Source organism: Henckelia pumila, chromosome 1, assembly GCF_033568475.1.
Source record: "Henckelia pumila isolate YLH828 chromosome 1, ASM3356847v2, whole genome shotgun sequence".
Taxonomy (NCBI): domain Eukaryota; kingdom Viridiplantae; phylum Streptophyta; class Magnoliopsida; order Lamiales; family Gesneriaceae; genus Henckelia; species Henckelia pumila.
In genome coordinates, this window is record NC_133120.1 from 53,836,605 (window position 1) to 53,908,693 (window position 72,089).

General features: G+C 38.9%; 2 protein-coding genes across 2 annotated transcripts; one reads left to right on the forward strand and one right to left on the reverse strand.

Moving 5' to 3' along the window:
* Positions 1-11,403: 11,403 nt before the first annotated feature.
* Positions 11,404-49,672, reverse strand: LOC140862759 (uncharacterized). The gene is made up of 10 exons (XM_073265797.1): positions 49,504-49,672; positions 25,826-26,146; positions 24,072-24,106; positions 22,359-22,691; positions 20,506-22,229; positions 19,964-20,259; positions 19,392-19,648; positions 18,325-18,995; positions 14,432-14,660; positions 11,404-11,469 (listed from the first exon to the last, which is right to left on the reverse strand). Exons 1-10 carry the CDS (start codon positions 49,670-49,672, stop codon positions 11,404-11,406), a joined length of 4,101 nt encoding a protein of 1,366 aa, XP_073121898.1.
* Positions 49,673-53,397: 3,725 nt separating this feature from the next.
* LOC140862765 (uncharacterized) lies at positions 53,398-55,364 on the forward strand. Its single transcript, XM_073265801.1, has 6 exons — positions 53,398-53,625; positions 53,707-53,836; positions 53,897-54,021; positions 54,094-54,157; positions 54,209-54,448; positions 55,273-55,364. Exons 1-6 carry the CDS (start codon positions 53,398-53,400, stop codon positions 55,362-55,364), a joined length of 879 nt encoding a protein of 292 aa, XP_073121902.1.
* The last annotated feature ends 16,725 nt before the right edge of the window (positions 55,365-72,089 follow it).

The window sequence follows — 72,089 nt, forward strand, 5'->3', positions numbered from 1 at the left end:
ATGGTGTCTTATCAACTGCCTTTGAATGGACATTGTTCAACAACAGTGCCGCTGTCTCAAGTGCATATCCCCAAAAGGATGGCGGCAACTCCGTGAACCCCATCATGGACCGAACCATGTCCATCAAAGTTCGATTACGACGTTCTGAAACACCATTCAACTGAGGTGTACCAGGAGGAGTCCACTGTGAGAGAATCCCATTCTCCCTAAGATACTCTTGGAATTCAGTACTCAAGTATTCACCACCTCGATCCGATCGAAGTGCCTTGATGCTTCGTCCCAATTGTTTTTCTACTTCATTTCTGAATTCTTTGAACTTTTCAAAAGCTTCAGATTTGTATTTCATCAAATACACATACCCATACCTAGAGAAGTCATCGGTAAAGGTAATGGAGTAAGAATGTCCGTGCTTAGTGGTGATGCTAAGTGGACCACACACATCTGTATGGATCAAATCCAACAGTCCCTTGGCTCGCTCCACATGGCCCTTAAAGGGAATTTTGGTCATCTTTCCTTTTAGACAGGGTTCACAAGTAGTAAGAGAATTAATATCAGACATATCAAACATGCCTTCTCCCACTAGCTTGTTCATCCTTTTAAAAGATATATGACCTAATCGAGCATGCCATAAGTGTGCTGGATTTAGAGTATCTTGTTTTCTTTTGGATGTTGTTGATATCTCTTGGACATTATACATAGGAATATCTTTTAATTTTAAATTATAGAGATCATTTTCCAATTGTCCTGTACCAATTAAACATTCATTCTTGTAAATATTGCAAACACCTTTGCCAAATAAACAAGAATATCCATCTTTATCAAGCATAGAAATGGAAACAATGTTTTTCACCAATTCTGGTACAAACAAAACATCTCTCAAACATAATTTAAAATCATTTTCCAACAATAAGTAAACATCTCCAATAGCTTTGGCTGCAACTCTTGCCCCATTGCCCATCCTCAAGAAGGTCTCACCATCTCTGAGTCTCCTACTTCTTGCCATCACCTGCAAATCATTACAGAGATGTGAGCCACAGCCGGTATCCAATACCCAAGAAGAAGAGTTAAGTGAAATGTTTACTTCAATGTAGAACATCCCTTTTCCAGAACCATTCTGGTCAAGATATTCCTTGCAATTACGCTTCCAATGTCCAGATTTCTTACAGTGATGACAGACGTCATTAGTCTTGTTAGCCTTAACTGGTGTGGCTACCACAACGGGACTCGGAGCTTGCCTCTTCAAGGGCACGTTCTTTTTGGGAGCTTGAAAGGAACGCTTCTTTCCTTTCCCATGTGGTGTATTCTTTGAACCAGATGAAGATCCCACATAAAGAACCGGCTTCTCTTTCTTGATTGTGGATTCAAACGTAACAAGCATGTTAACCAACTCCTCAAGGGTTGGATCTAACCTATTCATGTTGAAATTCACCACAAAAGGATCAAATGAGCTAGGCAGTGACAAGAGCAACATGTCTGTGGTCAACTCAGTTGGTAGCACAAGATCCATGCTAACGAGTTTCTCCACGAGCCCAATCAACTTCAGGCCATGCTCATGGACCGAAGCCCCATCTCGCATGCGCAAAGTGATTAGCTCCTTGACAATCGCATGTCGAAGTGGGCGTGTTTGTTCACTAAAGAGTTCTTTGAGATGCAAATGAATGTCAGCAGCATGCTTTGCACTCTCAAAACGTCGCTGAAGCTCATCATTCATAGAAGCCTGCATATAACAATTGGCTTTCAAGTCATGGTCACACCAATCCTTGTAAGTTTGTAGCTCCTCAGGGCTACAATCAGTAGGAGCCGTATCAGGGGGCGACTCATCAAGTGTGTATGCAATATTTTTCGAGTTCAAGACGATTTTCAAATTTCTTAGCCAATCGAGGTAATTTGGACCGGTCAGTAAATGTTTGTCGAGTATTGCAGACAACGAATTGCGAATTGATGACATTGTCTAAACTTTGTACTGAAAAATAATAACAGATAAATGTCAATGACTATTTTAAAATATTTAATAAGATATAAAGTATGGACTTTAACTTTATAAATATTTACTCCCACTGTTTTGACATTTTTACTACCCTCTAGTAAAAACGGGAAACTCCTTTCCTCAGTAGGTACATAAGGTCCAATTAGCCAATTACGATCCCGAATAATATCAGCCAATCATAATTTCTAAAAAGTAGTTTCCAATTGCATCTCCATGCAACCCTAACGTAAACTTTTGTCTCACGCTTGATTAGGACCCAATAATATGACGTCGTTCATCTTTACGTGTCAAGCCTTACCCATCGATATCGAACCTTAATGGACGGTCGCCATGAGTTCCCCCAATAATATGAGCCGAAGTCATGGGAGTTCCACGTAGTTCACATCACCATGTAAATGGATGTCACAGCTTTCCGGCATCCAAGCCCCCAATAATATGAGCCGAGCATTAAATACGGGTAGAGTTCGTCATGCATCCATTGTCGATGGAATACATGGAAATTATAAACAAATTTATAATTCCCCTTTTCGGGCTTGATATAAATTTTGAATCTAATTCAAAATGAGGGTTTTTAATTTTGAAAAGGTCTCATCATTAATTTTAAAAATCGCCATGTTTGATCGTATGTTTGCCGGATTCATGCAACTTTGTTATTATAAAATAATAACGCACGTACTAATTAATAAGGATGATCAATCGCCCCAAAAACTATTTGGCCCGTGTGAGCCAAACACGGGCCTAGGTCCAATTCCTAGGGAATGCATGGGATGCAAATGCAATAATTACATAAGCTTCCAATATTTACATGTCTTGGATCTTCATAATTCATCATGGCCCACCATCTTCCAATCTTGAACTTCCGCTATCAAATATTTTACATGAAAATATCCATGGCAAATAGGGATACATCTCATGGGGTGGGAACGGGCCATAAACCAAGCCCACTTTGTAATTTGATAATTATTACAACCATTCAACACAAAATATCCTAGCATACACCTAGCAAATTGGTCTTGGGCTTTTAATCATCCTTCATGCACAATATCACATATCATACACCATCAATTAATTATCTCAATAATTAATTGATCAAATATTATATATCTTGGTCCAATCACTAACCACCACAATTATAAAATAAATTAACAAAATAAACAAACACCTTTGTTTACTTTCAAATTAATTTATTTATAATTGAATTTCTTGTAAATCACAATTTACTATAAATAATCAAAGTCACACTTTAACTATTTATTTTATGAGAAAAATCACATATTATAAAGTTTAATTTTTCATAAAAATCAACTATAATATATTTAACAATTTAGGGCCTATGACACATGATATTCCAAAACACCTTTTGAAAAACTCAAGTCGTCATAGTCGTCACCGAAACTCCGTCGCCGGATTCTGGCCAAAAAAAAATAATTTTTTTTTTTATAAAAAATATGGGGCAGCCCACGGCTGCCCCTAGGACACCTTCGGGCAGCCCAAGGGCTGCCCGAAAATAAAAAAAAAAATTTTATAAAATTTTCCCTAAATGTTAAAATATTGATTTTCTCATGCGGTTAGAAATTGACCTCAACATAATATCCAACAAATACTACACAAAAGAGTAACCTAGTCTCTGATACCACTGAAGGGGATCGGTTAACTCGTGCCCGGAAACGCAGCGGAAATATAAAATTTTTAATAAAAGAAATCCAAGCACTTGTGTAGTATTCAAATATTAAACAACCATATGGTGTTTAGAATTTTACCTATCAATCTCAAAGATTGATTTATGGCTCCAACCAAGTTGATAAACAACTAGGCTCTTGAAAAATGGTAGACTCAATCTACAAGCTTCCAAGAGCACTCCTTGCTCAATATGGATTCAACTATTCGAGCCTCCGAATTAGGTCCACGACTAGACGATCTAAATCCACTCTAAATATGCACTAGAATATTTAGAGGATTTTTCATTGAGATATCATTTTAATTCTCCCTCAAAATGAAAGGAAAAATTTGGAGAAAATTGCAATGGAGTGTTCGGCCACTTCACAAATTGGAATGGAATGAATTGTGTGTGTGTATATATTATTCCAAATAATATATTAAAGGAGAGGGATTAATGAGTACAATTAAGGCATGCATGGAAAATTGCAAGGCATGCATGGAAAATTGCAAACCCATCTTACAACCCTTCAAATTCCATACACACACATATATATATCATATATATATATATATATATATATATATATACACGCCTATATATATATATACATATATAAATATATATATTTAAATGTAATTTGAACTTATTTTTAATTAATTATTAAACCTAAACCCATTTAAGTTTAATCAATTAATTAAATTTAACTTGAACCCATTCAAGTCCACTAGTATCAATAATTATACAACACTATATTAATTTGAGCTCTACTAGACTCAATAGTGTTTAATTAATTCAACCCTTGAATTAATTTAATTATTTGTACATTAAAATGTCTACTAGTGTTAAATTAATTCAACACTTGAATTAATTAACTAAGTTCAAAATAATAGTTTAGAAAATCACCATTTTCATAAACTAATTATTTTAAGTCAACTTTTAATCTTGGAACACATTCACAAATTAAAAGTTACTTATTCCATTCATTCTCCAATTTAGAAGTCAAACTTCTAATTTATTTTACTTATAAACTCCTTTATAAGTTGTTCAACACAATGAACTAATTTTAATCTCAACGGGATCTAGAAAGCTAGTACTTGTGTGATCCTCAATGGTTCACTGATACAACTAGCAGTGGGTTCACATCTTCATGTGATTCAGGATCAACAAGTCCCTTATATGAGCATACCCTAGATAGCTCCATTCTTATTAATCAACACATTGATAATAAGAACGTCAGAAAACTCAAGTCTAATAGTACCCAACCAGTCATGTAAACATCTAGCAGCATTGCTTACATGACTCCCTAGGTATCAAATGATAGTGCCTGCAAGAACCAATCAATTATGGTTAGCGTACAGTACGGTCCCTTCAACTCATATATCCCGACCGATTCGACAACCATTGGTTTATCGAGAGTTGTCATTGAATCGATAACTATGTGTCATGTCGTAGTTGCATCGAAAGTGTAATTCAAGAAACTCCTTTCTTAATTACCACTTACTCTGATCAGAGATTTCAAGCTACGTATGCATGATATAACATAGGATATCCATACCCGTAGGTAAGCGGTGATCCCCGACTACAATGCATTGACTCCTATATGTTTCGTCACAACACCCAACATTGCCACCTGATGACCCCAGATGAGTCGGTAAACAAGTCAAAGTGAAGCACTAGCATATAGAGTCTCCATGTTGTCCCGGGTTATAGGACTAATGGTGTACAACCATAAACTAGGACTTCTCCACTCGATAAGTGAGAACCACTTGGAAAATCCTTTAGGGAGGGTTGTTCAGTGCACTCTACAAGGAGCACCTATTTGCATGCTTGGACATCTCCATGTCCCCTACCAATGAAACATGGTACTCACATCGCAAATACTAGTCTCAAGCTCGAGCGGCCTTTATCCTTCTTTATGACGGCTGAATCGACTAGGAACAGTTTAGAATATACAGTATTCCAAATATGAGTTTCATGATAGTCATCACATGACCATCTCATATTCTTTCTACTATTTGTATATTCAAGGGCTTTATCTATGCAGCAAGCATGGGTATAAAGATAAAGATGTGCCAAATTAAATAATGTCAAATATTATTAAAACAAAGATTGTCATACAAGAGTTCTCTCAAGGACCATCGGCCAACACATTGGCTCGACGGGCACCTACTCTAACATTCACAAGACAAATATAAATCTAATAATCAATAAAATAAAATAAATTCCAAAAAATCCCAAATCAACAATCAAGTTTTCTACATAAATTGTCTGGCCCAATCACGTGGTCTTGATCGAAAAAGAAAACTACTCAATAAATAAACTCATGATTTTAAACAAGGTTTTTAATCATGAATAAACAAAAGAAAAATAATAAAAGAAGAAGAAGTCTTCTCTCCCAAGCCTGGTAGTAGTAGCCGCCCTCTCACGTTCTGAAAATTCTGGAACCCTTAAAATTAATTAAGATTTTATATTTATAGTGCCCGGATCCCGTACCAATTTGTTTCCTTCATGAAATATAATTCTCAAAATATTTCTGACGTCGGAACACGCGCTCGCGCCTGAAAAATATCGCGCTCACGCGCAAGCCTTCAAGACAGTGCTTTAACTCCTCTTGCGCGCACGCCTGGCATAAGCTCGCTCGTGCGCAACCTGCTCTCAAATCTCTGGAATTCTCTTCTGCGCTCGCGCGAGGTGTAAAGCTCGCTTGCGCGCATTCTAATTTTCTTCATGCGCTGAACACTTGTGCGATTGCTCCTCTTTTCAGCGCCAACTTCATGCACTAAACACCTTGCATTGTTACGCGATTGCGCTTCCTCATGCCTACTTCTCCATGCGCGTCTGCGCATTTTTCACCATAAAAACCGAGTTTCCATCTATCTCATGTAAATAAACCATGGGGAATAATGAGCAGACAAAATGCACAAAAACATAAATAAAATAACATGAATGCATGCAAGAACGACATAAAAACATCACAAGATAATGCATACAAAATGCACTTATCAACACCCCCATACTTACACCTTGCTCGCCTTGAGCAAGACATGCAAAAACAATATGCAAACATAAACATAAGTAAGGACGAGTCATGAATGTGCACAGCCTCCGATAAGTTCAATCCCAAAATAAAATGACCGATGCTCTCAACTTTTCATAATAAACCTTCGATTTAACGTGAACTTGTGTGTGTGAAATGTCATTTCAGTTTCATACAACTTAGACCGAATCCGTTTCAAAACTGCTTAGCGACCTATGACAAATCAATGCAAGTTTCACTTTTCAAGTGCTCATTCCTTCCAACGACCTCTAGACAAAATCCCACCTCCCTTGAGATAATGAATTACACACCTTCGGATTTTGCACCCGGTATTGCGTTAGCCCCAATAATTACCCGCTGACTTAGCTATAACTGGATAGGATACGACAAAATTTTCTTTTTTATAATCCCCTCGTCTATAGCCCAGATGGAGCATCAACCCCATTTAATCCGCATACTTAGCCTTGAATTTAAACTTTTAGGATTTCAATCCTTTCAAGGCCCGGATAGAATTGTTAAAAATAAATAAATTTCTAGGTGCGCCCAAGATCATAAGTGTCATACTAGAGCCTCATCAAAATTCATAGAACACAATCAAGATCAACAAACCACCTATTGTCGTGCAATGGTCAAACAGACAGAAACTTCATCAAATCTTTCGTTACAGTCCACTGGTCTAACATGAGTGCTTAAGATTATTCACGGTTCAACCTATAGTTTCTCATGTCAAGTCAAGGGCAATTTTTTTCAAATAAACTTCATCATCATTGGCTATTATGACTCATCTTACTCATGCAAGACAAAACAAAATGAGATGCATGATTACGATTTATATGCAACTAACGAAACAAAATGAATGTAACAGAATGATAAACAAGACAAAGCTAATCTATCCCCCCATACTTATCCAAAGCATTGCCCTCGATGCTTCAGAAACAAAGAACACATAAACAGAAGAACAAAACAACACAGCAATGAATGAAAACAAAATGCGAATGCAAAAATAAAACTCCCCTGGTTATAGATTCATCCTTGTCTCTTGGTAGTAACAGTTAGTGCGACAACAGCAGACTGGTATATCGACAGGCATGATAAATTAGAATGGGAAAAGAAGTAAAAATAAAATAGAGATAAAAATAAAAATGAAACTAAACAAAAAGAAACTAAAAAGAAAAGGTAAAGAACACTGGGTTGCCTCCCAGTCAGCGCTAAATTTATAGTCTATAGCCCGACTATATTCCTCTCTTGAGTGGCGATATTCAAGGTGGCTTATCCACCATCTTTGACAAACTCGGATCAGTCCTGCACTTGCATGCTTCACCTTTATGGAAATTTTTCAATGGACTAATTCCTGCGGAGAACTGAACCTGCTGGCATTCCCCAACATCATGAGTTACACCAATAAAATTAACAACAGAGCAAGATTTTAGATTTGTGATCTCAGTAGCCGACTTAAGCATGTTAAAAATCACTTGCTCAGTATTCAGTCTCAACACTAACTCCCCATTTTCCACATCAATTAAGGCCCTACTAGCAGCAAGAAAAGGACGCCCTAGAATCAGCGGAATCTCACAATCCTCATCTATTTCAAGAATAACAAAATCTACAGGATAAATAAAATTTTCTATCTTGACTAGGACATTCTCTACTACTCCTCTCGGGTATTTAATAGATCCATCAGCAAATTGGAGAGAGATAGCAGCAGGTTCAATATTGCATATACCCAATTTTCGAGCAAGTGAATAAGGCATTAAATTTATGCTCGACCCTAAATCACACAAAACATTTGCAAATGATAAACTTCCAATGTGGCAGGGTATAAAATAACTCCCTGGATCCTGAGATTTTGGTGGAAGCTTCTTTTTCAGCACTACCGAGCACTCCTCATTCAGTGTAACATACGTAAGATCATTCCGCTTCTTTTTGTTCCTCAATAAATCCTTCAGAAATCTTGCATAATTCGGCATCTGAGCTAATGCATCTGCAAAAGGTATGTTAATATGTAGTTTCTTGAAAATTTCAAGAAACTTTTTAAATTGAGAATCAAACAATAATTGTTTAGCTCTTTGGGGGAAAGGTAAGGTAGAAATATCAACATTATCATTAGCTTCAAATTTCGAAGTCTTTCCTTTCTTACCTGCCTTTGAGGAATTTTCAGCACGCATATCCTCCTTAGACTCTGAACTTTTTGGCTCTTCCATCATCTTCTCGTTGTCCATTTGCTGCTCCTCAGATTGTGCTCAAGTCACGACCATGATAGCATTCACGCCTCTGGGATTTGGTTTAGGGTTACTTGGTAAAGATCCAGTAGGACGGGTTGATAATTGGGTTGCGATCTGACTCATCTGAATTTCTAACTTCTGCAGCATACTTTCCTGATTCTGTAACCGAGTCTCAGTTCCTGCAACGTATTTCATCATGATCTCCTCAAAACTCGGCTTCCTCTCCTCTTGCTTGGGCTGCTAGTTCTGATTATAGTTGTTGTAAGAGTTATACGGCTGTCGTCCTTTATTTCTTGCAAAATTAGTCGCTTCAACTTCAAACAATTGTTGCTCTTCTTGCAGATTCCATTGCACGTGATTCAATGGCGCTACTTTCATGAGTGCCACTTGATGTGTCAGAGCGTCGATCTTCACATTCAGGGCCATCAAAGCATCGACCTCTAGAACTCCAGCCTTTTTTTCCTTCTTCACATCCGGCCACCCTATATTACTTTCAGCCATGTTTCCAATTATCTCCCAGGCGTCAGCTGGCGTTTTCCTGAACAAACATCCATTAGCCGCAGCATCCAGCATAGATCGAACCGACTGATCGGCTCCATTGTAGAACGTCTGAGTCTGTTGGCTTTGTGTGAGATTATGTTGAGGACACATCCTCAGCATCTTATTAAACCTGGTACATGCCGTATGTAAAGATTCACCCTCCTTTTTCTTGAAAGATATAATATCTGAAAACAATTTCGTCATCTTCGTAGGAGGGAAGTACTTGTTCAAGAAGATTTAACAAGCTCAGTCCATGTGGTGATAGATCATGTAGGCAGATCATCGAGTCACTCAGTCACTTCACCTTGTAGAGAGAATGGGAATAACCGGAGTCTTACTGCATCAGAGGTTACCCCGTTAACTTTGAACGTGTCACACATCGACAGGAATCGCTCCAAATGAGCGTAGGGGTCTTCCACAGATGTGCCCCCAAATCTTGCTTGCAGTTGGATCAGCTGAATAGTAGAGGGTTTCGCTCAAAATTGTTCGCCTCAACAGTGGGGCGAACGATGCTAGACCCATATCCTTCAACAGGAGGCCTAATCAGATCCCAAACAGTATGGTTGTCCTCCATCTATTCGCCTGTCAGATGAGTACCTGAAAATTTCAAAGAAAAGAAGAGATTTCAGAATTTAATAAAATAAATTAAAATATAGTCTAATCTCAAGAGAAACAAAAATTTCGATATCACAAACAGTCCCCGGCAACGGCGCCAAAAACTAGACCGGCTAAATCGGTATGATTAAAATCAACTGGAAAGCGAACCAGGTCAAATTATAGATAGTGAATAAAATTCGAATGTCGAACCCACAGGGACTGTATTATGTAAATATCAAAATATATTTATTCCTACTTAATCTAGACAAATCAATAAAAGAGATTACATATTTTAAATTATTAAATAAAATTGCAAATAAAATTAAATCAACTAAAACGCATCAGAAATTTGGATTAAATTCAAATATGGAAAAATTTCGATCAAGGACACACGTAGGTACCAGACAAATTATGCAACATATAGCTAATTCAGGATTCAGACTTAATCTTAGATCACGGTGAATTCTCCTAACTTGTTTAAAGGACTATTTCTAGAACAATTAAACCTATTCAAATGTTGACGGATCAATCTTTCGTAATTCAAATCAACTTCGAATAAATTAAATATTTGTGAAAATTCAGTTTGCACCTAAAACCGCACAATGAAATCGGATACTATTTCTAGCCAATTTAACCTCGTGTTAATTATTAGAGTGATCAAAATTAATTCCTCATCTGTCGATTTGGAATCAATTAACATGCAAGAAAACAACTGGTCGGGCTATTCATAAGACAAATATAAATCTAATAATCAATAAAATAAAATAAATTCCAAAAAATCCCAAATCAACAATCAAGTTTTCTACATAAATTTTCTGGCCCAATCACGTGGCCTTGATCGAAAAAGAAAACTACTCAATAAATAAACTCATGATTTAAAACAAGGTTTTTAATCATGAATAAACAAAAAAAAATAAGAAAAGAAGAAGAAATCTTCTCTCCCAAGCCTGGTAGTAGCAGCCGCCCTCTCACGTTCTGAAAATTCTGGAACCCTTAAAATTAATTAAGATTTTCTATTTATAGTGCCCGGATCCCGTACCAATTTGTTTTTTTCACGAAATATAATTCTCAAAATATTTCTGACATCGGAACACGCGCTTGCGCCTAAAAAATATCGTGCTCGCGCGCAAGCCTTCAAGACAGCGCTTTAACTCATCTTGTGCGCACGCCTGGCATAAGCTCACTTGCGCGCGACCTGCTCTCAAATCTCTGGAATTCTCTTCCGCGCACGCCCGAGGTGTAAAGCTCGCTCTCGTGCGTTCTAATTTTCTTCATGCGCTGAACACTTGCACGATTGCTCCTCTTTTCAGCGCCAACTTCATGCGCTAAACACCTTGCATTGTTACGCGATTGCGCTTCCTCATGCCTGCTTCTCCATGCGCGTCTGCGCATTCTTAACCATAAAAACCGAGTTTCCATCTATCTCCTGTAAATAAACCATGGGGAATAATGAGCAGACAAAATGCACAAAAACATAAATAAAATAACATGAACGCATGCAAGAACGACATAAAAACATCACAAGATAATGCATACAAAATGCACTTATCATCAAGTAATAGTAAGTGGACAATGAGTCCATGTATCGATCCCACAGGGACTGTAGTCAATTATCAAGATTTAATTATTTTACTTATTCTAGACAAAGTAATAAAAAGGTTTAGATGATTTAAATAAAAATATAATTACTAAAAAGAAATAATAACTAAAATAGCTTATAGGTGAATTTAATTAAAATGAGACAACCAAGATACACGCAGGTACCGAACAATTTATGCAAACAAGTGGTAAAATCTAAGATCCAATTTTAATCTAAATCACGGTGAATTATCCTATCTTGTTTAACAGTCCATTTTTAGAACATGTTAAACCTATTCAAGTTATGAAGGATTAATTTTTATAATTCTAATCAAACATGAACGCATTCAGTATTTGTGATAATTCAGTTTTCACCTAAAATCACATACTGAAACCGAATTCTATTTCTAGTCGATTTTACCATATGTCAATTATTGAAGCGATCAAAATCAATTCCTCCTCTGTCGACTCAAAATCAATTAACAAGCAAGAAAACAATTGATCAGGTTATTCACAAGACAAAACATAAATCCAACAATCAATAATCTAGATAGAAATCAAAAATCCCAAATCAAAATCCACATGTTCGACATAAAATTGTTCGGCCCAATCTTGTTGTCTTGGTTGAAAACAAATTACTCAATAATTTAAACTATAATTCAAAAATAATATAAAGAAAGAAAATAGAAGAAGAAAAGGTGTAGAAATTTTCTCTGCTCCCAGTCGGTAGCCGCCCCTCTGTCTGATGTGTAAGTTCCCCCAATCTGATCTCAACTCTCCTATTTATACGTCTTTGAAAGCCCGTGAAATAAAGCCCGGAAAGTTAAGATTTTTAATTCCAGAAAATTCTAATTTCTGAGTCTGCGCGACTCTTCGCTCGAGCAGCAAAAAGTTGCGCTCGAGCGAGCACACTTATATTTTATTTTTTCAAAATCTCACAGGCTCGCTCGAGCGAGAAAGTTTTTGTCCAGCGCGTAGCGTTTTTGAAAAATTCATATCACGAGATCTAGTCGTCGGATCAAGCTGAAATTTGGGCAGCAGCTTTAAAACATCTTGAAATTTATTTTAAACGGTGAAGATTGGATTTGGATCTATTTAAAATAAAAAATTATTTTTGTATCATGGCTGCTCTGTAATTCATTCTTCAAAAATCCATTTTCCTACAAAATTAACCCGGAGAGTGAAATGCACATATAAGCAATAAATCATAGAAAAACACACATAAAACAATATGAGAGCATACGAATGCATACAAAATAGACATAAAATAATTCACACAAAATACACTTATTAACACCCCCATACTTAAATCTTGCTCGCCCTCGAGCAAGACAGACAATGCAACGAACACACAACAAAAAAAAAGTAGGGAAAATTCATGGGATAAATAGCCTCAGATAAGTTCTATATCAACTAAAAAAAAACGCCCTCAACTCTTCACAATACACCCTCAGTTTAACGTGAACGTGTGTGTGTGAAATGTTATTCCAGCTACATGCAACTTAAAAAGAATCCGTTTCAAGACTGCTTAGCGAACCATAACATATCAGTGCAAGTTTCACTCTCAAGTGTCCATTTCTTCCAAAAACCTCTAACAAACACACCTTCCTTGTGATTATTTTTACGCACCGCCAGATTTTCACCCGACTTTTTTAAGCCCCAAGAATTACCCGCATACTTAGCTATAACTTTGATAGGATTTAAATTTCAATCCCCTCATCTATAGCCCGGATGGAGCATCAACCCCATTGAATCCGCATACTTAGCCTTGGGCGTGGTAATTAGGATTTCAATTCCTTGTCCATGACCCGGATGGAGTTGAGTTTTTCAAAACTAAATAATTTTTTTTTTCAATTTTATTTTCAAAAATTTTGGTGCGCCCAAGATCATAAGTGCAATGTTAAAGACTCGTCAAAATTCACAGAACATAGTTAAGATCCACAAAACACCTATTGTCGTGCAATGATCAAACAGACAGAAACTTCATCAAATATTTTGCTACAATTCACTGGTCTAACATGAGTGCTTAAAATATTCACGGGTCAACCTACAGTTTCTCATGTCAAGTCAAGAGCAAAAATTAAATTTTTTTCTACAAAAATCATAACTTCATATCATCATTGGCCCCCAATTATCATCCTACTCAACACACATGCAAACAAACACAAAACAAATGAGATGAAAACAGAAAAAATGAACTATATGCAACACAAAAACAAAATACAATGAAATATAAAATAGACTACCCCCCCCCCCCCCATACTTATCCAAAGCATTGCCCTCAATGCTTTAGATACCATGAACAGAATGCAAAAACGAACAAACACATGCAAGACAAACAAAAGGACAAAAATAACACTCCCTTGGTTATAGATTTCGCTTCATATTCCTCCTTGGCAGCATCTTTTGGGGTGACAGTAGCATATTGGGTATAACGGGTGCAACATATGGGACATGTAAAAGCGACGAGTAAGGCGTAGGAGCAGCAAAAATTAATAAAAATAAGAATAAAAAATAAAAAACAAAAGAGAGGGAAAGAAAACACTGGGTTGCCTCCCAGTCAGCGCTAAAGTTATAGTCTATAGCCCGACTATGCAGTAGCAACCAACAAAGATCATTGCCGCCCATAGTAAAAATCATACGATTCTACGTATGGGTCTTGATTTCCTACGCCCTCAAGCTTAGCATGATATATGCAGTTTACGCTTGTCGGTCCAGCAATACTCGTCATGAATTGATTAGTTTGGAAGGAGACTCCGAGTTGGCGTCAATTGCAAGAATGGAACTTCTAGTAGTGTACATGTAAAAACCATTGACGAATTCAAGTCTTCCTCCTTGAATGTTTCTTTCTCCTCCACTGGAACCTTTGGCTCCTCTTTGCATGAATATTCCTCAAACAATGTTTGATCTTGATCTGGCGCAGTTACTTCATTCTCTTGACAGATCTCAGAAAATGGTTCTATTATAAGCGCAATCTGTTCATCCAAAAGACTCAAAGACTTGATGCGACTTTCTAAGAACTTATTTGTCTCTGCCTGCCTTTTCACAATGTTATCCAATTGAGTCACATGATCCTCAAAATTCCCTATACACTCTTCTTGATGCTCGGGTGGTTGGTTTGCAAAATTTGTGGAGTTGAATTCTGGATGATATTGGTGACTCCAACCCTGCAGTGAAGGATCACAATGCCAATGATAGTCGAAATCTGTCATATCATTTAACAAGTGCATCGCACTATTATAATCTCTTCTGAACAATTGAGTGTCAGTTTGCCAAAGGTCCATAATCCACCCAACTTCTTGTTGTCTCATCCAATACACCATAAAAAATTTGAACTAGAGTGTAGTTCGACAAATCATGGCATCGACAGTTGTTTGTCAAATCATTGAATCTCCACCAAGAAGCATAGAATGACTCCGAGTATTGCTGGCCAAAACTTGTGAATACCCGTCGATGATCCATCTTCAAGCACCTCACAAGTAAGAAAAATTAAAATTAAAATTCAAAATCAAACAAATGCAAGAAAAAAATAGTCTAGTCTCAAGCAAATAATCTATCCTAATATTAACTAAACAGTCCCCGGCAACGGCGCCAAAAACTTGACCGATTAATTCGGTGTCAACTAGCAAGTGAACTAGGTCAAGTAATAGTAAGTGTACAATGAGTCCAAGTATCGATCCCACAGGGACTGCAGTCAATTCTCAAGATTTAATTATTTTACTTATTCTAGACAAAATAATAAAAAGGTTTAGATGATTTAAATAAAAATATAATTACTAAAAGAAATAATAATTAAAATAGCTAAAAGGTGAATTTAATTAAAATGAGACAACCAAGACACACACAAGTACCGAACAATTTATGCAAACAAATGGCAAAATCTAAGATCCAATTTTTAATCAAAATCACGGTGAATTATCTTATCTTGTTTAACAGTCTATTTCTATAACATGTTAAACCTATTCAAGTTATGACGGATTAATTTTCATAATTATAATCAAACATGAATTCTTTCAATATTTGTGATAATTCAGTTTTCACCTAAAATCGCATACTGAAACCGAATACTATTTCTATTCGGTTTTATCATATGTCAATTATTGGAGCGATCGAAATCAATTCCTCCTCTTTTGACTCAGAATAAATTAACAAGCAAGCAAACAATTGATCAGATTATTCACAAAACAAAACATAAATCCAACAATCAATAATCTAGATAGAAATCAAAATTCCCAAATCAAAATTCACATGTTCGACATAAAATTGTTCGTCCCAATCTCGTCGTCTTGGTTGAAAACAAATTACTCAATAATTTTAGAGACCTCGGGTGCTAATCAAATCTTATAGGGCAATTAATAATTAAAAATAGTTAATCTGCAATACCGGACATTTGGCGACGCAAAACCTTACATTTGGCGACGCAACAACACGTCGCAAAAAGATCAAAAATCTTTTTTTTTTTTTAATACCGGGTTGACGCGCGGGCGCGCCTAAGGCTTGGGCCAAGGCACTCAAAGTTCCTTGGTTAGGCGCGGCCGTGCCTCCTGGCTGGGCGGGCGCGCCTAGGCCTCGGGTACCACTCCAAAACAGCTGAAAAATGAAGGTTTTGCCCCTATTTTGAAACTCAAACACCATCTAACATTTCAAACATGATTCATGCTTAAAAATCTAAACAAAATCATGCATAACCATGAGCTAATCAAGCAACAAACATGGAACTTAAAATACAACCCACAAACTCTTACATTCTCTTGATCTTGACAAACATACATATCTATATGTTCAAAAGTTCTAAGTACTAAACAAACTCAAGTTCTTGGTAGCACTTTTACATTCTTAACCCGGAACTCCACTTCTCTAAACTTCCAATCGCTCAAGACCTCCTACAACTCGGCCCTGCATCTTTTGTTGCAATGCACACACAAAACAAAACAACAGCCGGATACACCGGTAAGTATAAAACTTAGTATGAAACAACGGAAACACATATTGAAACATAGCTAACAAGTTTCATGCATTTCAATAGAAAAGACAATAGAAATTGCAAGGCGTTTAGCCATACAATAAGAGTTCCAAGCCTAGTGAACGACACGGTTTAGATGCTAGAACGCACCACTCATCATCAGGCTCAAGCTCATCACTGATGCTATAACCGAAGTCGAGATATCAATGCTACAAGCTCGTCATTGATATTTGATATCAAATTTTATAACTCATCGACGATATTGTGGCAAATCTTGAAGGAATGTTAAACTCTACAATCATGCTATAAAAGTCCAGCAATGCATAATCAAAGATGTAAACATATAAAACCAAGTAATGTATGATTTAAGGGAATCGAGAAAGTGAACTCGTCTTGACGAACATCCCCAACTTGATCATCGTTGTATCATACCTTAGTCTTGATAAGAAATGAGCAAGATCCACAAGCTACAAAATACACAATTTCAAACACAAATCTGCTCAAGCTAAACTCAAGTATCAAAGTCTAAAGCTCACCAACTTTGATCAAGTCTCTCCCGGTTCGAAACCAAAACTCCCGACGTCGATGTCCTTTGATTAAATCTAAAATGAATGGTATTCAAGACCATAACATCAGCAAGAATCTATTTATACCACAGCTCAATCATAAGGATTCAAAATCTATCAACTTCGTAAACCGGCGGCGTAACGGTAACAAAACCGATAACCAAAACTCACAACCAACAAGTCTAACCATCTTAACCAGCTTTTAAACATAATATATCAGCAAGATAGCATCATAAACCAGACAAATCAGAGAGCATAATTTTCGAACAAGAGCTGGAAATTCATATCACTTTCCAACGATGTCTTTTCTCCGGCCCGACTTCGATACAATAACGCATACAAACTCAAGAACGCATAACCATAATCAAATTCCAAGCCCTCCCAACAACATATTTTTTGAAACTGAATCAACATGATACTTACATCACAACGAAGCTCTTGTCGCAAGGATTCCAAAACTGTACTCAGAATTTTATTCGGATGGACGGATCTTGAGATACACAAAATTGAAGATGAAGAACTAACTTGCAATCTGAAATGAAGAAGGAATCGAGATGTTGCTTCTGAATTCTGATCCAAAGAAGATGATATACACGTACAAAGCTAGGACCAAGACATGTTTCATCCATTATTACAAGAAATTGCATTTTGGCCCTTCAAAACCTCACTATTTGCAATTCAGTCCTTATGAAATATTTTAATTCAATTTCAATCCTAAATAATTTAAGAATATTAGAATTTAAACTCAAACTCCAAAATTCTCAAATTAAATATACTCAGATTAAAATTAAATAATCTCGGGCCTTACAATTCTCCCCTACTAAGAAATGATTTCGTCCTCGAAATCGCATGCAGTCTGACTGTAAATAAGGTAATGAAATAACAGAAACACTGAAGAAAACTCACATCAGTGAAATAGTTCGGGATAACGCTGTCTCATATCCTGTTCTGTCTCCCAAGTAGCTTCTTCAATCCCGTGTCTACTCCATTGCACCTTAACAAGTGGAATGGATTTGTTTCGAAGCTGCCTTTCCTTATGATCAAGGATTTGAATCGGATGTTCAAAATAACTTAATGTTTCATCCAACTTCTCTTCATCTGGACTAAGAATATGGGAAGCATCGGGCTCGTATTTCCTCAGCATAGAAAGGGAAATAAATCGTGAATAACTGACAGTGCTGGCGGTAATGCTAGTCGGTATGCAAGATCACCAACTTTATCAAGAACTTCGTAAGGTCCAATAAACCTCGGTGATAACTTAACTCTCTTTCCGAATCGTAAAGTGCCTCGAAAAGGAGATAGCTTCAGAAATACCCGATCACCTTGTTCAAAACTCAAAGGTCTATGCCTCACGTTTGCATATTTTGCTTGTCGATCTTGCGCTGTTCTCATTCTGATATGTATCAATTTCACTTTATCAGACATCTCTCTGATCATGTCCGGACCTGTAACTGGTGTTTCAGAAAGATCATCCCAAAACAACGGCGATCTGCATTTTCTACCATACAGTGCTTCAAATGGAGCCATCTGAATGCTTGACTGATAGCTGTTGTTATAAGAAAATTCAACAAGTGGCAAAGATTCTTGACAACTTGTACCAAAATCAAGTATTACAGCTCGCAACATATCTTCTAGAATCTGTATAGTACGCTCTGACTGCCCATCAGTCTGAGGATGATACGATGTACTCAAATGCAGACGAGTACCTAAAGCTTCTTGTAGACTATGCCAAAAATGTGAAGTGAATCGAGGATCTCGATCTGATACTATTGATTTAGGCACACCGTGTAATCTCACCACGTCTCTGATATAGATATTGGCCATCTGATCATGACGATACGTCATCTGATAAGGAATAAAACAGGCAGAATTAGTCAATCTATCTATCACGACCCAAACTGCATCACATCCTCTCGAAGATCTCGGTAGTCTTGTGACAAAATCCATAGTGATATGATCCCATTTCCATTCAGGAACTGCTAAACTGTGCAATAAACCACTTGGTCGTTTCCTTTCAGCCTTTATCTGTTGACAGTTTAAACATCTAGATACAAACTTTGTCACATCAGCTTTCATTCTTTTCCACCAAAACTGTTGTTTCAGATCATTATACATTTTTCTGCCCCCTGGATGGATACTAAACTTACTGCAATGAGCTTCATTCAGAATTTGTTGTCTCAATTCTGCAATATCAGGTACCACAATACGTCGATTAACAAACAATATTCCATCCATACTAACCTGGAACTCTGACTCGTGTCCAGTTCTAACTCTTTCAATCGAATTCTGAATGTTTTGATCAGTTTTCTGAGCTTCTTTAATTCGAACAAACAACTCTGGCTTAGCTGTGATTGCATAAACCAGTACAGGTTGTATATCTGTCTCAAAATCCAGACCAGAAACACAGCAATCTTCAATCAACTTAGAGACACGCATAGTAGATAAAGATAAATCACATACCTTCCTACTTAGTGCATCAGCCGCTGCATTAGACTTCCCTGGATAATACTTAATTTCACAGTCAAAATCTTTCAGCAAGTCTAACCAACGTCTTTGTCTCATATTTAACTCAGCTTGAGAAAACAGATACTTCAAGCTTTTATGATCAGAGAATATCTCAAAAGTCTCACCATATAAATAATGACGCCAAATCTTTAATGCAAAGACAATAGCTCCAAGCTCAAGATCATGTACTGGATATTTGATCTCATGAGGTTTCAATTGCCTGGAAGCATATGCTATCACATGACCTCGCTGCATCAAAATAAAACCTAAACCCTTGTGAGAAGCGTCAGAATAAACAGTAAAACCACCTGTACCTGATGGAATAGATAATACAGGTGCACTAGTTAATCGTTTCTTCAATTCCACAAAACTAGCTTCACATTCATGTGTCCAAATAAACGGAGTATTCTTCTGTGTTAACTGGGTAATCGGCTTTGCAATGCTAGAAAATCTTGCAATAAATCGACGATAATACCCGGCTGAACCCATGAAACTATGAATCTCGGGTACGGACGTAGTTCTAGGCCAGTTAATAACCGCCTCTACCTTACTAGGATCAACTGATATATCGTCTCCTGAAATAACATGGCCAAGAAAAATAACTCTGTCCAACCAAAACTCACATTTGGATAGCTTAGCATACAAGTGCTCAGTTCTCAAAATCTGCAAAACAATCCTCAAATGCTCTGCATGCTCAATCTTATTTTTAGAATATATTAGAATATCATCAATAAAAATGATAACAAACTCGTCTAAGTACTTCTGAAATATTCTATTCATTAAACCCATAAATACAGCAGGAGCATTTGTTAAACCAAATGGCATTACTATAAACTCATAATGGCCATACCTCGTTCGAAAAGCAGTTTTAGACACATCTGATTCTCTGACCCTCAACTGGTGATAACCAGACCTCAAATCGATCTTTGAATAAACGGAAGAACCCTGTAATTGATCAAACAAGTCATCTATTCGAGGTAATGGATATCTATTCTTTACCGTGACCTGATTTAATTGGCGATAGTCGATACATAATCTCATCGACCCGTCCTTTTTCCTTACAAACAAAACTGGAGCACCCCAAGGTGACACACTTGGCCTAATGTAACCTTTGTTCAGCAAATCTTCAAGTTGATCTTTCAACTCTTTCAGTTCAAGTGGTGCCATCCTATAAGGAGCTTTAGAGATAGGCAAAGTACCTGGTACCAACTCAATACTGAAATCAATCTCACGCATTGGAGGCAATCCCAGTATTTCATCCGGAAAAATATCTGCAAACTCACATACAATAGGAATATCCGCCAATACAGGACTAGCTTTCAACACATCCAATGCATAAACCAGAAATCCTTCAGCACCAGTCTGCAATAACTGTTCCATAGATAAGCTAGAAATCAAAGGAATCTTAGCACGAGAACCCTTACCGAAGAATTTCCAATTATCTGTCATGTCTGGTCTAAATCTGACAATCTTATGAAAACAGTCAACTGTGGCCCTGTACTTGGTTAGTGTATCGATGCCAATAATACAATCAAAATCAGACATACCAAGTACTATGCAATCAAGCTCAATTGCATTACTGTCAAACTGTAACTCACAACCCCTGACTATACTTGCAGATGTCTTATCTTTTCCCATGGGCGATGAGATAGCAAATACAGAAGACAAAAGCTCAACAAGAAAAGCATGCAATGTAACAAATTTTTCAGCTATAAAAGTATGTGATGCTCCAGTGTCAATCAACACATAAGCAGGATAACCAGAGAGAACACAATTACCTGGAATCACATTGTTCGGTGTTGCCTGTGCCTGATCTTCTATCAATGCAAAAATTCTAGCTGGCTGTCGTGAAGGTTGGGCTACACTCTGACTTTCTCCCTGTCTACTCTGAGCTGGTCTACCTGAAGATTGGAAGGAATGCACAGCAGGAGCTTGTCTGTCAGCTTGAGTTGCTCCTTGCGATGGTCCACGTGTAGGACACACTCTAGCATAATGTCCAGGCCGGTTGCAGAGATTACAAGTTCCAGAAACTCCTTTGCAAGCATCACTAGAATGTCTTCCCCCACACTTGCTACAAAACCAACCTGTAGACCCTGAACCCTGACTTGATCCATATGGGTTTGAACCACTAGAACTAGAGAAACTACTTCCTAGCTTCTTGAACTGTTTACCTTTGGGCCTAAACCGATCTCTTTTGTTGCTACTGCTGCCACCTCCTTCATACCTGCTTTGCTGTTGAGGAAAGGATGCTTGAGGTTGTATTGGTGGTGGCTGTGGCTGTGGCTGTGGAGATGGTTGAGGCTTGAACGAAATTCCTTTCTGTCTAAAGATACCAGCTTCAGCACCCTTGGCTTTATCAAGAGCATCAGCAAAATTATTAGGTCGCCCCGCATTGACCAAGGTAAGGACATCAGGATTAAGACCGTTGATGAATTGATCGGCCTTCGCTTCCTCATTATCCGCAATATGAGGTGCAAAATGGAGTAAAGTATAAAACTTCGCAACATAATCTTCAATGCTCATATTACCCTGTTGCAAATTACCAAACTCCGCTCCCTTGTCTTTTCTGTATGACTGAGGAAAGAAACGTTTGAAAAACTCAGCTTTAAACACATTCTAGGTAATAACAGTACCTCGATTTTCCAACACTTTCTTAGTCAAAATCCACCAACTTTTTGCCACGTCATGCAACTGATGCATAACCAATCTAACTCGTCGATCATCAGTATAACCAATGGATTCAAACAGTTGCTCGATATCAACAAGCCAACTTTCACATGCTACGGAATCCTCAGTACCATGCAGACTAGGTGGATTGAATGACTGAAATCGCTTCAACAACACCTCCATCGGATTAGCAGTAGTATCCATTGGAGTAACAGTAGTACTTCCTTGCTCATTCATATGTACTGGTGGAATATTAGGAATTATTGGAGGAGAAACTTGTTCATTCAGAGGTACTTGCTCAGTCGGTGGTGTCTGTGGATTAATACGACCACTGCGAAGAGATAAAGATCGAGGAGGCATAGCTGATAACTGAGAGTAGACAACAATTCAGCACATAACAACATCATATCTCATACTCTTTAATCTCATGAGCATGCCTTGTTCCCATCACACAACACTTGATATTACATGTTTAGCAAGTAATTCATATAACCACATCCTTGCAATAACTAAACATGCTAGCATATAACAGTAAAGAGTAGAACATGCTTGCATCAAATTCACACCAACAAACCATGCATTAATCTCATGCATAAGGAATTTATGCGACTCCATCTACCCCGCTCAGCTTCTAATGTCGACTCAAGACACTTAAGCTCTGATACCAAACAATGTAGAGACCTCGGGTGCTAATCAAATATTATAGGGCGATTAATAGATAAAAATAGTTAATCTGCAATACCGGACATTTGGCGATGCAAAACCTTACATTTGGCGACGCAAAAACACGTCGCAAAAAGATCAAAAAAATTTTTTTTTTTTTTAATACCGGGTTGACGCGCGGGCGCGCCTCCTTAGGCGCGGGCGCACATAAGGCTCGGGCCAAGGCACTCAAAGTGCCTTGGTTGGGCGCGGCCTAGGCCTCGGGTACCACTCCAAAACAGCTGAAAAATGAAGGTTTTGCCGCTGTTTTGAAACTCAAACACCATCTAACATTTCAAACATGATTCATGCTTAAAAATCTAAAAAAAATCATGCATAACCATGAGCTAATCAAGCAACAAACATGGAACTTAAAATACAACCCACAAACTCTTACATTCTCTTGTTCTTGACAAACATACATATCTATATGTTCAAAAGTTCTAAGTACTAAACAAACTCAAGTTCTTGGTAGCACTTTTACATTCTTAACCCGGAACGCCACTTCTCTAAACTTCCAATCGCTCAAGACCTCCTAAAACTCGGCCCTGCATCTTCTGTTTCAATGCACACACAAAACAAAACAACAGCCTGATACACCGGTAAGTATAAAACTTAGTATGAAAAAACGAAAACACATATTGAAACATAACTAACAAGTTTCATGCATTTCAATAGCAAAGACAATAGAAATTGCAAGGCGATTAGCTATACAATAAGAGTTCCAAGCCTAGTGAACGACACGGTTTAGATGCTAGAACGCACCACTCATCATCAGGCTCAAGTTCATCACTGATGTTATAACCGAAGTCGAGATATCAATGCTACAAGCTCATCATTGATATTTGATATCGAAGTTTATAACTCATCGACGATATTGTGGCAAAGCTTGAAGGAATGTTAAACTCTACAATCATGCTATAACACTCCAGCAATGCATAATCAAAGATGTAAACATATACAGCCAAGTAATGTGTTATTTAAGAGAATCGAGAAAGTGAACTCGTCTCGACGAACATCCCCAACTTGATCATCGTTGTATCATACCTTAGTCTTGATAAGAAATGAGCTAGATCCACAAGCTACAAAATACACAATTGCAATCACAAATCTGCTCAAGCTAAACTCATGTATCAAAGTCTAAAGCTCACCAACTTTGATCAAATTTCTCCCGGTTCGAAACCAAAACTCCCGACGTCGATGTCCTTTGATTAAATCCGAAATGAATGGTATTCAAGACCATAACATCAGCAAGAATCTATTTATACCACAGCTCAATCATAAGGATTCAAAATCTATCAACTTCGTAAACCGGCGGTGTAACGGTAACAAAACCGATAACCAAAACTCACAACCAACAAGTCTAACCATCTTAACCAGCTTTTAAACATAATATATCAGCAAGATAGCATCATAAACCAGCCAAATCAGAGAGCATAATTTTCGAACAAGAGCTGGAAATTCATATCACTTTCCAATGATGTCTTTTCTCCGGCCCGACTTCGATACAATAACGCATACAAACTCAAGAACGCATAACCATAATCAAATTCCAAGCCCTCGCAACAACATATTTTCGAAATATACTGAATCAACATGATACTTACATCACAACAAAGCTCTTGTCGCAAGGATTCCAAAACCGTGCTCAGAATTTTATTCGGATGGACGGATCTTGAGATACACAAAATTGAAGATGAAGAACTAACTTGCAATCTGAAATGAAGAAGGAATTGAGATGTTTCTTCTGAATTCTGATCCAAAGAAGATGATATACACGTACAAAGCTAGGACCAAGACATGTGTCATCCACTATTACAAAAAATTGCATTTTGGCCCTTCAAAACCTCACTATTTGCAATTCAGTCCTTATGAAATATTTTAATTCAATTTCAATCCTAAATAATTTAAGAATATTAGAATTTAAACTCAAACACCAAAATTCTCAAATTAAATATACTCAGATAAAAATTAAATAATCTCGGGCCTTACAATAATTGAAACTATAATTCAAAAATAAAATAAAGAAAGAAGAATAGAAGAATAAAAAATGTAGAAATCTTCTCTGCTCCCAGCCGGTAGCCGCCTCTCTGTTTGATGTGTGCATTCCCCCAATCTGATCTCAACTTTCCTTTTTATATGTTTTTGAAAGCCCACGAAATAAAGCCCAGAAATTTAAGATTTTTAATTCCCCAAAATACTAATTTCTGGGTCTACGCGACGCCTCTCTCGAGCGGCAAAAAGTTGCGCTCAAGTGAGCACACTTTTGTTTTATTTTTTTCAAAATCTCCCAGGCTCGCTCGAGCGGCATAAAATCTCGCTCGAGCGAGCAAGTTTCTGTCCAGCGCACAGCGTTTATGAAAAATTCATATCTCAAGATATGGCCGTCGGATCGAGCTGAAATTCGTACAGAAGCTTTAAAACATCTTGAACTTCATTTTGAACGGTGGAGATTGGATTTGGATCTCTTTAAAATAAAAAATGATTTTTGTATCATGGCTGCTCCGTAATTCATTCTTCAAAAATCCATTTTTCTACAAAATTAACCCGGAGAGTGAAATGAACATATAAGCAATAAATCACATAAAACACACATAAAAAAAAATATGAGAACATACGAATGCATGAAAAATAGACATAAAATAATTCACACAAAATGCACTTATCAGCCACATACTCCTCGATGTTCAGATTTCCTTGCCTCAAGCTAGCAAACTAAGCCCCTTTATACTTTCTGTATGATACTGAAAAGAAACATTGATAAAATTCAGTTTTAAAAACACTCCAGGTAATAGTCGTACCACTATTCTGTAGAGCTTTATTAGTTGTGATCCACCAACTCTTTGCAACATCTTGAAGTTGATGCACGACCAATCTGATTCTACGGTCATCAGAGTAATCAAGATACTCAAATAACTGATCAATATCTTCCAGCCGACATTCACATTCAACTGAATTTTCCGTTCCCTTCAGTGTCGGTGATTTGAAGGATTGGAATCTCTTCAATAAGGTTTCCATAGATGTCGGAGTAACATCCATCGGATCATTGACATTACTGCCCTGCTCATTCTGAGGAAATGTCACTATCTGTGGTATATTATGTGCTCGACGAGGAGGCATATCTGATATTCAAAAGATTAATACACAACTATATCCAACATATCAAATCTACCAGCTCTGATTAACTCATCCTCTAATACATACCCATGCGTTCTCATGAGGGTTCAGATTCGGATTAATAACTGGTTCTGATATCTTTCTCAAATCATACATTCTTTACAATTTAATTCACAGTCATGTAGGCATATAATTCTTGAAATGGTAAAGCATGATTGCATGGAATTCATGTAATCAAATAATGAAATCAATCTCATGCGAAGTAATTAAGTCAAAAAGAATCGATCTACCCCGCTCACTAACTTCTATCTCAGTCCAAGAAACTTACGCTCTGATACCACCTAATGTGGGGACCTCAGGTGCTAATCTTCTATAATAGAACAACATAATCATTATGATTTAATCAGCCAAAATCATCAAAAGAATTTTTTTTAAAGATGAACAGTGCCTCGCTCGAGTCGCAAGAAGTTGCGCTCAAGCGGGCACATCTTTGCCCAAAAAAAATAACAACGCTCGCTCGAGCAGCAACAAGTTGCGCTGGAGCGAGAACAACTCTGTCTCAAAAATAATGGTGCACAATTGAATCTGATCTTACAATATATAGGCTCCAAAATATGCTACACATGACAATCTTCAAAGGTTATTACAACATCATGAATTTATTTGGCATATAAACTACCAAACACTACAACATGATTCAAAGTTGCAAGGATGATAAATCTACATGTTTCTTGACAATACCATTTTATGTAGATAATTCAAAAGTCTAAACAAGATCATGATAACTTTCTAAACCCGAGTCTCCACTTATAAATCTCAATCTCGAGTTATCCAAGTCAACTCTGACTCGCTCCTGCCCGACTTGTTACCAAGTACACATACAAAACAAGGCAACAGCCGGATAACTCCGGTGAGGATAATATTCCCAGTATAAGCAACATATACATGCAAATAAAAGAATCATATCAAACTCATGATGCATGTGTAGACAAAAGGCTATCAAATCTGATTTCAAAAGAATCTTGGTTCTTCTTTTGGGATCCCGGGGAAAAGACCTCACAACATAGCCACCAACTCTCCCACTCGGGATGGTGTCGAACATCTCAATCCCCCAACTTTGGTGCAACAATAGTGAGTAATACGGATTTAGGAGAATATCTACATCCCATGCCACTCAGGTATAGCTCCCCAAACGTCGCTTGCAATCTAGGTCATTTCGCCTTCTATGCTTAATGGTTTAAGGCTCAAGTTGAATGCATACATAATCAAGATGCATCAAGCCATAACAAGGAAAACATGATCTCATGCTAATCAAGTAATACAATAAAACACATAAATCAAACAAGAGCAAAAAATCATGCATGTGTGTGATTTTAGGAAACTCAAGAATCTCATCTTTCTCGAGTAATCTTTCCTATCTTGATCGATGTCAACTTATACCTTTATCTGGATTCCAAGGTGCTCAAATCTGATCAATGTACAACAACAACCTCATATCAAAATCTGCTCAAACACACTTCAATCGTCAAGGTAGAAATGGCTACAAACCTTGATCAACTTCCTTCGATCCGAGTTCTGGAATTCCCGTTTTCGACAACCCTTTATCAAATCTAAAATAAGGTATAAATAAGCTCAATATAAACATTCAAACACAAATAAATACACGGCTCAATCAACTCGACTCAAAGTGGAATCTAATCTTGAACCGGCGGCATAACGGTTACAAAACAGCAAACTGAAATTCAACTATAACAAAATATCTATCACATAAAACTCATATCACACTCATATCAGCATAAGGATCTTGAAAATCAGCAGCATAAAATTTCAGTATGTAGTGACCCTGCATTGAATCACCTACTAACTGGAAACTATAACATGCATTAAACTTAATTAAAGCATAAGTACTTAACAGAGTAAAACATGCGGAAACATAACCCATAATATTACAAAACCACTAAGTACAAAAGTTCATGGATTAATACTGTAGTGATACAACCATATTGAAACAACAAGAAAGTAAATATTACATAGCTATATCGAATCCTGTCGTATAAATAACTCCTCAAGGCTCCTGCTCCCTAGTCCTGCCTCGAACTCCCAGCTCTGTCCATCCTGCGACCTGCCCCGTGGAATGGGGTGTCCAAGATAACAACAAGGACTTGAGCGACTAACGTCCAGTACAAAAACATGAGTAAACATATGTATATAATGCATGCAATCATGATGACTGGTAACGGGTCATAAGTCATCCTCAGTACAGGTTCCACATGAGTGCTGCAACCTCGCGGATCAACCTCTGGGTACAACCACACTCGTCTAATACACCGGAGTAATCAGACATACATGTCCCCACCATCGAGGTACTCCCAATGACAGACTATATACAAGTATAGAGCTGAACGGCTATATAATCAAGGTATATCAAGATACAGACTCAACGTGTATGTGCACATGACATATGAATATGAAAAGCAGTAAAACATATAATGCCAAGAAAATACAACATATAAACATGTATACTCGCTGCCAATCTCAGTCAAAGTGTACGTACCTCTAGGCTAGTTCAAGTCTTAGTAGGACCTAGGTTCCAAGCCTATATTCAAAAGTTCACCGTATCACTACACAAATTCTATAAGCATTAACTAAGCTAATAAATACTCAAAAAACTTAAATAGATTCCCGGACCATACCTTCGTCCGCAGACAGCCCTTTGGAGTCGCTAGTTTCGGATGACTATAACAACGCCTTTGTTATTTCAGAACCTCTCTATAAACCGATAGAGCCCTCAAGTGTATATCTCACACTATATAAATGAAGAAGGAAACTCGGGAATTTGTAATTCAAAATGAATTCGAATGAGCCCTATTTATAGAACCCAAACTCAACCGCATTTGGAGCCTCCGAACTCAAGTTCGGATCGTCCGATCCAGCTCCTAGCTTGCATTCGAGACACGTCAAGTTCGGATCTTCCGATCGTGAGTTTGGACCGTCCGATTATGGTTCGGACCATCCGATCGCCCCTTAACTCCGAAGTCATCAAGGCACAATCAGAGCTTCCGAATTGCTGAGTTCGGATCGTCCGAAGTCACTTCGGACCGTCCGTTCTGGCCCAAACTTAGGAAGCCCAATTCTTAACTCTGAAGCCCGTTTAAGCCATTGAATTGGTTAATTACTAACCCTTGATCATGTTTAACATATTATTATCTTAAAACAGAATTTGGGTTACTACATTCTCCCCACCTTTAGATATTTCGTCCGCGAAATAAAATCTAAAGATAAATCTAGATAATAATATGAAAAATATCAAACCATGTTTTATTACAACAAACTGTAATTACACTGATACATGGTAATCAAAAGTACAAAGCAAACAACTCAGGATATTCTGCTCGCATACGGCTTTTCGTCTCCCAAGTTGCTTCTTCAATGCCTCGGCGCTGCCACTGTACCATCACAAGTGGTATAATCCTATTCCGAAGAACTTTCTCCTTCCTATCTAGGATACAGAGTGGTCGTTCAACGTACGACAGATCTGGCTCTAGCTGAACATTAGTAGGTTGGATAATATGTGGCTCATCGGCTATATACTGTCGAAGTAACGAAACATGAAAAACATCATGTATACTAGAAAGATATGGCAGTAAATCCAAACGATATGCAACATCTCCGATCTTTTCCAATATCTGAAAAGGACCAATGAAACGGGGTGATGACTTGCCTTTCAAACCGAATCTCATCACCTTCCTGAAAGGTGACACTCGCAGAAAAACATATTCACCAGGCTCGAACTGCAGTGGTCTTCGGTGAATATTAGCATAACTGGCTTGTCTATCTTGTGCAGCTTTAATCCTCCGCTTGATCAAATAGACCTTACCAACAATCTGTTGCACCAAATCGGGAACCTCAACTTTCCGTTCTCCTACCTTATCCCAGAATAACGGAGTACGATATCGGCGACCATACAATGCCTCGAAAGGTGTCATATCAATACTACGATGATAACTGTTATTGTAGGTAAATTCGATCAAAGGTAACTGATCCTGCCAAGACAAACCAAAATCTAGGGGTGCAAACGAACCGAACCTGTTCGTGAGCTTTACGAGTCCGCTCGATAAATATTTGATTTGTATTGGAGCTTATCGAACTCGAGCCGAATTTGAATATGTTTGAACTTTTTTTGAGCCGAGCTCGAGCCAAAATACTCTGTTCGATAGTTTGTGAATAGTTCGCGAGCCTTAATATTTAATTAATATAATATAATTATATAATAAATATATAGAAATTTCGAAATTTTTCAAACATTTCAAGTTTTTCGAATCATAATATCCGAATAGTTCACGAATAGGTTCGAATATTTCGAACCGAACTCGAACTCGAACTTCATTTCAAGACGATCTCGAGCCAAAATATTTGAAATTATCGAACTTCGAATCAAGCTCGAACTCGAATATACTCTTATTGAGCCGAATTCGAGCCTTAAAACTTTACCATTATTCGGCTTGATTCGGTTCGTTTGCACCCCTACCAAAATCCATAACATAGGAACTGAAAGAGTGGGTGCCCAGTGAGCCAACTTGTGGCTATGGGCTTTGATGACTCTTTGTACAAACGATCTTTTGTTTAATATAATTTACACTTTTATTAATGGCAATGACTTTATCTTTCTTCATATTGTTATATTGTGATATACTATTGTTGTTTTGATAAAGACCTTGAATATACTATAGTGTATGTAAGATGTGGTAGAACATGGGGATGTCTATCATGAAATACATCTTATAGTCACTGTATATTCTAAACTGTTCCTAGTCGATTGAGCCGTCCGATAATAAGGATAAGGATCGCTCGAGTTTGAGACTAGCATTTGCGATGCGGAGTACCACGTTTCATTGGTAGGGAACATGGAGATGTTCGAAGCATGCAAATGGATATTCATAGGATGAATAATCGAACTACCCTATCCGGACTTTCCAAGTGGTTATCACTTATCGAGTGGATAAAGTCCGCGGTTTTGGTTGTACACCATTAGTCCTTACTACTTGAAACATCATGGAGACTCTATATGCTAGTACTGTGCTTTGACTCGTTTACCGACTCTATGGGGGTCATCAGGTGTCGGGATTGGGTACAGTTACAACACATATAGGAGTCGATGCATTGTTGTCAAGGATTCACCACATACTTGCGAGTGTGGATATCCTATGCGATCTGAGGAGATATTAGTGTGACGAATCTCTGGCCAGAGTACTTGATGTGATTTAAGAAATGGTTTCTTAGTAGCACATGCGATGTCACTAATTTGATCTTCAAGATGTATTGCATAGTTATCGAATCTTGAGCGACTCTCGATATACCAATGGTTGTTGATTCGATCGGGATATATGGATGAAGGGACCATACTGTACGCTAACCAGAATCTACTGGTTCTTGTAGGCACTATCAGTGATACCTAGGGAATCATGGGGCGATGTTGCTAGGCGCTTTACCATGATTCGTTGGGCAAGTCGGAAATCGTTGTTCCGAGTCACAAGGAGTTGTGAGCCCACGGCTAGCTGTATCCCTGAACCATTGAGGGTCACACAGTGTAATGGAGTTTTAATCCCCGTTGAGATAGTTAAATTTAAAGAGTTAAATTTAATGAATAAAGAAGTTGGACTTCTTAAATAAGAGTAAGGGAGTAGGATTTCCTAAAATGACATAGGGATGTACATTTTTGGAAACCACTGAATTCGGATTCAGGAAAATTTATCTTGACTTTAAAATGTGCAAAAATGGTTTCTGTGCACATTGGTAAAATCGGTTTATCAATCGGAGTCACGATGAATTTTATATTAATTTCTGAACATGCGTGCTTTGCTTGTCGGGCCTCAACTTATGACTAATGGGCCCTAAGGTGTTAGTGGCCTGCATTATAAATAAGTTATTACAGTACAGAAATTAAAAACAACTGGTCATAATTTTGAGAGCAAAATTTCGAAACCCTAGCCTCCTCTCAAGAATATTTTGGCCGACCCCTCCCTCTCTCTGTCAGAGAAATTCCGGTCTGTGATTTTGAATTGCAGTCTGGAATAAGCGAATCAAATTCGTTATTCTCTTCGCAGAAAACTTCTGATAGATTTTCTAGTGCAATCTATCAGAGGGATTAAACCTCCATTCGTGGACCTGATTGAAGGAGTTCATCGGTTCCAGGGAGAGACAACAAGAGCAGAGAAATCTGTTGGAGTCCAATAATCTCGATTCGAGATTGAAGGTAAAATTTAATAATTGTTATTTAAATTTTACACACACTTATAATTTAATCGTTGAACGGTTGATACCCACAATATGGAATTGTTCCATAATAAAATTTTTAAACTTCCGCTGCACCGGGTATCAATCGTGATTGATCTGAATGCCAGTTTTCCAAGAGTGGTATCAGAGCCAGGTTGCTCAGATCAAACGATTAAATTAATCGATTGTACAAAAAATTTTGAGTCTCGGTTTTTGAAACAAAATAAATATTTTTAAATAAAAATTAAAAAAAAAATTTCGGGGCAAAACCCGGGCAGCGATTGGATCGCTGCCCGGTGGGGCAGCAATTGTTGCTGCCCCGGGCGGCGCCGTCGCCCAGGGGCGGCGCTCAGCGCCGCCAGGGCAGCGCTGGGCGCTGCCCAGGGCGGCGCACGGCGCCGCCAGGGCAGCAACTGTTGCTGCCCTAAAGGGGCAGCCGGGCTGTGGCGCGGGCCGGCCCGGGAGTGTCCCGGGCGGCCCGCGGGAAAAATTAAATTTTTATTTAAAATTAATTTTAATGTGTTAAAATTTTATTTTTGGTCCGGTCAAAAAAAATTGTTTTTGATTGGTTCACGAGATTTCGGATCGAATTGTTCGAGTCCGTAAACTTTAAAATTGATTTTTGGATAAATTTGAATTTTTGGAAAATTTTAATATTTTATCCTTAAATTGAATTTTGAAATCAATTATTTTTGGTACAATTGATGATAAGATTTGATCTTATGAATATATTGAGTAAAATATGATTTTATCCATAAAATTGGATTTTGTAGATAAAATATGATTTTATTTGATAAAGAGATAAAATATGATTTTATATGTAAAATGAGATTTTATATATAAAATATTTTATCCTGTTTAAATTTGAATTGCCACTGCATGTTATCCAATAAATTAATTTTGAATTAAATGTTATTGGATAAGGATGATCGATTGCCATGACCAATTTTGTAGGTGTATGTTAGGAATTTACATTTGTTTTTATTATTGTTGGTTTTATTAATGGGCCTGGTTTATGGCCCAGTATGAATGTCATATGTAATAAAAGTGGGCTTGGTTTATGGCCCGTTCCCACCCCTAAAAATGTATCCCCTACTTGTCATTGTTATTTATTGTAAATACATTAGATTTAGTGGGAGATCAAGATTTGAAGATGGTGGGCCCAACAGACAATAAAGACAGAAGAAATGTAAATTGAAAGCACATGTAATAGGACTGCATTGCATACTGCATATTACCTAGGATTGGACTAAGACTCGTGATTGGCAACCACGGGTCAATTAGAAATGGAATCGATCATCCTATATAATATATGATATTATGATTGTATGCATGTTTTAGACATAATTGCGTGAATCCGGCAAGCATGCAATAATTTGAAATTGATGAGACAAATTTTTATAATTAAAAATCCCTCATTTTAAATATGATTTAAAATTGATATCAAGATAAATAAAGGAAATTTAAATTTGTTTAAATATTCCTACCTTCCATCAACGATCAATGTATGAGATGCTACCCGCGGATACGGTCCGGCTCATATTATTGGGGGGGCCCGTTCGTCGGAAAGCTGTACAATGGATCGACAAATGTTGTAAGTTGGGTGGAACTCCCATGGGATCGGCTCATATTATTGGGGGATCCACATGGCGACCGTCCATCACAACTTAATATTGATGGGTCATCTTGACATGTCACTTTAAACGGCGTCATATTATTGGGCCCTTATTGGACATGAGGTAAACACATGGGGGTTGCTTTGGAAGCAATTGGGCTCTACCTTTTGAGAATTATGGTTGGCTGATATTATTCGGGACCATAAGTTTGTCAATTGGACTCCATGTTCTCACTAAGGAAAAAGTTTCCCGTTTTCACTAGAGGGTAGTGAAATCGTTAAAATAGTGGGAGTGAGATTCATAAAATTAAATTTCGCCTATTTTATGTCTTAGTAAATTGCTTAAACAATCATTGATATATGTCTGTTTTTCTTTTCAGTATTTCATACGATGAATTCGCGTAATCCTTTATTCTCGATCCTCGAACAAAACAAGTTAACTGGCGCAAACTATACGGAATGGTTCCGGAAGTTGAAGATTGTCTTGACTTCGGAGAAGATGCTCTACGTGTTAGAGAAATCACCTCCGAAGGAAGCACCAGCTGACGTAAGTCCGGAGGAATTGGCCAAACTTGATGCATGGTGGGACCATGACATCAAGACCAAATGCTATATGCAAGCCTCGATGTCTGATGAACTCCAGAGGCGATTTGAGGACACCGTGAATGCTGCTGACATTCACGCTCAACTCAAGGAACTTTTTGGGGCTCAATCGAGGGCTGAAAGGTTCGCTACTGTTAAGGAGCTAATGACGTGTCGCATGCGTGAAGGGACTTCGGTCCGTGATCATGGGGTACGAGTGATTTGGCTCATACAAAAGTTAGCGACCCTGGATTTGGTGTTGGAGCATGAACTCAACGTGGATTTACTGCTTCTGTCTCTTCCTTCTTCGTTTGACGGATTTGTGGTAAATTTTAATATGAACAAGATAGAGTCCACCCTTGAAGAGATGGTCAATATGCTTGTGACATATGAATCCACACTTAAGAAGGATAAGCCAGCTTTCTTGGTGGGCTCCTCATCTTCTGCTAAGAAGGGGCCAAGTATGAAAGGCAAGAAACGTTCTGCCCCACCCAAGAAAGTCGAGCCCGAGAAGAAGCACAAGACAAAGGCTTCAAACAATGGAAAATCCAAGGATGTTTGCCATTACTGCAAGAAGTCCGGTCATTGGAAGCGCAACTGCAAGGAATATCTAGAGCAGTTGGGAACTGCAAAGGGTATGTTCTATATTGAAATAAACATTTCACTTAATACTACTTCTTGGGTATTGGATACCGGATGTGGATCTCACATTTGCAATGATTTGCAGGTGATGACAAGAAGTCGCAGGCTTAGAATGGGTGAGACCCAGCTGAGGCTCGGGAATGGTTCCAGAGTTGAAGCTACAGCCATTGGAGATGTTTGTTTAATTTTGCAGAATGGTTTTAAGTTATTTTTAAGAGATGTTTTATTTGTTCCGGATTTAATTAAAAACATTATTTCTGTTTCTATGCTAGATAGAGATGGTTATTCTTGCAATTTTGTGAATGGGATTTGCAATATTTACAAGAATGAATGTTTGATTGGAAATGGACAACTTGAAAACGATCTATACAACTTAAAACTAAAAGACGTTCCAATAAATTATATTGATAAACCGGCGACAACAAACAAAAGGAAAATCGATAGTCAAAACCCAGCGAACCTTTGGCATGCTAGGCTAGGTCATATTTCCTCAAGGAGGATGAACAAGCTAGTGGGAGAGGGCATATTTGATATGTCTGATATTAACTCTCTACCTACTTGTGAATCCTGTCTAAAAGGGAAAATGACTAAATCTCCTTTTAAGGGGAAGCCTGAACGTAGTCAAAATCTGTTGGATTTGATCCATACAGATGTTTGTGGACCATTTAGAGTTGGGACTCAATATGGCCACACCTACTTCATTACCTTTACTGACGATTATTCAAGGTATGGGTATTTATATTTAATGAAATATAAGTCTGAAGCATTTGAAAAGTTCAAAGAATTCAAGGCTGAAGTAGAAAACAAGCTAGGTAAAAGTATTAAAGCACTTCGATCGGATCGAGGTGGAGAATACTTAAGTACCGAGTTTTTGGACTATCTAAAAGAGAATGGGATTCTCTCTCAGTGGACTCCTCCTATGACACCACAGTTGAATGGTGTATCGGAGCGTCGTAATCGAACTTTGTTGGACATGGTTCGATCCATGATGAGCTTCACTGAGCTTCCACCTTCGTTTTGGGGCTATGCTCTTGAAACGGCGGTATTGTTGTTGAACAACGTCCACACTAAAGCAGTGAACAAAACACCATACGAGTTATGGAATGGCAAAGCTCCTAAGTATTCGTACTTGAGGATTTGGGGATGTCCTGCTTACGTGAAGCGGACAGTGGGAGATAAGTTGGATAGTCGATCCAGCTTATGTTATTTTGTAGGGTATCCGAAGAATTCAATCGGATATTATTTCTATTATCCTGCTGAAACAAAGGTGTTTGTTTCTAGGAATGCCACCTTCTTGGAGAAGGAGTTCTTATTGGATAAGAAAGGCGAGATGATGGAACTCGAAGAAGTTCGAGAAGAACCCGAAATACAAAATAACGATCCTACGCCTCAGGAACCATTACTGGACACGCCTGAACCTAGAAGATCCGAGAGGACTTCTAGACCTCCTGTTCGATATGGTCTTCTTCTTGAAGGGGATCAAGATGAACCTGACATTGGATGTGATCCAAGAAACTTCAAGGAAGCAATTTCTGATGCGGATTCAAATTTATGGCTTGAAGCTATGCAGTCTGAATTGGATTCAATGCATACAAACCAAGTTTGGTCTTTAGTAGATCCTCCTGATGGAATTGTTCCAATAGGGTGTAAATGGATCTACAAGAGAAAGCTTGGGCCTGATGGTAAGGTATTGACCTACAAGGCGCGATTGGTGGCGAAAGGTTACACTCAAAGACAAGGAGTTGACTATGATGAAACCTTTTCACCAGTTGCAATGTTCAAGTCCATAAGAATCCTTATTGCCATAGCTGCATGGTATGACTATGAAATATGGCAAATGGATGTGAAGACTGCTTTTCTTAATGGAGACATTAAGGAAGAAATCTATATGAAGCAGCCAGAGGGGTTCACATCCATGGGAAGCGAGCATAAGGTATGCAAGCTTCAGAGATCAATTTATGGTCTAAAACAAGCATCAAGAAGTTGGAACCAGAAATTTGATGAAACAATAAAAGATTTTGGTTTCATCAAGAACCCGGAGGAACCGTGCGTGTACAAGAAAGTAGTTAAGGATGCAGTGACATTCTTAGTACTTTATGTTGATGACATCCTACTCATTGGGAATGATGTAGGGATGTTACAGTCAACAAAGATATGGTTATCAGGTAGATTCTCGATGAAGGATTTGGGTGAGGCATCCTACATTCTTGGGATACAGATCTATAGAGATAAATCTAAGAGAATGATAGGACTCACTCAATCAACCTACATCGACACCATATTGAAATGGTTTTCAATGGATGGGTCCAAGAGAGGACATCTACCCATGTGTCATGGAGTTTCTCTATCCAAGTCTATGTGTCCCAAGACTGATGAAGAGATAGAGAATATGACACATGTACCATATGCGTCAGCTATAGGTAGTATCATGTATGGGATGATATCTAGCATTTGCTCTGAGTGTCACGAGCAGATATCAAGCTAATCCCGGTCAAATGCATTGGAAAGCCGTGAAGGACATTCTTAAGTACTTACGAAGGACTAAGAATATGTTCATGGTATTTGGAGGACGAGATCTGAAATTGGAAGGCTATACCGACTCTAGCTTCCAAAGTGACGTGGATGACTCGAAGTCAACCTCTGGATTTGTGTTCATGCTCAATGGCGGTGCTGTCTCTTGGAAGAGTTCCAAGCAGGACACCACAGCGGATTCCACCACTGAGGCTGAATACATTGCAGCATCAGCTGCTGCTAAAGTGGCCGTTTGGATGAGGAAGTTCGTCCAAGAGTTGGGCGTCATTCCTGAATTTGTTGGTCCAGTCCCGGTGTACTGTGACAACACGGGTGCCGTTGCTCAAGCAAAGGAACCAAGGTCTCATCAAAGATCCAAACACGTACTGAGGAAATACCACATCATCCGGGAGATTGTGGAAAGAGGAGACATCACTGTCGAACGAGTGGCCTCTGCAGACAATATCGCTGATCCGCTTACTAAGCCCTTGCCAGGACCATTGTTTGACAAACATCGCGAAGCAATGGGTCTACGTAGTATGACTAGTTGGCTATAGGGCAAGTGGGAGATTGAAAGAGTGGGTGCCCAGTGAGCCAACTTGTGGCTATGGGCTTTGATGACTCTTTGTACAAACGATCTTTTGTTTAATATAATTTACACTTTTATTAATGGCAATGACTTTATCTTTCTTCATATTGTTATATTGTGATATACTATTGTTGTTTTGATAAAGACCTTGAATATACTATAGTGTATGTAAGATGTGGTAGAACATGGGGATGTCTATCATGAAATACATCTTATAGTCAATGTATATTCTAAACTGTTCCTAGTCGATTGAGCCGTCCGATAATAAGGATAAGGATCGCTCGAGTTTGAGACTAGCATTTGCGATGCGGAGTACCACATTTCATTGGTAGGGAACATGGAGATGTTCGAAGCATGCAAATGGATATTCATAGGATGAATAATCGAACTACCCTATCCGAACTTTCCAAGTGGTTATCACTTATCGAGTGGATAAAGTCCGCGGTTTTGGTTGTACACCATTAGTCCTTACTACTTGAAACATCATGGAGACTCTATATGCTAGTACTGTGCTTTGACTCGTTTACCGACTCTATGGGGGTCATCAGGTGTCGGGATTGGGTACAGTTACAACACATATAGGAGTCGATGCATTGTTGTCAAGGATTCACCACATACTTGCGAGTGTGGATATCCTATGCGATCTGAGGAGATATTAGTGTGACGAATCTCTGGCCAGAGTAATTGATGTGATTTAAGAAATGGTTTCTTAGTAGCACATGCGATGTCACTAATTTGATCTTCAAGATGTATTGCATAGTTATCGAATCTTGAGCGACTCTCGATATACCAATGGTTGTTGATTCGATCGGGATATATGGATGAAGGGACCGTACTGTACGCTAACCAGAATCTACTGGTTCTTGTAGGCACTATCAGTGATACCTAGGGAATCATGGGGCGATGTTGCTAGGCGCTTTACCATGATTCGTTGGGCAAGTCGGAAATCGTTGTTCCGAGTCACAAGGAGTTGTGAGCCCACGGCTAGCTGTATCCCTGAACCATTGAGGGTCACACAGTGTAATGGAGTTTTAATCCCCGTTGAGATAGTTAAATTTAAAGAGTTAAATTTAATGAATAAATAAGTTGGACTTCTTAAATAAGAGTAAGGGAGTAGGATTTCCTAAAATGACATAGGGATGTACATTTTTGGAAACCACTGAATTCGGATTCAGGAAAATTTATCTTGACTTTAAAATGTGCAGAAATGGTTTCTGTGCACATTGGTAAAATCGGTTTATCAATCGGAGTCACGATGAATTTTATATTAATTTCTGAACATGCGGGCTTTGCTTGTCGGGCCTCAACTTATGACTAATGGGCCCTAAGGTGTTAGTGGCCTGCATTATAAATAAGTTATTACAGTACAGAAATTAAAAACAACTGGTCATAATTTTGAGAGCAAAATTTCGAAACCCTAGCCTCCTCTCAAGAATATTTCGGCCGACCCCTCCCTCTCTCTGTCAGAGAAATTCCGGTCTGTGATTTTGAATTGCAGTCTGGAATAAGCGAATCAAATTCGTTATTCTCTTCGCAGAAAACTTCTGATAGATTTTCTAGTGCAATCTATCAGAGGGATTAAACCTCCATTCATGGACCTGATTGAAGGAGTTCATCGGTTCCAGGGAGAGACAACAAGAGCAGAGAAATCTGTTGGAGTCCAATAATCTCGATTCGAGATTGAAGGTAAATTTAATAATTGTTATTTAAATTTTACACACACTTATAATTTAATCGTTGAACGGTTGATACCCACAATATGGAATTGTTCCATAATAAAATTTTTAAACTTCCGCTGCACCGGGTATCAATCGTGATTGATCTGAATGCCAGTTTTCCAACAGGAACGTAACATATCCTCCAGTGTACGAATAGTGCGCTCTGACTGGCTATCAGTCTCTGGATGATATTCAGTTCTTAGACTCAGAGTGTTACCCAACGCTTGCTGAAAACTACCCCAAAACGTGAGGTAAACCAAGGATCTCTGTCATTGACTATGCTCACTGGAAGCCCATGTAATCGCACTATCTCCTGGATGTATAAGCGTGTCATGCGATCGTAGGAACACTTTCTATTGTATGGAATGAAGTGTGCTGATTTCGTCAAACGATCAACATAGACCCAGATAACATCACACTGACGTGAATTCATAGGCAAGTGGGTGACAAAATCCATAGTCACATGATCCCACTTCCAATTGGGAATCTCAAGATTCTGCAATAATCTACCTGGTCGTCGATGTTCATCTTTGACCTGTTGACAAACAAGACATCGTGAAACAAATTGATAAACACTTTGCTTCATCCCTTTTTACCAGAATCTAGTTCGCAAGTCCTTATACATTTTCTTGCTTTCAGAATGAACTGATAATCGACTCTTGTGAGCTTGAGATAGAATATCATTCATGAGCTCTGCATCATCAGGTACAACCACTCGATTCGATAAGCATAATAAACCATATGTCTGATAATGGAATCCATATGTATTAACCCCATTGGCTATACATTTCAAACACTGAGTCTTAACATCAGATGTATGAGCTTCTCTGATCCGAGAGTACAATGTTGGCTCAGATAAAATAGTATACAAACGAATTTCATTTCTCCCTTTCTTGTACTTGAGTGTAAAACTCATTTAACAACACTCCTGAATCATATGAGATAATTCACTAGTCTGAAGTGCAGAAAGTCTTACCTGCCGACTTAGAGCATCAGCAGTAAGATTGACAGAACCTGGATGATACTTAATCTCACAGTCATAGTCTTTCAATAAGTTCATCCAGCGTCTCTGTCGCATATTCAACTTTGCCTGAGTGAATAAATACTTCAGAATCTTATGATCCGTAAATATCTCAAACTTTTCTCCATATAAATAATGTCTCCAAATCTTGAGCGCAAATACAATGGCGGCTAACTCGAGATCATGCACTGGATAATTCGTCTCATGCATCTTCAACTGTCGAGAAGCATAGACTATAACATGTCCACGCTGTGTCAAAAAACATCCCAATCCCTGACCAGAAGCATTAGTGTAGACAATATAACCTCCCAATCTAGAAGTTAGAGCTAGCACAGGTGCAGTAGTAAGATGTCTATGCAGCTCATGAAATGATTCCTCACAATTCGAGGACCATGTGAAGGCAACATCCTTCCGTGTCAGCTGTGTCAAAGGCCAAGACAACTGTGCAAAATTCTCGATGAACCGACGGTAATAACCCGCTAAACCCAAAAAACTTCGGATCTCAGCAACCGTCATCAGACAAGACCAGTTCAGCACTGACTCAATCTTACTTGGATCCACAGATATTCCTTCACTAGATATCACATGACCGAGAAACTGTAACGCCCCGATTTTATCTTAATCGACTTTATTTGAGATAATCGGAGATTCCAGAGTTCAAGGGCCGACTTGATTTTGATCAGGGTCCTTTTTGCAAATTTCGGATTTTTCAGGGACTAAAACACAAATATGGACTTAATTAGATATTTATACCTTGTTTTGACTTCTCCTTCACTCCACCCTCTTCTCTCCCAACCGATTCCTCCATTGAAGGTGTGAGATAAGCTTTTCAAGCTTTTGGATTTCACCCCGAGCACGATCCGTCCGTTAGAAATTATTTCTGAAGGCAGATTAGCGATCACGGCTGAGAGAGCTTCGTTATACCGTAAGTATTTCTCCGATCGGATATGTTTTGTTTTTCGGAGGTGGTTAGAATCGAGTTAGATTCTAGTATGTTGTTCCTGGCGGAGTTCTGATCGTTTATTATCTGTCAGTTTTGAATTAGAGCGATGTTCGGATTTGTTATGAATTTTTGAAGGGATTTTCGAAAAAGTGAGTTTTGTGATTTGTTGGAATTGGATTGTTTTGGTTGAATGTTGATTGATATGAGTTGCTTAGAGTGATATTATGCTGTTTGCATTTTCGGTTAGTTGAATTTATAGCCGTTATGCCACCGGTTTGAGATTTTGGAAATTGGAGATTCGTTTGAGTTTTTTTGGGAGTTGCTCGTTTTGAATGGATTGATATTGGATTGATTTTATCTCCGCAGATTAGTTGAAGATCGTGGAGTTCCGAATTGGCAGCTTTCGAATCGTTGAAGAGTTGATCGAGGTTTGGTATCGAGTTGATCCATCCTCGAAAGTTGAATTGAATTATCTTTATCGTTGAACTTGATTTGGAATGGAATTTTGATTTGGAATTATTGTATCAATGTTGTTTCCAGGTTTGGAGCATCGACGTTGTTGAAAAGAGGTATAAGATGACTTGGAATGGAATGGAACGAATGACTCGAATCCGACTTGATTCGAGTGTTCCGGAAAAATCACATACTTGCATGTTAATTAATTATTTGAGTTATGTTGCATTGCATTCATATTGAGCATATGAACCCTGATTTGAATAGCGGGCAGGACGGCCCTTTTGATGATAGACGTTTTGGGAATTATATTGTGAGTGGCCTGGGTGTAGCTGTTTCACCTAGTGCTAGCATACTCCTTATAGTTGCACCAAAGTCTAGAGGATGAAGATACGTAGCACCACCTCGATCGGGAGAGTCGGTGAGTTGTTTACGTGATCTCGTCCTCGGGATCCCAAAAGCAAAAGCTGAAATGTTTTGATTATCCGACTTGATAATCTCAGATTTAAAGACATGCATTGCATTTATGCATATGAATTGAGTTTTAGACATGCTTGTGGAATTTCATGGTTGTTTTATGAATATCTAGAAGATGATGCATTTCGTTTGAGATGTTTTTATGATATTGCATGTTTGTCTCTTTTACTGGGAATATTATTCTCACCGGATTATCCGGCTGTTGTCTTGTCTTTGTATGTGTGCTTGGCAACAGGTGGGGCAGGACCGAGTCAGAGATCGCATGGCTAGGTGGATGAGTTGATAGAGTGAGGCCTTGTTGTTGTAGTAGTCGAATTTGAAATCAAACTTAGATTGTATTCGAACTCGATTTGTATTTTGGATTTTGGAACTTAGAATTGATGCATGTTCTACTCTTTCTTGTAATTGAATACTTCGTTGTTGGAAAGTGTTAGTTGGATCATGTCGAAGCCTTTCCGGGTGTTGGATTGCACTTTTGGAGCCTTATTTTGAGCTAAAACAGCAGGCCATGCGCGCCCGCGCTTGGTGAGGAGCGCCCGCGTGTTCTGCTCCCTTTCTCGGAGGCCCGGGCAGGTCTGTATGCGCGCCCGCGCGTCACCCTGTGTAAAAAAAAAAAAAAAAAATTGCTTTATCTCTTGGATCTTTGGATGTCTATTGATAGGATTAATTCTTGATTAGATGATTAGAATCGGGGTCTCACATTAAGTGGTATCAGAGCAATAAGATTCTTGGACTGAATTTAGAAGTGAGCGGGGTAGATCGAGTCTGCATGAATTGATTCTCGCATGTGGTTGAGTTATTTAAATTGATTTATTTAAATACCATGCGAGCATGCTTTGTTGTTGAGAATTACTTGATTTACATGATTTTGTGATTTGAAATATGAAGCATGAATTATTTGAGATATGAACTGTATTTCACCTGTATCCGGAATTCTGAGAGGTTGCAAGGGCACCGAATTGCGCGATTGAGATATCTTGTGTCCCAACCTTTGATAATCAGATGGGTCCTCGACGAGTTATTAACAGGAACCCACCACCAGTTATTCCTGCTACTGAGCAAGCTAGTACTGAAACTGTTGAGATGGATGCTACAGCGACACCTATGGAAACCCTGCTGAAGAGGTTTCAGTCTTTTAATCCGCCATTGTTGATGGGCACTGAAAATCCAGTTGACTGTGAGAGTTGGTTGGATGATATCGATCAGTTGTTCGATTCCATCGATTACACAGATGAACGTCGAATCAGGTTAGTCATTCATCAGCTTCGTGGGGTTGCTAAGAGTTGGTGGATCATGACGAAGAAAGCAATGGAGAATAGAGGTACGGAAGTTACTTGGACTCTTTTCAAATCGGAATTTTATAAGCGGTTTTTCCCTATCTCGTATCGCAAAGATAAGGGAGCAGAGTTTGCCAACCTGAAGCAAGGGAATCTGAACATTGAAGAGTACGTGGCTAAGTTCGATAGTCTGTTGCGTTTTGCACCGCTAATTGCCGGAGATGAAGAAGCTAAGGCAGATCAGTTCATCAATGGTTTGAACCCTGACGTCTTCGCGTTGGTAAATACCAACAGGCCTAACAACTTTGCGGATGCCATGAATCATGCAAAGGGAGCAGAAGCAGGTTTGTGGAGACAGAGAGGAAATTAGTTTGTGCCTCAGCAGCAGCAAGGACAGTTTCAGGCACAATCTTCTCAATACCAAAACCAACCGTTCCATTACCAAAATCAATCCTTTCAGTTTCAGAACCAACCACCGAGTTCTGAGGGTGGTAGCAGTGGAGGTAACAGGAAGGATTACTATCTCCCGAAGGGGAAGCAGTTTAAGAAGCACGGAACCAGTTCTTCGAGCTCGAGTGGTTCGAGGCAGTATGGATCGGGACAGAGTTCGGGACAGTCAGGCATGTCTTGTGCCAACTGCGGAGGTCATCACTCCAGTGATCAGTGTAGAGGTATTTTTGGAAGCTGTCATATTTGTAACCAGGCGGGGCATTTTGCGAGAACGTGTCCTCAGCGTGTTCCTCAGCAAGCTCAGAGTGAAATTTTCCCGAGACAGACAGCTCAGCCTCAGCAGCAAGCACCTACTATCCACTCTTTCCAACCTCAGCAACAGAATGTTCAGGAAGGTAATCAGTATGCAAGCCAGCCTCCCAGACAGCAGGCACGAGTTTTTGCTCTGTCTGAGGATCCGCAGACTCAGGCTGCACCCGATAATGACAGATCAGGTAACGTTCGATATTGAGTTTCCTATTCTTATTGGACTGTTAGATACTGGCGAATCTCTTGCCTTCTTATTGAAGAATCTGTTTATGTTTAACGTGCCTCTATTAAATTGTTGAATTGTCGAATTGATGAATACTCCAGTAGTGTTGTTAACTTCTGTTAACCGGATCTTTTAGAAGAATTAGTTGAGACTAGGAATTTTTATCGCTGATTTCTTATCTTTTTGGAATGAGAATTGTACTGATCTTTCGGAGCTTTTGAGACTCGTATAGCAGATGTTTGTGCCGAGCAGTTGTATGTTTTTCTTCGATGTCTGAATTCTTTCGGATCGAATGGTCTTCTTCGATTGTATGATTTGATGATGGAATTTATGTCGATCAGCGATCTTTTCTTATCGAGATTTTGGAGATGTATTCTTATTAAGTGGAATTGCGCTATAGTCTAGACATCGAGACAGTTGAAGATGCTTGAGACTCAATGTCTAAATCTGGACTTTGAGCTCGTAGCGATCTTATTGATTTGAAGACCTGTTCTTCTATTTGTCTTATGCGGAAATTCACGTGATCTGTTCTAATCTTAAGAGTTGGAGTAATTATTTTAGCAGACGAAACTGATTTGAAAGCAGAGAAGAGGATTAGATTGTATGAGATTTCTTACTGCGAATTTTATCTGAGGAATTGTATGCAGCAACCGATGTTTTGAGCTGTTCTTATTTTATCTACTATCTGATTTGATTGACCGATTGTTGGAATCTGCTACCGTTTTCCGTACAGAATGACTTTCAGTCAAGATTAGAGGATTGATATCTTGTCAGAGGTCGTCAGATGTCTTGTTTTTGTTGAAGTCTGTCAGTTTAGACAGAGATCCTTGATGCGCTCATTCTTTCGGCAAGGACTTCGATGAGATTTTGTTGCCTGATTTCAACTTTTTCAGTTCGATATCCTCAGAACGACGGACAGCCAGATTAGACGAGTCGAACTTTGGATATTATGCCTTGAGTTGAAACCAGAGATGATTCGATTGTAACTGAGCTTAGGAGGATTTTCTGTAGAGAAGGAGTCGACTTTTGATTGACAAACTTGAAGGAGTAGTTTGGAGAACAGAGTTCGTGTTGGAACCGTGTCGATTTCGAGGACGAAATCTTTTCTTAGAGGGGGAGAATTGTAACGCCCCGATTTTATCTTAATCGACTTTATTTGAGATAATCGGAGATTCCAGAGTTCAAGGGCCGACTTGATTTTGATCAGGGTCCTTTTTGCAAATTTCGGATTTTTCAGGGACTAAAACGCAAATATGGACTTAATTAGATATTTATACCTTGTTTTGACTTCTCCTTCACTCCACCCTCTTCTCTCCCAACCGATTCCTCCATTGAAGGCGTGAGATAAGCTTTTCAAGCTTTTGGATTTCACCCCGAGCACGATCCGTCCGTTAGAAATTATTTCTGAAGGCAGATTAGCGATCACGGCTGAGAGAGCTTCGTTATACCGTAAGTATTTCTCCGATCGGATATGTTTTGTTTTTCGGAGGTGGTTAGAATCGAGTTAGATTCTAGTATGTTGTTCCTGGCGGAGTTCTGATCGTTTATTATCTGTCAGTTTTGAATTAGAGCGATGTTCGGATTTGTTATGAATTTTTGAAGGGATTTTCGAAAAAGTGAGTTTTGTGATTTGTTGGAATTGGATTGTTTTGGTTGAATGTTGATTGATATGAGTTTCTTAGAGTGATATTATGCTGTTTGCATTTTCGGTTAGTTGAATTTATAGCCGTTATGCCACCGATTTGAGATTTTGGAAATTGGAGATTCGTTTGAGTTTTTTTGGGAGTTGCTCGTTTTGAATGGATTGATATTGGATTGATTTTATCTCCGCAGATTAGTTGAAGATCGTGGAGTTCCGAATTGGCAGCTTTCGAATCGTTGAAGAGTTGATCGAGGTTTGGTATCGAGTTGATCCATCCTCGAAAGTTGAATTGAATTATCTTTATCGTTGAACTTGATTTGGAATGGAATTTTGATTTGGAATTATTGTATCGATGTTGTTTCCAGGTTTGGAGCATCGACGTTGTTGAAAAGAGGTATAAGATGACTTGGAATGGAATGGAACGAATGACTCGAATCCGACTTGATTCGAGTGTTCCGGAAAAATCACATACTTGCATGTTAATTGATTATTTGAGTTATGTTGCATTGCATTCATATTGAGCATATGAACCCTGATTTGAATAGCGGGCAGGACGGCCCTTTTGATGATAGACGTTTTGGGAATTATATTGTGAGTGGCCTGGGTGTAGCTGTTTCACCTAGTGCTAGCATACTCCTTATAGTTGCACCAAAGTCTAGAGGATGAAGATACGTAGCACCACCTCGATCGGGAGAGTCGGTGAGTTGTTTACGTGATCTCGTCCTCGGGATCCCAAAAGCAAAAGCTGAAATGTTTTGATTATCCGACTTGATAATCTCAGATTTAAAGACATGCATTGCATTTATGCATATGAATTGAGTTTTAGACATGCTTGTGGAATTTCATGGTTGTTTTATGAATATCTAGAAGATGATGCATTTCGTTTGAGATGTTTTTATGATATTGCATGTTTGTCTCTTTTACTGGGAATATTATTCTCACCGGATTATCCGGCTGTTGTCTTGTCTTTGTATGTGTGCTTGGCAACAGGTGGGGCAGGACCGAGTCAGAGATCGCATGGCTAGGTGGATGAGTTGATAGAGTGAGGCCTTGTTGTTGTAGAAGTCGAATTTGAAATCAAACTTAGATTGTATTCGAACTCGATTTGTATTTTGGATTTTGGAACTTAGAATTGATGCATGTTCTACTCTTTCTTGTAATTGAATACTTCGTTGTTGGAAAGTGTTAGTTGGATCATGTCGAAGCCTTTCCGGGTGTTGGATTGCACTTTTGGAGCCTTATTTTGAGCTAAAACAGCAGGCCATGCGCGCCCGCGCTTGGTGAGGAGCGCCCGCGCGTTCTGCTCCCTTTCTCGGAGGCCCGGGCAGGTCTGTATGCGCGCCCGCGCGTCACCCTGTGTAAAAAAAAAAAAAAAAAAAATTGCTTTATCTCTTGGATCTTTGGATGTCTATTGATAGGATTAATTCTTGATTAGATGATTAGAATCGGGGTCTCACAGAAACACTACCCAATCAAGCCAAAACTCGCACTTGCTCAATTTCGCATACAGCTGCTTCTCCCGTAACGTGTTTAAAACAATTCTCAGATGTTGTGCATGCTCATTCCTTTCGTGGGAATAGACAAGAATATCATCAATGAAGACAATGACAAATCTATCCAGATATTCTCGAAATACTTGATTCATCAGATTCATAAAGACTTCCGGTGCATTCGTCAAACCAAATGGCATAACCAGAGATTCATAATGACCGTATCTGGTTCTGAAAGCAGTAGTAGCTATATTTGAGTCTCGTACCCGCATCTGGTGGTACCCCGATCTCAAATCTATCTTCGAATAAATATAAGTACCCTGTAATTGATCGAACATATCATCAATTCATGGCAAAGGATACTTATTCTTAATGGTGACACGATTCAACTGCATGTAATCAATACACAATCGCATTAATTCATCCTTCTTCTTGACAAATAAAACAGGTGCTCCCCATGGAGATACACTCGGACGTATATATCCCTTATCAAGCAAGCCCTGCAACTGTTGTTTCAATTCCCTCATCTCTGACGGCGCCAGATGATAAGGTTCTCGGGATATAGGCGATGTTCCTGGTACTAGATCAATACCAAATTCAATATCTCGAACTGGAGGAAAACCAGGAATCTCATCAGGAAATACATCAGGAAATTCGCTGACCACAGGTAACTGATCAATACCCAAACTACTCGTGGACATATCAACTGCATAGATGAGGAAGCCCTCCCCACCTGACTCTAAGACATGACATGCCTTCAGAGCCGACACAAGTGGCATCGGAGGTCGTGCTCCCTCACCATAGAAGTACCAGCTGTCAGCCTGGTGAAACTGTACCAGACGCTAATAACAATCCACAGTAGCGTGATACAAAGTCAGCAAATCTATTCCCAAAATACAATCAAAATCTGCCATCGCTAGAATCATCAGATTAACAGACAACACATGTCCCTCAAACTCTAGAAGACAACCCATCACTAGATGCTTAGTTACTACCTCCTGCTCCAGCGGAGTAGATACAACTAAATCCAGGTCTAATGATGCATAAGGTAATCTATTTCTCTTAACAAAATAGCTAGAAATAAATGAATGTGATGCTCCGGTATCAATTAAAACAAGTGCAGGAATACCACATAACAAAAAGGTACCTTCCAACATGCAATCGCTTCCCTCTGTAGCCTGCTCCTGAGAAAGAGAAAATACCTGCCCCTGTGTTTGTGGGCGAAGACTAGAAGAACTAGGTGGTGCTGGCTGCTGACGTGGATGAGTAGAAGCCTGAGATCCAGCCTGTGATAACGATCCACTAGCAGCTCCCATACGAGTAGGACAATCTCTCCGCAGATGCCCTTGATTGCCACAGATAAAATAAGGACCAGATGCTCTCCGACATGAGGCTGTAGGATGCTTCCCACCACAGTGAGTACAACGATCAGCTGGAGGAAAATATAATTTCTGAAACTGCTGACGGAAATCCTCCCAAGTCACCCGTCCTCTCTCAGTACGCGCCTGAGCAGCCTTTGTGTAACGCCCCAAATTTATCTTAATTGAGTTTATTTGAGATAATCGGAGATTATAGAATTCAAGAGCCGATTTGATTTTGATCAGAGTCTATTTTGAAATTTTTGGAAATTTCAGGGACTAAAATGAAAATATCGGCTTTATTAGATATTTATAAGACTTTGACTTCACTTCATCTCCTCCAACACGCCTTCTCCTCCATTTTTGTTCCTCCAAGCGTGAACTTCAAGCTCCTGATCTCTCGGTTTGCTTGATCCGTCCGATAGAAATTAATTTTGAAGGAAGATTCGTGATCCCAACAGGGAGAGCTTCGTTCTATCGTAAGTATTTCTCCGATCAGTTATACATCAATTTTCTAATGTTTTTAGAATCAAATGAGTTTTGTTTATGATGTTCTTGAACTAGTTCTTATCGTTTATTCTCAGTCGGTTTTGAAAAAGAGCGTCGTTCGGAATTGTTATGATTTTTGGAAGCCTATTTCAAAAAGTGGAGTTTTGTGATGTGTTGGATTTGAATCAATATTCTTGTTTTGGTATTGGTTTGAGTTTATTGCGATATTATACTGTTGTCTGTGTTTCCGGTTTGATCAGAATATAGCCGTTATGCCATCGGGTTGAGTTTTGGGATTTTGATTCGTTTGAATTGTTGAACCTTTAGCAGTTGGGTTTGATTGTCGTTGTTGATCTTCTTTTGCCTCCGTACAGATTCGTTTGAAGTTTGTTGAGCCCAGAGTTAGCAGAAGTCGATCGTCGAAGAGTTAGACGAAGAGCGGTAAAGAGTTTTTACCTTGAGCATTTGTTTTAGTGTTTGAAGCTTTTGAATCGAAAGGTACAAGCAGACATCGTTTAAGCGGGATAGAACACTCAAGACAGATGGTTCTTGAGTTTCCCTTAAATCACATACTTGCATCAATACTTGTTTTAGAATGGGGAACTTGTATTTTGTTGATTTAACTCTTGTTATTAATTGAATTATGGTTTAATGCCTTGCGTTTCTATATGCATTCATCTCGAGCCTAAATCTTTGATTTCATCGGGCTATAAGGCTCTTTTTGTTTAGACTTTTTGGGGGCTATATTGTGAATGGCCTGGGTTGTAGAAGTTCACCTAGTGTCAGCATACTCCTTATAGTCGCACCAAATTCTAGAGGATGGAGATACGGGGCACTGATAGTCATGTTTGTGTTGCTTATTTTAATATCGTTTAGTTGTTGTTTTGCATGCATTTACATGTTGTAATTGTAATTTAGAATTTTGTTCTTATTTTATTTATCATGTATGCATAACATACTTCCGGATTTATTGTGTAGTACGTCGCATTTTACTGGAAAAAAGAGAAATTAAATAACAAAAGAAGAAGATGCGCAACAAGAGAGGAAAAGATGGAAAAGCTATTGCGCAAGAGAAGAATTACGGAGCAGCAATGATCCAAAAATCATTTTTATTATAGATAGCTTCAAATCCAATCTTCGCCATTCAGAATAAAATTCAAGATGTATTGAAGCTGCTGTCCAAATTTCAGCTCAATCTGACGGCTAGATCTCCGGATATGAATTTTTCAAAATCGCTGCTCGCTAGGAAAAAAGTTGCTCGCTCGATCTGCAACATCTTGCCGATCGAGCGGCCGCTGTATTTGCAAAACAGTAGGTTCAAAAATTTTTGCTCGCTTGATCTGAAACATCTTGCCGATCGAGCGAGAGGTGCTGTTCGGAAAAAAATCTGTAATTTAGGAATTTTTATTTTTAAGGACTCTTGCCTTAATTAAAAGATATATCACGAATTTTAGAGTTTGGGGGCATCATTCTGAATCATCTTTGGACGGCTTGAAGCTTGAAGAAACATATTGGCGGCTAGGTTTTTCTTCTTTTTCTTAGATTTAAATTTCTTTCATGAATTTTGCTAGAAAATTCATGAATCGTTGTGGCTAAGTTTTAGTACTTGGTTGAGGAAGACGAACCCTTGAGTTATTTTATTTGTGAGATTCAAGTTTCAATTGTTTAATTCCAAATTGCGTATCAAGAGTTGTTTTGAATTGATTGTCATGCTTGTATGTGAGATTATAGGCCTGTGATTTCATTATAAAACTTATAGCTAAATTAGAATTCAAATCCGTAATTGTTTGAATCATCTAATTTGTGAAGCAACTATGATTAATATTTTCTGCTGTTGAATTTATTAAATCGTAGAAACAACAATTGACTAGATTAAATACAACCGCTGGTGTTTGTGTTGTCTAGCTTCATTAGTTTTACTTATTCGAATGCTACCGTGGATTTAAATCTAGATTGCTGTTATCGGGTTAATTTATGGGGTAAGGGTTAATTTAGAATGTTGTTTTCTAATTAACTAAAATTAAGGTGAAACGGGAATTAAATTTCCAATGATGAATATTCAATGTGAATTAATTATTTTTTTTAGGGAATCGATGATCGAATGAATAATTTCAAGGGTGTAGTCGACCGATACCAAGTCTCGTTAGTTTATTGATCTTTCTTATTTTAATTCTTGCATAGTAGTTAGTAAAATTCAAAAAATCCCCTTTTATTATTTAAGTATTTTAAGAACACTATATAAATTTCACTTTTCTCGTGGGAACGATCCCTACTCTCACTGCTACATAATTTGTTTATCTGATTGGAGTCGGGTAATTTGGGCGCGATATGACTAAGCGCTACCAAATTTTGGCGCCGTTGCCGGAGAACAGTGTTTAATTTATTTGTGTTCTTGTTTTTACTTTTATTTTTTTATTCTTTCCTAGTGCTTCTTGGGTTTGTTCATGCTTTCAGGTGACTATTTAGAAGAAGAATTTCCATACGACCCGGAGATAGAAAGAACTTTGCATAGACAAATGACAGAATCTCATAAGAGACTACAAGAGGACGAGCGTGTGGTTGAAGATCTGACAATAGCATTGACTGACAACACCAATCTGAGCTTGAGACAACTGGGCACTCCTGATTTGAACCAGCAGCCCTTATGTATTACTTTTCCTACTTTAGAAGCTAATGATTCTTTTGAATTAAAATCTGGGCTAATACATTTGTTACCTTCATTCAATGGTCTTGCAGGTGAGGATCCTCATAAGCATTTGATGGAATTCCATGTGATTTGCACGAGTATGAAATCCCATGGAGTCACAGAGGAGCAGATCCAATTGAGAGCCTTTCTTTTCTCTTTGAAGAGTGCTGCTAAGGATTGACTGTACTATTTACCCTCTGGATCCATCACCACCTGGACAGAGATGAAGAGGATCTTCTTAGAGAAATATTTCCCAGCTTCTAGAGCCGCGAACATCTGAAAGGAAATCTATGGAATCAAGCAATACTCCGGAGAATCACTGCATGAATACTGGGAGCGGTTCAAAAAGCTTGCTGCTAGTTGTCCGCAACATCAGATAAGTGAAAACCTGTTAATTCAATATTTCTATGAAGGTTTGTTGCCTCATGACAGGAGTATGCTAGATGTGGCCAGTGGAGGAGTTTTTGTGGACAAAACTCCAGTACAAGCAAGGAATTTGATCGAGAACATGGTTGCTAATTCTCAGCAATTTGGCGCAAACAGAAGTGATTCTGCACCCAAACAAGTCAATGAGGTAAATTTTTCTTCCCTTGAACAACGACTGATTGATTTGACGTCTCTTGTGCGTCAAATGGCTGTAGGAAATGGACAAAATATGAAGGTTTGTGGAATTTGCACTGCAAAGGGACATGCAACTGACATGTGTCCCACGCTTCAAGAAGGATCTAATGAGCAAGTTAATGCAGCAGGATGATTTCCAGGGCCACCATAGAGAAGTTATGATCCTTACTCGAACACGTACAATCCGGGTTGGAAGGATCATCCAAACCTCAGATACGGAAATCCTGCAATGAATCAGCCTGCACCTTCAGTGAATCAACCAAATAATCAAGCATTCAGGCCACAGTATCCTCCACAACCACAACGTCCTCAAATTCCAACGCAAGGTGAGTTTTTATAAAATATAGTTAAGGATCTTGCTACTAATACTGTCACTTTTCAACAAGAAACGAGAGCAAGTATCCAACACTTGAACACTCAGATGGGGAAGTTGGCTACCGCAATCAACAGGTTGGAGGCACTGAATTCTAACAGTCTGCCATCGCAGACAGTGGTGAATCCAAAGGAGAATGTGAGTGCAATCACATTGAGGAGTGGAAAAGAGTTGAAAGTTAGTCCATAAGTAGTGCAAGAACCAATTCAGAACAAAGATGTGGAGGAATTCAGACTGGAAGAGAATGAAATAATTCCAAAGGATGCGCCAAGAGGTAAGTTTCCTCCTTTTTCTGAGTATAAACCTATAGCCCCTTTTCCCTTAGCATTGAAAGAGTCTAGGAAAGATGATGGAATTAAGGGGTTGTATGAAGTGTTTCATAGATGTGAGGTAAATATTCCTTTGTTAGATGTTATCAAACAAGTATCTCGCTATGCTAAATTTTTAAAAGAGTTGTGTACTGTGAAGAGAAAACAAAAACTGAAGGGATGTCAGAAAGTTGAACTAGGAGAACAGGTTTCTGCCGTAATTCAAAGAAAGGTACCCACAAAATGCAAGGACCCAGGTATGTTCTCGATTCCTTGTAAAATAGAAGATGTTCAGCTTGACACAGCCATGCTAGATTTAGGAGCATCGATTAATGTTATGTCATACTCTGTTTATGCTTCCTTAAATCTTGGGCCTTTGACTGAAACTGCAATCGTTATTCAAATGGCTGATAGATCTACTATTTTCCCTAGAGGAGTGATAGAGGATGTTCTTGTGCAAGTTGGTAATTTGATTTTTCCTGCTGATTTCTATGTGCTTGATATGAAAAATAATGATTTGAATAGCCCAACTTTGCTCGAAAGACCATTTTTTAAAACATCAAAGTCTATCATAGATGTTGATAATGGTACTCTCACTATGGAATTTGATGGGAAAATTGTTAAGTTTAATATTTTTGATACCCTAAAAATTCCTAGTTGTGACAGTGTTGTTAATAATATTGATGTCAATGATCACTTGTCACACGAACATGAGAAAGATGTGAATGAGGGTAAGTTGAAAGAAATTATTGCACAACCTGCTAACAATTCTATTGTTGAAATTTTTATCTCTAATTTGCAGGCATCTAAAACTGAGCCGAAACTTCCTCCGGATCGATTAAAAGGAATCCCCAAGAAATCAAAGCAGAGGAAGCATGAGACGAAATTAACTGAACAATTTCTCAAGTGGGTGAAGGTGGTTAGAAAAACTAGATATGAACCACCATGAGCAAAAGAAACATGCAGTCGGGCCGACGACTGTAAAAAGAGGCGCTGACTGGGAGGCAACCCAGTGTTGTTTTCTTTTAATTAGTTTTTATTGTTCATTCTGTTTTTTGCATTTTATTTTTGTTGTTTTTAGTTTCCCGTATTCCGCCACCTCCGCAAACAAAGTTCCAATATGATTCTTCCGTGATGCTGTCAGACGTTGAAGAGGACAGTGCCAACACTTAAACCAGGGGAGTTTCGTTTTACATTTTTTGCATTGCATTGTGTTGAGTTGTTTGTTTGTGTTTTGTGTTTTGACGCATTGAGGGCAATGCTTCATTTAAGTGTGGGGGGATGTATTCATATTGTTGCATTTGTTTTGTTTTGTTATTGCATTGAGTTTGTGATTTGTTGTGTCGTTTTTCGTTTGTGTCGTATGCATAAGTAGGATGATGATTTTTAGCCTATGAAGATGGAAGTGAAAAAAAGAATGAAATTTTTGAAAAATTTTAACTCCTGATTGGACATGAGAAACCGTAGGTTGTTTGTTGAATATTCCAAGCACGCATGTTGAACCAGTAAAGTGTAGCGATGTATTAGATATTGTGGAGGTCTGTTGGACCATTGCACGACAATAGGTGTTTGTGGAACATGATAGTTCTTGAATTTTGATGATTTCTTTGATGTGGCAAATACTTTCTTGGGCGCACCTAAAATTTTTGGTTTTTAAGAAGAAAATTAATTTTTGGAAACCAATCAACTCCATCCGGGTTGCGAGCGAGATGTATGAAATTCTATTCATCTTGTTTTTGGCTAAGTATGCGGATTACATGGGGTTAATCTTTTGAAAAAAAAATAATATTTTGATTCCATCCGAGCTTGAAATATGAATGAAATTCTATTCATTATTTCATAGCTAAGTTTGCGGACCTAATGGGATTGTAGTTCCATACGGGCTATAGACGAGGGGATTGAAATTCGAATCCTATTTAGTTTTAGCTAAGTATGCGGGTAATTATTGGGACTTTTAAAATGTTGGGTGCAAAATCCAACGGTGCGTAATTATTCTTAAGGAAGTTGTGTTGTGTTGGAGGATTGTTGAGAGGAGAGTTCTGGATTGTGAGGCTTACACTGAATTGTTATAGGTCGGTGAACAGTTTTGAAGCTTTGTCTTTTGAAGTTGCATGTAACTGGGGAAACATGACACACACACACGTTCGCATTTGACTGAAGGTGTATCATTGATGATTGAGAGTAGCTATGAACTTGTTTTAGATGACAGTGTTTTTCTCTGAGGCTATGTTGTGTATGCTCATTCTTTCTTATGTACCTGTTTTGTTTCATTTTGTTTTGCATGACTTACTCGAGGGCGAGTAAGGATTAAGTGTGGGGGTATTTGATAGTCATGTTTGTGTTGCTTATTTTAATATCGTTTTATTGTTGTTTTGCATGCATTTACATGTTGTAATTTAGAATTTTGTTCTTATTTTATTTATCATGTATGCATAACATACTCCCGGATTTATTGTGTAGTACATCGCATTTTACTGGAAAAAAGAGAAATTAAAGAACAAAAGAAGAAGATGCGCAACAAGAGAGGAAAAGATGGAAAAGCTATTGCGCAAGAGAAGAATTACGGAGCAGCAATGATCCAAAAATCATTTTTAATTATAGATAGCTTCAAATCCAATATTCACCGTTCAGAATAAAATTCAAGATTTTTGAAGCTGCTGTCCAGATTTCAGCTCAATCCGACGGCTAGATCTAAGGATATGAATTTTTCAAAATCGCTGCTCGCTAGGAGAAAAGTTGCTCGCTCGATCTGCAACATCTTGTCGATCGAGCGGCCGCTGTATTTGCAAAACAGTAGGTTCGGAAATTTTTGCTCGCTCGATCTGCAACATCTTGGCGATCGAGCGAGAGGTGCTGTTCGGAAAAAAATCTGTAATTTAGGAATTTTTATTTTTAAGGACTCTTGCCTTAATTAAAAGATATATCTCGAATTTTAGAGTTTGGGGGGCATCATTCTGAATCTTTTTTGGATGGCTAGAAGCTTGAAGAAACATCTTGGCGGCTAGGTTTTTCTTCTTTTTCTTAGATTTAAATTTCTTTCATGAATTTTGCTAGAAAATTCATGAATCGTTGTGGCTAAGTTTTAGTACTTGGTTGAGGAAGAAGAACCCTTGAGTTATTTTATTTGTGAGATTCAAGTTTCAATTGTTTAATTCCAAATTGCGTATCAAGAGTTGTTTTGAATTGATTGTCATGCTTGTATGTGAGATTATAGGCCTGTGATTTCATTATACAACTTATAGCTAAATTAGAATTCAAATCCGTAATTGTTTGAATCATCTAATTTGTGAAGCAACTATGATTAATATTTTCTGCTGTTGAATTTATTAAATCGTAGGAACAACAATTGACTAGATTAAATACAACCGCTGGTGTTTGTGTTGTCTAGCTTCATTAGTTTTACTCATTCGAATGCTACCGTGGATTTAAATCTAGATTGCTGTTATCGGGTTAATTTATGGGGTAAGGTTTAATTTAGAATTTTGTTTTCTAATTAACTAAAATTAAGGTGAAACGGGAATTAAATTTCCAATGATGAATATTCAATGTGAATTAATTATTTTTTTTAGGGAATCGATGATCGAATGAATAATTTCAAGGGTGTAGTCGACCGATACCAAGTCTCTTTAGTTCATTGATCTTTCTTATTTTAATTCTTTCATAGTAGTTAGTAAAATTCAAAAAATCCCCTTTTATTATTTAAGTATTTTAAGAACACTATATAAATTTCACTTTTCTCGTGGGAACGATTCCTACTCTCACCGCTACATAATTTGTTTATCTGATTGGAGTCGGGTAATTTGGGCGCGACACGACTAAGCACTACCAGGCACCACCTCGATCGGGAGAGTCAGTGAGTTGTTACGTAATCTCATCCTCGGGATCCCAAAAGAATAGAAAAAATTTGTTGTTTATCAGAATTGTTATCCCGGTTTTAAAGACATGCATTTCATTCGTATCAACATTGATTATGTTGTCTTTATAACATGTTATTGATATATTACTTGTTATTGCATGTCATGTTACTTTTACTGGGAATATCATTCTCACCGGAGTTATCTGGATGTTGATTTGTTTTGTATGTGTACTTGGCAACAGGTGAGGCAGGATCGAGTCAGAGGAGACTTGGTTAGCATCGAGATCAAGGAATAGAAGTGGGACTCGGTTTAGAAGTCAAATAGCATGTCAATCTAGTTTATGTTTTGAATCATGTTGAGAACTCGAACTTTGTTGATTATGTTGTATCGATTATGCGAGTATTGAGGTTTGTATGTCGTCGTTGCATGTATTTTGTACCTCATTATGTATTGAATGGATTTATGAAGTTGGAGTTTGGTTTGAGTTTATTTCTAGAAATTTGGTTCAGAGTTGACCGATCGAGCGAGATTGTATGTCGTCGTCGCTTGACCGATCGAGCGAGATTGTCTGTAGCCTCCTTGTTTTTAAAAACAGAGTTTTGCCCGCTCGATCGATTGAATTTTACATCGAGCGAAACACTGTGCATCAGAAAAATAATTTTTTATTGCGTTTCTTCTTGCTTCTTGTATGTTTAGTGATTGTTTTATCCCAGATAAGATGTTCAAAATCGAGGTCTCACACTTTGCGTCCCACCATAATCGTGCGCGTCCATCTAGAACAAACTCTAGAACCTCCATCTTCTGCTCCTCAGTACACTTGAAAGCTCAAAAAGCACTTTCGATCTTGGCCATCCAGTTTCTTGCCTCCTCTGGATTCTTGCCTCCCATCAAGGGTTTCGGTCCTACTTGCATAAATTTATTAATATAATAGCGACGTCTACCCTCGTGGTGATAACGATGCCTATCGTCATGATGATGGCGATGATGATGACCTCCCACCTGGCCAACAATGCCATGGCTCTCATCTCCTCTATCAGTAATATCTGAAAAGATTTGCACATTTAAATCTCAAATGCGCAATAATTACTCAATACTAGACTAAATCCCAAGTACTAATCCCAAAATCTAAGCATCTAAGCATGCTCTGATACCAAAAATGTAGTGACCCTGCATTGAATCACCTACTAACTGGCAACTATAGCATGCATTAAACTTAATTAAAGTATAAGTACTTAACAGAGTAAAACGTGCAGAAACATAACCCATAATATTACAAAACCACTGAGTACAAAATTTCATGGCTTAATACTGTAGTGATAAAACCATATTGAAACAACAAGAAAGTAAACATTATATAGCTATATCGAATCCTGTCGTATAAATTACTCCTCAAGGATCCTGCTCCCTAGTCCTACCTCGAACTACCAGCTCTGTCCATCCTGTGACCTTCCCCGTGGAATGGGGTGTACAAGATAACAACTAGGACGTGAGCGACTAACGTTCAGTACATAAACATGAGTAAACATATGTATATAATGCATCCAATCGTGATGACTGGTAACGGGTCATAAGTCATGCTCAGTACAGGTGCCACATGAGTGTTGCAACCTCGCGGATCAACTTCTGGGTACAACCACACTCTTCTAATACACCGGAGTAATCAGACATACACGTCCCTACCATCGCGGTACTCCCAATGACAGACAATATACAAGTATAGAGCTGAGCGGCTCTATAATCAAGGTATATCAAGGTACAGGCTCAACGTGTATGTGCACATGATATATGAATATGAAAAGCAGTAAAACATATATCATGACACATAATAATGCAAAGAAAATGCAAGATATAAACATGTATACTCGCTGGCAATCTCAGTCAATGTGTACATACCTCTAGGCTAGTTCAAGTCTTAGTAGGACCTAGGTTCCAAGCCTATATTCAAAAGTTCACCGTAACACTACACAAATTTTGTAAGCCTTAACTAAGCTAATAAATACTTCAAAAACTTAAATAGATTCCCGGACCATACCTTCGTCCGCAGACAGCCCTTTGGAGTCGCTAGTTCCGGATGACTATAACAACGCCTTTGTTATTCCAGAACCTCTCTATAAACCGATAGTGCCCTCAAGTGTATATCTCACACTATATAACTAAAGAAGGAAACTCGGGAATTTGTAATTCAAATTGAATTTGAATGAGCCCTATTTATAGACCCCAAACTCGGCCACGTTCGGAGTCTCCAAACTTAGGTTCGGATCTTCCGATTCAGCTCCTAGCTTGCATGCGAGACACGTCAAGTTCGGATCGTCCGATCGCGAGTTCGGACCATCCGAGCTACTCTATGTCCGACACTTGTCAAAATCCATGGCTGAGTAATCCTGTTTGGCTGGACTGAAGGAGTTCGGACCGTCTGATTTCCCCTTAACTCTGAAGTCAACAAGGCACAATCGAAGCTTCCAAATTGTTGAGTTCGGATCGTCCAAAGTCACTTCAGACCGTCCGATCTGGCCCAAACTTAGGAAGCGCAATTCTTAACTCTGAAGCCCGTTTAAGCCCTTGAATTGGTTAATTACTAACCCTTGATCATGTTTAACATATTATTATCTTAAAATGGAATTTGGGTTACTACACAGTATTTTTGAAAATAGTTCAGAAAATCATAACCAATTCAAACGCCGATCTTTACCCGATCCTTCTTAGATATACAATCGGTACTAGCTCAAGAACATCTATATATAATCAAAATCTGATTCCAACATCATCTCAAAATCAAAACATGATAGATCATAGTAAAACTTACGTCACAACGGATCCTTCGATGCGGTGATCGCAAATATACGTTCAATTCTGAATTCTACCGGATGGATTGAAAGAATAAAGCTTCACAAAATGAAATTTGGCTTGAGGAATCTGAATTTTGGAGAGGTCTCGGTTCCTAGGTTGAGTAATCTGATGAATATGAGCATGAAATATTATTATAACATGTGTCCTCCATTTAAAAGAGATTATTGCACTTTGGCCCCTGAAATCTTCAATATTTTCAATTCAGTCCCTGATCAAGTTTGAAACTTCCAATTCAATTATTTAATTGAAGAATCTCGGAATTTAAATATTAATCCCATAAATTCTCAAATTAAATATTATCAGGGCATTACAATATAAGTGAGTGAGTTTTCTCAACTGAAATGTAATTTACACAGAGATTGTTTCTGGATGTTAGGAGATTAAAAACTCCTACGTCACCCTTTTCTTCCAAAGTATGCAGGATTTTACTAGAAAACTTTGAGTATCACAAGCAATTTGCAGCACCCCAATTCAACTATGACTTACACCACTGCCTACAACTGAAACTCCTAGACTTAACTCAAGATCGAAGTCCTAGACTTATTCTGTGAGACCCCTGTCCCACATGGGAAAAATGAAACATTAAAATGAGTTTAAAATGGGATACTATGGACTTCTATAACAACTTGTGTTAATCATTTTCGTAAAGCGAGAACGAATACAAAGTAGTTGCTATAGGGGTCCATTGTGCAGTTGCGCAGGCGCGGGCCTGGGTTCGGGGCGTGACAGAATGGTATCAGAGACGGTCACCAGCCAGCAGACCCCGGAAAATAAGTGTTATGCAGGGCAGAGTGCTACGTGCGTGGGAGCCACCTTTTAAACTTGCGGGGCAAAGTTCTACATGACGGGAGCCACCTCTTGAACTGTAAGAGCCATCTTTAGATTCCCGGTGCTGGTGGATCGGTCAGGCTGCAACGAGGATGTCGCGTTCTGAAGGAGGGGTGATTGTGAGACCCCTGTCCCACATGGAAAAAATGAAAGCTTTAAAATGAGTTTAAAATGGGCTACAATGGACTTCTATAGCAACTTGGGTTAATCATTTTCGTAAAGCGAGGACGAATACGAAGTAGTTGCTATAGGGGCCCATTGTGCGGTCGCGCAGGCGCGGGCCTGGGCCCGGGGCGTGACATATTGTAGTGCCCCTTACCGGGATCACCTACTAAACAAAACTTAGGCATGCAATTAACTTAATCAAACAGTAAACAAGAATTAAGCTGCGGAAACAATAAACATTCATACAATCCCAAGGAAATGAATCTGCAAAATCCAAATAGTTATACAACCAAATCGAATACTGTATCAACCTAATAAAAAAGATAGAACCCTAGGCGAAGCTCCAGCTGGCCAACCACTGCCTAGCCCCTCTTGGATCCACTCGCCTCATCCAATCGCAAACCTGCCCCATGGAATAGGGTATCTAGATACACAGAGTACGAGACGTGAGCATAAAAACGCTCAGCACGAGAGTATGAGTATACATGAATGCAAGTGTACCGCCTACTGACTAGAGGTCAAGAATCAGATAACAAAGACAGACCGGGCCCTGGTATGTAGCACGTTGTGCCGTCACTTTAGGAGGTGGCTCACATACCAAAATACTAGTGGATACGCCCGACCCAAATCGATGGAAGTCCAACCACTAACAGGATAGGGTAAAACCTTACTAACAGACATCTCAAAAGAGATAGCTCAAGATGCAAATGTATGCAGCATAAAATCATGTCATATAAATCATGCAGTCACATAATACATGCATACTCAGTCAGGATATCTCGAACAGTACTTTCGTACCTCAAATACCAGGCAAGCTCTACCGGTTCTAAGTCCGCGCCTATAATCCGCACTACACAGCGAAATGATACTAATATCATTAAAGTGCTCTAAAAGCCATAACTAAGCTATTCCATACTCCTAAATATTTTTAGGAAGCAAAATCTATACCTTTATCCGTCGTCAGTCCTTTGTTGTCGCTTGCCTCAAAACTAGGCCACAGCTCCGCTACGACGCCTGGATCGCTATGCCACTTTCGGATTCCCAATGGGACTCCTATAAATTCCTATATCTAAGCTGGAAGACCAAGGAATCGAGAGAAGATAGGTGAGTGGTGCATCTGAAAATGAGGCTCGGCACCCCTATTTATAGCCGGAGTTCGGGCCATCCGAACCCCACTTCGGAGCCTCCGAACATGTTCGGGCCATCTGAACTGGACTTCGGAGAGTCCGAAGTCCCATTAATACGTCAGTCGTGATGTCATCTTGCTGACGTAAGCAATGACATAATACTGGACTCCGATCGGACCGTTCGAACCTGCCGACGGAGCATCCGAACAAGTTCGGAGCCTCCGATCCTGGCTTCGGATCGTCCGAACACGTTCGGAGCCTCCGATCTTTCTTTCGGAGCGTCCAAACTCAAGTTTAGTAAATGCAATTAGTTCCTTAATCTCTTTAATTGGTTATGGGCTACTTCTTTAATCTCTTTAATTGGTTACGGGCTACTACATTCTCCCCCACTTAAGATATTTTGTCCTCGAAATCAAATCTTAAGTACTGAAAATGAAACAACACGCAGAAACATCTTTTATTCAAATGCAGAATTTACAGAGTTCATAACTGAATACAACTCAAAAACGAAATCAAAATAACTCAGGATGTTCTGTACGCATCCTGCTTTCGAGCTCCCAATTGGATTCTTCAGTGCCTCGACGCTGCCACTGAACTAAAACCAGAGGAATGACTTTATTCCGTAAGACCTTATTCTTATGATCCAGGATACGAATAGGTCTCTCAATATAGGTCAAATCCATATCCACCTGAACTTTAGACGGCTGCAGAATATGAGACTGATCTGCCACGTACCGTCGCAACAGAGATACGTGTAATACGTCGTGAATACTGGACAGATACGGTGGCAAGGCTAGCCGATAAGCCATATCGCCAATGCTCTCTAAGATCTCAAACGGACCGATAAATCTGGGAGATAATTTTCCCTTGAGGCCAAATCTGAGAATCCTGCGGAAAGGTGAAACTCTCAGAAATACCTTTTCCCCAACATCAAATTGCAAAGGCCTACGCTTGGTATTAGCATAGCTGGCCTAACGATCCTGTGCAGTCTTAATCCGTTTTTTGATCTGATCAACAATATCTGCTGCCTGCTGGATTAACTCCGATCCCTCAGCCTGTCTCTCCCCCACTTCTTCCCAAGAGTAGAGTGCGACAACATCGTCCGTACAACGCCTCAAACGGTGCCATCCCAATGCTACGATGATAGCTGTTGTTGTATGCGAACTCAATCAATGGCAAATGATCTTGCCAGGCTGAACCAAAATCCATAACGCATGCTCGAAGCATATCCTCCAAAGTACGGATAGTGCGCTCTGACTGACCATCTGTCTTCGGATGATAGGCAGTACTCAAACTGAGAGTAGTGCCCATCGCACGCTGAACACTCCCCCAGAATCTAGAAGTAAACATGGGGTCTCGATCGCTGACAATGCTCACAGGCACTCCATGAAGTCGAACGATCTCCTGAATGTACAACCGAGCCATACGATCCAAATTGTACTCTCGGCTATAGGAAATGAAATGAGCTGACTTGGTGAGTCGGTCCACCACAACCCAGATAGCATCACAGTTCCTCGAGGATACCGGCAAATGGGTCACAAAATCCATCATGATAAACTCTCATTTCCACTCAGGAATAGGCATACTGTGAAGCAAACCTCCAGGTTGTCGGTGCTCTGCCTTGACCTGCTGACAGCCCAAGCATTTCGAAACATACTGATACACACTGAGTTTCATTCCCTTCCACCAAAACCGAGTACGTAGATCTTTATACATCTTGTTGCTCCCCGGATGAATACTAAACTTAGTGCGACGTGCTTGAGACAAGATCTCCTCTCGCAACTCTTCATCCTCCGAAATCACAAGCCTACCAGACAAACACAGGAAACCATCGGACTGATAGTGAAATCCAGACGTGCTACCCTCGTTGGCTAGACGAGCTGATAGTTATGTTTTTATTGCATTTTTTAGTGTCATTTTGTTGTCGTTTTGCATTTGTTTACATGTTTTATTGTTGCATTTTGTTCGTATTGCATTTTTCGTGTTTGCATGATTGGTTTCTCGTTTTTTGTGGTTAGGTCGCATATTTTGGCGGACTAGGACGGAACTTTGGAGGCATGGAAGTGCTGGAATTTTTGAAGATTTTTTCAGCCGCTCGATCCGCAGTTCTTTACCGATTGAGCGGGCGCCTTCTTGATGAAAATAGTGACTTTGGGATTTTTCAGCCGCTCGATCCGCAAGATGTTACCAATCGAGCGGCGCATGTGTTTTGAAGGCAGTAGGTTAGGGATTTTTGGCTCGCTCGATCCGCAAGATGTTGTTGATCGAGCAGGCATCGCTATCCGGGAAAAATTTTATATTTTTGGAAACTTTGTTATTTTAGACTCTAGGCTTTATTAAGCTTTTAATTCCGTTTTAGGGAGATTATTATCAGATTGTGGAGAATTTCTCTTGGAGGCTAGGTTTTGTTCTTCAATTTCTTCTCTAGTTTTCTTCTTTTCTTTGAATTTTTATTGATTTGGTGATGAATCGTTGTAGCTAAACCTTTTATACTTGGTTGAGGGAGACGAAACCTTTATATATTTTATTCATGAGATTCGATTTGTAATGTTTAATTCTTGTTAAGTATCAATAACTGATTTGGTTTATTTTATGTTTGTATACGAGATTTTAGGATTGGCCATCTTAGGATTTTGTTTTGCAAGCTATAGCTAAATTAGAATTCAAATCCGTAATTATTTGAATAATCTAATTTGCGAAGCAACTACGTTTGATATTTTCTGCTGTTGAATTTATTAAATTGTAGTATCAATTATTGACTAGGCTAAATACAACCGCTGGTATTTGTGTTGTCTAGGTTCGTCAGTTTTACTAGTTTGAATGCTACCGTGAATTTAAATCTAGATTGCTGTTATCTGGGTTAATTTATTGGTAAGGGTTAATCTAGAATGTTGTTTTCTAATTAACTAAAATTAAGGTGAAACAGGAATTCGATTTTCAATGACGAATATTTAATAGGATTAATTATTTTTAGGGAATCGATGATTGAATGAATGAATATCAAGGGTGTAGTCGACTGATACCATGTCTCGTCTCTTATTTATTTCTCCAATTTAATTTTCATTCTTGCATAATAGTGATAATTTAAATATTTAATTGCTTAAATTTTTAGTAGTTAACCTCAAATCTCAAAACCCCCTTTTGTTTACTTAGGACACATTAAATTTACCTTTCCTCGTGGGAACGATCTCTACTCAAACTACTACATTTTTAGTGATTATCTGATTGAGTTGGGTAATTTGGGCGTGACACGATTATGCGCTACCAAATTTTGGCGCTGTTGCCGGGGAACGGTGTTAATTTTTTGTGTTCTTTTTCTTTCTTTTTTGTTTTATTTTGTTTAATCTCACTCTCTTCTCTTTTCTTTGTTTCTAGTTCTCTCTAGTTCATGCTTTCAGGTGATTTTGCTGAAGAAGACTTTCTCTACGATCCGGAGATTGAAAGAACTTTGCATAAGCAAAGGAGAGAACTCTGTAGGCAACAACAAGAAGCCACTGCTCGAGCTGCTTTTCCAGAAGAAGAGATGGCTGCCAATGCTAACCTGAGTCTAAGACAATTGGGCACTCCTGATCCCAATCAACAACCTTTACACATTACTTTTCCTACATTAGAAAATAATGCAACTTTTGAGCTTAAGTCTGGATTAATTCACTTTCTACCTTCTTTTCATGGTCTTGCAGGTGAGGACCCAAATAAACACTTGATGGAATTTCACGTGGTCTGCATGAGTATGAAACCCCATGGAGTGACAGAGGAGCAGATTCAGCTGAGAGCTTTTCCTTTCTCTTTGAAGAGTGCTGCTAAGGATTGGCTATACTACTTGCCTTCTGGGTCCATCACGACTTGGACAGAGATGAAAAGATTTTTCCTGGAGAAATACTTTCCAGCCTCTAGAGCTGCGAACATCCGGAAGGAAATCTATGGGATCAAGCAATACTCGGGGGAATCACTGCATGAATACTGGGAGCGGTTCAAAAAGCTTTGTGCTAGCTGTCCGCAGCACCGGATAAGTGAAATTCAACTAATACAATTTTGCTATGAAGGTTTGTTACCTCATGACAGGAGTATGCTAGACGCAGCCAGTGGAGGAGTTTTTGTAGATAAAACTCCGGTACAAGAAAGGAATCTGATAGAGAATATGGCTGCCAATTCTCAACAATTTGGCACCATCAGGAATGAGCATGTACAAAAAAAGAACAACAAGCTAAATGTCTCTTCCCTTGAGCAACAATTAATTGAATTGACGTCTCTTGTGCGTCAGATGGCTGTAGGGAATGGACAGACTGCAAAAGCATGTGGAATTTGTGCTGCAGTGGGACACGCTACTGATATGTGTCCCACACTTCAAGAAGATTTGGTTGAACAGGTCAATGCTACTGGAGGATTTCCTGGACCACCACAGCGAAAATATGATCCTTATTCCAACACATACAATCCTGGTTGAAAGGATAGTCCGAATCTGAGATATGGAAACCCTCAAGCAAATCAATCGGGGACTCAAGCACCACCGCACAATCAAAATTTTAGGCCGCCGTATCCTCAACAGCAGCAGCATCCTCAAATTCCAAATCCAGGTGAGTTTCTTGAAAATATCGTTAAAGATCTTGCTACTAACACTGTAGCTTTTCAACAGGAAACCAGAACAAGTATTCAAAACTTGAATACCCAGATGGGACAGCTCGCCACCGCCATCAATAAGCTGGAAGCACAGCACTCCAATGCTTTACCATCTCAGACAATTCCGAACCCAAGAGAAAACGCAAGTGCAATTACTTTAAGGAATGGGAAGGAGTTAAAGATCAAAGAAAAAGAAGTGGAGGCTTCAACCAAGGAGAAGCCACAAGAAGAACCGAAGGCGACTGATGGAGAAGCATCTATGGAAGAAGCGCCAAGAGGTAAGTTTCCTCCCCTTTCTGAATATAAGCCTGTTGCCCATTTTCCCTTAGCACTTAAGGAATCTAGAAAAGATGAAGGGATAAAGGATTTTTATGAAACGTTTCGTAGATGTGAGGTGAATATTCCGTTGTTAGATGCCATTAAGCAGGTACCTCGATACGCAAAGTTTTTGAAGGAATTGTGCACAGCAAAGAGGAAGAAGACACTGAAGGGTTGTCAAAAAGTGGAACTTGGTGAGAACGTATCTGCTGTGATCCAATGAAAATTTCCTGCAAAATGCAAGGATCCAGGTATGTTTTCTATTCCATGCACTATAAGGAATGTTAGACTTGAAAAGGTCATGCTGGATCTAGGAGCATCAATCAATGTTATGTCATACTCTATCTATGCATCCTTGAAACTTGGTCCATTGAACAAAACTGGAATTGTTATTCAGTTAGCGGATAGGTCTAATGCATACCCTAGGGGAGTAGTGGAGGATGTGTTAGTGCGAGTAAATAAATTAGTATTTCCTGTAGATTTTTATGTGCTAGACATGGAAAATGGTGATCATAATAGTCCTATTTTGTTAGGCAGACCATTCTTGAAAACGTCCATGACTAAAATTGATGTTCACAGTGGCACACTTACTATGGAATTTGATGGCGAAGTTGTGAAATTTAATATTTATGATGCTATGAAATTTCCTGATAGTGATGATTGTGTGTTTTCTGTTGATATTGTGGATTACTTGGCACAAGATTATTGTGAGCATGCAGGAAAAGATGATCTAGAGGTGGCTATTATTGCACCCATTCAGCAGAATGATGGAATTGGATTCAGCAAGGAAGTGAAGGAGATTGAGGAAATTCTGAATAGTTCGTCTGAGCTACCTCAGTCAGGTAATGTCTCTTACATATCTTTACCAATCTCTAACACTAGGCGTCTTCCATCTGTTTTGCAGGCACCAGTGGTCGAACTAAAGACACTTCCAACCCATCTTAAGTATGTTTTCCTTGGTGAAGGAGAAACATTACCAGTCATAATCTCCAATATTTTGGAAGCCGACTAAGAGGAACAACTAGTCAAGGTACTACAAGAGCACAAGATTGCTATTGGGTGGACTATAGCAGACATCAAGGGAATTAGCCCGTCCACATGCATGCACCGAATTTTGATGGAGGATGGAGCAAATCCCTCACGTCAACCGCTGAGGAAGTTGAATCCACCGATGATGGAGGTGGTCAAGGCTGAAATTTTGAAACTACTTGAAGTTGGAGTCATCTACCCTATTTCTGACAGTTAGTGGGTCAGCCCAGTACAAGTGGTACCCAAGAAAACCAGGATAACTGTGGTGAAAAACAAGGATGATGAATTGGTTCCCACCCGCATTCAAAACGGTTGGAGGGTTTGTATAGATTATAGGAAGTTAAATGCGGGAACCTGAAAGGATCACTTTCCTTTGCCATTTATTGATCAAATGATTGAACGTTTAGCATGCCATCCTTATTATTGTTTTCTTGATGGGTATTCTGGTTATTTTCAGATTGCTATTGCACCAGAGGATCAAGAAAAGACGACATTCACATGCCCGTTTGGCACCTTTGCGTACCGACGGATGCCCTTTGGACTTTGCAATGCACCGGCCACTTTCCAACGGTGTATCGTTAGTATTTTTTCGGACTTCATTGAGCATATCTTAGAAGTTTTCATGGATGATTTTACTGTCTATGGTGATTCATTCAAAAATTGTCTGTATAACCTTGCACTTGTCCTTAAAAGGTGTGTCGAAACCAACTTGGTTTTAAATTCTGAAAAATGTCATTTTATGGTTAGGCAAGGTGTTGTATTGGGTCATGTCGTTTCATCTACGGGAATAGAGGTAGATAAGGATAAAATCGATATCATTCAGTCTCTCCCTTATCCCACATGTGTGCGGGAAGTGCGTTCTTTTCTTGGCCATGCAGGTTTCTACAGGAGATACATTCAGGACTTCGCCAAGATAGCATCCCCCATGTGCAAGCTGTTGCAAAAAGACGTTCCGTTTGAGTTTTATGCACCATGCAAAACATATTTTGATCAACTCAAATATTCCTTGACATCTGCACCAATAATCCAGCCACCGGATTGGAGCAAGCCATTCGAGATCATGTGTGATGCCAGTGACTATGCAGTTGGCGCTGTTTTAGGACAAAAAGTTGGGAAAGCATCGCATGCTATATACTACGCTTCGCGTATCCTGAACGAGGCCCAACGAAACTACTCCACCACTGAAAAGGATCTTTTAGCTGTGGTCTTTGCATTAGAAAAATTTCGCTCTTATTTACTTGGTACTAAAGTTATTGTTTACTCTGATCATGCAGCTCTTCGTTTTCTGATGGCGAAGAAGGAGGCAAAGCCAAGGCTGATCTGATGGATACTACTTATGAGCGAATTTGATGTAGAAATCAAAGACAAAAGAGGGACCGAGAATCAAGTCGCTGACCACTTGAGTCGCCTAGTTCATGTTAATGAGGAGCTGAATTTGCGAGAAGAATTTCCTGATGAGCAATTATTTTCAGCAAGCGCCGAATTACCCTGGTACGCAAACATTGTGAATTATTTAGTTACTAATGGGTTTCCCTCTGAATTTTCAAGGGCACAAAAGGACAAGGTAAGGAGCGATGCGAAGTATTAGTATTATGTGTGGGATGATCCGTACTTGTGGAAACACTCGCTGATCAAGTCATACGACGATGTGTCTCCCTATCCTCACATTTTGTCATTCTTATGCATGCGGTGGCCACTTTGGAGCAAAAAGGACATCAAGGAAGGTGTTGGACAGCGGATTTTTCTGGCCTTCCTTATTTCGAGACGCATACCTGTTCTGTAAGTCATGCGCTCACTGCCAAAAGACAGGTAACATCTCCCAACGAAAGGAGATGCCCCAACAACCTATTCTAGTTTGTGAGATCTTTGATGTTTGGGGCATCGACTTCATGGGACCTTTTCCAAGTTCATATGGGTTTATCTATATATTACTTGATGTGGACTATATCTCGAAATGGATGGAAGAAAAGGTCACCCGTACTGACGATTTTCAAGTTGTTGCAGAGTTTATCAAGCATAACCTTTTCTCTAGGTTTGGAATTCCGAGAGCCTCATCAGTGATAGAGGTACACACTTCTGCAACCGAACTGTGGCGAGTTTGCTAAAAAAGTACCATGTGACGCACAGGATCTCCACTGCATATCATCCACAATCCAACGGTCAAGCTGAGGTTTCGAACAGAGAGATCAAATCTATCCTTGAAAAGACCGTGAATCCTACTAGAAAGGATTGGAGCTTGCGTTTGGATGATGCCTTGTGGGCGTATAGGACCGCATTCAAGACACCGATTGGAATGTCTCCATATCGTCTAATTTTTGGAAAACATTGTCATCTGCCGGTGGAATTGGAGCATAGAGCCTATTGGGCTATAAAAAACTTTAACATGCAGATGGATGAGAGTGGCGAGCACTGAAAGCTGCAGTTGCAAGAATTGAAAGAGATCCGCAATGATGCCTATGCCAGCTCCAAGATTTACAAGGACAAAACAAAGGCCTTCCATGACAAGATGATCTCTAGACGGCACTTCGAAGTCGGTCAGAAAGTTTTGCTCTATCATTCTCGACTTCGGTTGTTTCCAGGTAAGTTACGTTCGCGTTGGAATGGATCATTTGTTGTAACTAATGTCTTTTCTCATGGTGCAGTCGAAATTCAAAGCTTGGACACATCCAAAACATTCAAGGTGAATGGCCACCGGCTTAAACACTATTATGAAGGAGTCCAAGAACATGTCGGAGAAAGAGAGCATGATATCACTCTTGATGCTCTGCCACATGTCGACTAAATCGCGGCATGCAGTCGAGCTATAGACTGACTACAAATTTAGCGCTGACTGGGAGGCAATCCAGTATTTTTTTCCCTTTTGTTTTTGCTCGTTCTTACTATTTTGATTTCTTTTTGTTTTTATTTTTTTCGGAAATTTTGAAAAAGCAAAAAAAAATATTTTTGGCTCGCTCGATCGGCAACATCTTGCCGATCGAGCGAGCGCTCTTTTCATTGAGGTAGTAAGTTGGTTCTTTTTCTCTCTCTCGATCCACAATATCTTGCCGATCGAGCGAGAGCGCTTTTTTTCGGGCAGTGAGTTGGGCCTTTTGTTGTCGCTCGATCCGCAA

Excerpts from the sequence above, each read along its gene's own strand:
- LOC140862765 (XM_073265801.1), top strand. The coding sequence starts at position 53,398 with ATGGTTGCTAATTCTCAGCAATTTGGCGCAAACAGAAGTGATTCTGCA. Across the intron at positions 53,626-53,706 it reads AAGAAGGATCTAATGAGCAA|GATCATCCAAACCTCAGATA; the intron begins GTTAATGCAGCA and ends CCGGGTTGGAAG. Across the intron at positions 53,837-53,896 it reads TCCTCAAATTCCAACGCAAG|AAACGAGAGCAAGTATCCAA; the intron begins GTGAGTTTTTAT and ends CTTTTCAACAAG.
- LOC140862759 (XM_073265797.1), bottom strand. The coding sequence starts at position 49,672 with ATGGGAGCTGCTAGTGGATCGTTATCACAGGCTGGATCTCAGGCTTCT. Across the intron at positions 14,661-18,324 it reads CTAGCATTACCGCCAGCACT|GCAGGCAGAGACAAATAAGT; the intron begins GTCAGTTATTCA and ends CATTGTGAAAAG. Across the intron at positions 11,470-14,431 it reads AAGACTTGAATTCGTCAATG|GAGATAGATGGAAACTCGGT; the intron begins GTTTTTACATGT and ends GTTTATTTACAG.